At 39.9% G+C, this 51,213-nt stretch overlaps 1 protein-coding gene across 1 annotated transcript; it reads right to left on the bottom strand.

The window, feature by feature from the left end:
- Positions 1-1,224: 1,224 nt before the first annotated feature.
- hpcal4 (hippocalcin like 4) lies at positions 1,225-33,636 on the bottom strand. Its single transcript, XM_072676045.1, has 4 exons — positions 33,389-33,636; positions 9,229-9,404; positions 7,168-7,383; positions 1,225-6,969 (listed from the first exon to the last, which is right to left on the bottom strand). Exons 2-4 carry the CDS (start codon positions 9,388-9,390, stop codon positions 6,772-6,774), a joined length of 576 nt encoding a protein of 191 aa, XP_072532146.1. The 5' UTR covers positions 9,391-9,404; positions 33,389-33,636; the 3' UTR covers positions 1,225-6,771.
- Between the last annotated feature and the right edge of the window lie 17,577 nt (positions 33,637-51,213).

The following is a 51,213-nucleotide window of genomic DNA, read 5'->3' as shown; positions in this document are numbered from 1 at the left end:
TATAGCTAAAGAAAGTAAAAAGGAATTTGCTATTCAGGGCATGTTTTTAGAAAAACTGAAAAAGACACAGGATGTATTAGACTTTTGCATTTTTTTGAACAACATAACACCGCCCCCAACATTAAGTTTTTTATTGTGGTAGTGTTTTTAAAGGTAACACTTATTATGTAAATGGAAACAAAGACTGACAGGAGAACACATGTCAGCCGTGAGAAAGGAGTGAGATTTTGATGTCTGGAATTGTGAATAATTTAGTCATGTATTTTCCCTGATTGTGGAGTTGATTTACTTTGCGCCATTACCGTTTATTAAAATTCTACAAAAAAAGAGAATTGTTCACATTATTCATACATACTTCAGAATGATCTTACACCAGCTTTGACAAGGGTTAGGAAACCCATGACCTAAGGGCTTTTATTCCTTAAAAAGAAAATCTGTCATTACCGTAACACATCATTATCAATATATAACTTGTTGTGATGGTGATGTCAGATTTTTAGTTTCACTGTCAGTAAGTTTTAACTGTTTTGAAATTAAAGTGAAATGCTTTACTTCCCAAAACTAGTAGTTCAGTCAATATGGCTGTAAGACATCAGTGCAATACAGCAGTAGAAAAACTCTATAAGTTTACCTATATCAGTTCTATAAAAGCTCAGTCCTGGACATTCTCCCTTAAGTCGTTACTTTAAAGCATGAACACATTGTCTTGCCATAATTAGAAGAAAATGATTGCTATTATTTTGTATATTTTATATTAAGTTAGGATGGTAAAAAAAGGTGTCCCTGAGAGCGGGTCAGTGTGATCACCTGTGTGTGTGTGTTTGTGTGTATGTATATGACCCTGAGGGAAGGCGCACACGTCTCCCACACTGTCATCAGACTACAGCATGTGTCCGACCACCGCACCGCTGCCATGACAACAGAATCCGTCATGACATCAGCACCTCTGTCTGACTCATACTGTGCAGGTCTGTGCAAAAATATGCAGTGCTTTGTGTGTATGTGTGTGCGATGGGGAGAGAAAGATGGGGGGGAGGGTTGGTGAAAAAGAGAGAAGGAGAGAGAGAGAGAGAGAATTTCATAGATTCTCTATTATCTATGTAGTGACAGCTAACAGTTACTGACTGTCATGCATTTTATAGATTAATAATAAATAATAATACTAATAATAATACTAATAATAAAAAGACGAATCCACCCCAAAAAACAACACCACAGCACACCTTTCTGCGGTGATTCAGTAGACATTCACAAGTTTAATTCTCTATGTACCAAAAATAACACATCTTTGTTCAAGGAGCTTTACGATTACAATATTGAAAAATAAAACGTGACAGAAAAATGAAAGCCGACATACAGAATGTACAGCACATGTACATATTATTAAAAGTGTATTGCACAACTGGTCCCATTTATTCCCTTTTAAGTATTATATGTTGGGATATACACTCACTGAGCACTTTATTAGGAACACCTGTGCACCCACGCATTCATGCAATTATCAAATCAGCCAAATTAGCGTTTATATAAACCATCAGAATGGAGATTTTGAGCGTGGCATAATCGTTGGTGTCAGACGGGCTGGTTTGAGTGTCTCTGGAACTGCTGATCTGATATTTTCAGCACAAACAAAACACATTCAGTGAGTGGCAGTTCAGCAAATCAATGAAGAATGGGCAGAAGCTGGCAGAAAGGCAATGGTACAAAATTGTGTACAGTTGTGGCAACGTGTCGAGCCCTGCAGTGGAAGGCCTACAACAGCAGAAGACCGCGTTTGGGTGTTTTGGGTCTGTTAGCCAAAAACAGATAGCTGAGACCGCAGTGGGCACAGGCTCATCACAACAGTATGGACAGTGTAGCCTGCTCTTATATGTATTGATGGTAGAGTCAGAATTTGGGCTAACAGTTTGAATCCATGAACCCGTCCTGCCATGTGTAAACACTCTAGGCTGGTGGAGGTGGTGTAATAGTGTGGGGAATATTTTCTTGCCATGCTTTGTGTCTGTTAATACCAATTACTCATCAATTAAATATCACAGCCTATTAGAGTTTTATTGCTGACAATGTGGATCCCTTAATGGCCACAATTTACCCATCTTCTAGTGGCTACTTTAGCATGATGCTGCACCAGGTCATGAGGCAAAAGCACCTCAAACTGGTTTTATGAGCATGACGATAAGTTCTGCAGTGACCTTTCCAGTAATTTATCAAAGGAATGTGGCAGAACAGAAAATTCACAGCATTAAAGTGCTCCTGGAAGATCTGTGCAATCATATGCACAAGGAAAGGTTTTAACATTTTGTGGGATCCAAGCCACATATAATTCAAGCTGTTTTGAAAGAATAGGAGGCACTGCCCAGTATAAGTACAGTGTACCTGAAGTAGTGCTCGGTGAGTGTAGATTACATTAACAGACTTTGCTATTGCAGTGTCATTACTGCAATGGTTATGAGGTTTGAGTTGCTTTTCTGACAACTTATATAAATATATTTTGATCCAAAAGCCAATATTACAACTTATGAACAAAAATAGCCCAATATTGTTTGCATTTTTATTTGGAAACCTAATGGAAGTTGGATCAGGCCTCAAACAGTAGTAATTTCAGCTGACATGTAATCATTGGCTGACATGCAGTAAACCTAGTTAAACCTGGAATTGGAAAGCAGTCATTTTTATATTGACTGTTTTTGGCACATCAAATCTCTGAATAGGATTAGTTACTCTGAACAGGGATAACCCAGTAGCCCAGAACTCTGTAGCTATGTCTAGGAGTTCAAGAACATCGTAGTAGTCACACTGCAGTTCTGCTAATAGTTACATTTACTCTGGGAAATGTTTTACCTTTCTTTAACAAAAACAAAAACAAGAACTTGAACTTGAACTGTTTTTATCCAACAGTTCTTAAGGTGTTGTGTCATTTAGTTTTAAGCAGAATAAGGTGAAATCCTCAACTAAGCCACAGAAAAAGCAGTGAGCAATCTAGTAGCTATTGTCACCCTGCTAATAAAGAGAGGCCTTAAAAAGTGCCAGCACATCACTGCTGCAAAAGATTGGTCATCCCAGGGATACATAAAGTGAACTGAAAGACAGGTGGCATCAATAGCTGATATTATGAGCTTCACAGACTAATCCCCTGCAACTGCTTTACTTTAACAAGTATAACATCACGTGATGAGCTCACACAGCAATAAGACAGTGGTCATTGTAAAATGGGATTATCACAAGTTTTTTAAAATTTCAGGATAATTAAATCATTGAGACGTAAACAAAGTCATTCAGAGGTGTCACGCGTGTTTAATGCCTGTAAAAGCTACACTACAAAAAACCTAAATGGTTATGGATATAAAAGCATATGCTTAAGATGTATTACTATCACCATTATCAACATTACACATCACCACTGTACCAAAAAATATTTTCTCTTCTCCAAAATGACAACTTTACAGGAGACATTCCAATCCAAGTTAGAGCATTTCTGTTGGTCCATTCTTCATAAAATTAATAATGAAGATTCACAGATTCCAGATTTACACTGTCAGACACTAACACATGTTTTTGCAGCCCAGTGATGATATAAAAAGATGGTTATTTTGGATAGTAAATAAAATAAAATGGCAGTATTGGCGCTGCAAACCAATCACAACCAATGTAGAAAGAAATCTGACTCAGTACATTTCTCTACAATGCATCATTTCTCATCAAACTACACTGAAAGACTTTGATTACATTTCAGCAACTGAATTATTCAGAAATGTTGAGAAATTGATGGTATTCCCCAAATCAAGTTTCATGAAATTCATGAATCCGCATTTTCCACATTGTACAAAAAGGCCATTAAGTACATAAATACACAAGGAATAGTTTATAGCCCAGGCCATATCCCCATACTTGTCTTCATCAGCAAAGGTTCGGGTAAGACTACGCTATTTCACCACTGGGTAGCAGTAGAAAAGCAGACGTACTTGCTCCTACCTAGTGCAACAATATTCTCAAAGAGGTATTGCAGCAATATCTAATATTCCACGTCCTGGATTACATCTGTGTTAGTGTTCATTATAACAGAGAGAATTAAGAAAAGGCTTTGAGACGATATTAATACAGTTACTCTGGGATGATGCCTGCTAAGCTTGTACACTGTGGCAGAGGTTATGTCATGAGGACAGTGGAGAACTACAGCGTTCATTAGAAAACTAGTGAGAATAGTGCACAGCACACCAGCTGACAACGAACAGCACTTTAATACTCCCAGCACTGGTGTGGACAGCAGAGAATAAAAGTTAAGGACTTGTGTTTGCCACACACACACACTCACACACACACACACACACATTCACATTTGCACACTCATACAGAATTACACACACACACACACAGACACAACAGACTCATACACACAGTTCTGCACAATTACACACAAAAGGATTCTCTCATATAAATACACAGGTTTACACTCTTTCACACTTGCAGGGACAAATCAACATCATACACATAGTGTAGTTTTGTGTGTGTACACAGATGCGGCTGTGGTGTAATATGAAAGCATTTCTAGTGAAACATTTACAGTTCCATCCTATAAGTTTAAGTGTGTATGTACGTATATCCTCATGTACATGTTCTTAGTGTTCAGTCCAGTTCTTTTACCTCTAGCCTTTCTTCAAATATTTTCCGTCCTGTTCTCTGACCAGCTGATGAAGGCCGGGCTTTGGGATAGTATCAGACATGTTAACAGGTTACTGCAGTGTAACTAAAATCATGGGAACACTGCTTATGCCTCCTCCTCACATCAAGTACAGGGTACAGTTAGTGGTCAGATTGCATGGTCAGGAATACTGCATGTTTGACATTTAGAGTTTTCTAAAAGCTTGAGAACCTGGAGATATCTAAATTTTCCCAGCAATATTCAGGTGCATTTTCACTCTTCCTCTGCGTTTATATATTAAAATCCCAAGAAAGAAAAGAGTTAAAATCTGTAAATATTTTATGCTTCTTAATGGGTTTTTTCTCTTTAGGCTTAGGCCTAGAAGCCACAAGAGCATGGTACAACTCTCTGACAAACAGCACAGTTCACCAGCTGGCCAAAGACAGGGGGGAAAATGGCTCACTCCCTTCTCTTATTTTCAGCACCTTCAAAGTTCTTCTTTCTATCCTTCGGTCTCAGTTCGAAGCCCCTTTAACTCTCACTTTTCTCACACATTCTAAATTAGGCTATGTACATGTGTGTCTTTTTATTCCACTCTTGTAAAGGCCATGTTCACAAAGAGATTTTGGGGTCCATCAAAAGACAATGCACCGTTTTTATTTTTGTTCTATAGTTCTATAGTATATCTTGGCTAGCTTGCTTTTTTTACATCTTTGAATTTCAATGGAAGCAATTTACAGGTTTAAATTTATACTTTCAATCAAATGCACATTTGTAGATTGTGAATTGACACTAGTCCCACACAACAGGGTTTTACCGTTTTTTAAAGTGTTTTGCAGTATCTTGTGGTTATTAATGTAAATTAATTCCACAGAGTTTTACCGTGCATTTTACTTCTTATAGATAGGGTTTATCTGAAATGACCAGGGCCTCCTTCTGGGTCTGGCAGAGAACAGTCAGAAGGCCCACTGTTACAACAAACTGTTTGAGTCAGTCTGTTTCATGTCTACAGCTCCGAAAAAAATTAAGAGACCACTCCACATCATTAATTTCTCTAGTTTTACTATTTTTGGGCAGGTGTTTGAGTAAAATGAGCATTATGTTTTATTCTATAAACCAATGACAACATTTAGCCCAAATTGCAAATAGAAATATTGCTATTTAGAGCATTTATTTGCAGTAACATTCTCAAAATAACAACAAAAATATCTGACCTCAGATAATGCAAATAAACCTAATTTCTTTTCAAATTGAAACAAAACACAATACTAATGTTTGAACTCATAAGAACTCAGAGAATTCAGAAATCACTATTTGGGAAATAACCTTGATTATTAATCACAGCTTTCAAAACTTGGCATGCTCTCCACCAGTTGCTGCTGCATGACTCTGTGCCATTCCTGGCACAGAAATTCAAGGATCTTGGGTTTTTTAGGTGGAATGACTGGACTGACATGGACTGCCATGTGGGCTCTTAATTTCTTTCAGAGCTAAAATTCTTCTGCTACTTAAAAACCTTCTGAGCTGCTGACTGGGTGCAAGTTATTCATCTGAAAGTACCCAGTGCCAACATGTATGTTTACAAATATTCAGATATTCTGATTCCTGAAAGCATCTTAGAACAAAGACAATTCTTATATGCTCAAGCGAGCATCATACTGAACCCTCTCTATACTGGTTAAGATGATTTTAGCACTAAGATGCTTTAGAAAACTGGACTCTGGCCTATAGCTAAGGATAGACTTATAGTATACAGTCGTAGCCTTTCACTGAACAAGCTATAGCACTGTTACCAAGCTAGCTGTGAGCAGTCCTTACGGCTCTTCAGAGCTGGGTTTTATGGTTCTTAATGTGAGCTGACAGTGGTGATTAGTATCTCCAATATCCTGTTTAACATTGGCTGACGCATGGTCAAAGGTTAAACCTTGGTAAACGAACTTTTTTATTCAAACATTTTATTCATTTTATTCTATGCTTTGCTGTCCGTTAAGGCAACTTTCATAAAGGTCACTGCAAGAGGTGCGTTTTTTGACAGCTACCAAAAGTTCTCTGTGAACACGGCCTAACCTGCTCCGTTTTAAAAGTCTGTACATTTAGTTTCAGCCCCACCCTTCCCTCTCTCCTCTTCTCTCTTACTTCTGCATGTCACACTGCAGTAAGAGGACAATGGAGGGGTCACTCTTGGCTGCCTCTTTGAACTCCTCCAGCGTGATCTCGTCATTGTGATCTTTGTCCATCTTGCTGAAGATCTTGTCCACACGCTGCTGTGGCGTCAGGCCATCCTCGTTCATGCGCATCATAATCACTGTGCCGACCATTTTATAAATCGCCTGGGAGCAAAGGCAAAGGAAGAGGTGGCAAGAGCATGAGGGTGAAATGTGTGAAAGGGGTAAAAAAAAAAGAAGAAGAAGAGGGGTACGTTAAACCAGACCAAAAAAAAAAAAAAAGAAGAAGTGACTATAGTACTGAAAAAAACACACTCCAAACATGACACATATACACACATACTGTATTACCAGAGTTCTCACCTCTATAATCTCGAGCATCTCCATGCGTGTAATCTTGCCGTCTCCATCCAGGTCATACATGTTAAAAGCCCAGTTGAGTTTCTGCTCAAAACTTCCTCTGGAGGTGATCGACAGAGCACAGATGAACTCCCTGAAGTCAATTGTGCCGTCTCCGTTCTTGTCAAAGGTCCGGAAGGCGTGCTGAGCAAACTTGGAGGCATCACCGTAGGGAAAGAACTGTAATATGCAACATCATTTACAAGGTGAGTCATACTTCTTTCATTTTCTTCCCTCAACTGATGAAGTCTTAGCTGGTGTAAAACAGATCCAACAAAAATGTCTCATACACAGCTTTTCCCTCAGCTCTCAATCTGCCAAGACTGCTACTTTCTTCTTTAGTTATGCCTTTAAATATTAGACTCTAAGGTAGTTCAAAAGTAATAGAGGCTTAGGCTCATTTATGCTCAACATTAAATACAGATATAGACAGAAACCCTTTAGTTCTTTAGTTGGCATTCATTTTGTCTCGTCACTTCATGGCCTGACTACTGCAACTCTTTTCTGGCTGGTCTCCCTCTGGGCACCATCAGGCCCCTGCAACTTATCCAGAATACAGCGGCACGGGTCGTCTTCAACGTTCCTAAATTCAGCCATGTCACTCCACTGGAAAGGAAAGGACCACCCCCTCTGTACTTGAAGGCAATAGTCAAAAAAGCCGATCCACACCAAGAGCCCTTCGAGCTTCAAGTACACCTCGACTCGACCCGACATCCCTTAAAATTCACAGAAGACAAGTGTCCAGGCTTTTTTCTGTCCTGGCACCAAAGTGGTGGAACGAACTTCCCCTGGGTGTCCAAACGGCAGAGCCGCTTGCTATCTTCAAATGCAGACTAAAGACCCACCTCTTCTGAGAGTACTTGGCCGAATAGCAGAGTGGTCACCTTACTGACTTGTGTTTAGTAATGTCTAAACTTAGAGGTATCTTGAAATTATTAGGCTATTCAAACTAGCTGAGGTTTTTCTTGGGTAAATAGTGAAGCACTTTTGTAAGTCGCTCTGGATAAGAGTGTCTGCTAAATGCCTTACATGTAAATGTAAATGTCTGTATTTGTGCTTGTTCTGTAAAAGCTTATGGATATGGACAGAACGAAGCAGTACCACTGGAAATCGTGGGGGCGGTGTAGCAAATCGTTCAAGTGGGACACGACCACTGGCATTTAGAAACAACGAAGAAGAAACTCTAGCAGAAAATAAACTTATGGCAGAATTTTTTTTCAACTTTTTGAATCATCTTTTTTTGTGGCAAGTACATTATGTAGTAAGTTCTATCCTATCCCATCACAACCTCCTCCACCGTCACCATGTTTGTTGTTATCAGAAACCTTTGACGCTGACCTGCCCTCTAGTGGATATATTGCTTAACATCCATGCCCACGTAAAGGATGCAAGGACGTGCGTGGGATGTGACAGCTACAACATTTGAAATGGACACCTTCATTTACATACATAAAGGTATGTAAATGATTCTTTTTACTTCACCAACTCCACTCTAAGCAAATAGGGTTTCTGGTATACTGTCATCCATAAAAAAAAAACAGGCAAAAGTGTGGTGCAGAGCTAAGCCTGAAATTTGTCTGTACTTTCCACCATTGTTTTATGTAAAGAAACACATTTTGGCATCACTGACTACATTTAGGGTAAGCGCATAATTTAGACTAGGGGTTAAACTCTTTTCTCAGCCGTACTCCTCATTTTCGGCTGCACCCAGCCATACGTGAAACATCATACTCCACCCATCTCACATGCAAAAACATTTTAATTGGTACACACTGCTGCTATGGACCCATTGTACACAGTTTCGTTTCCACTGTACTGTGCTTCATGGTTGTATAATTATTGCATTGTTGGCTGTGTCTGTATATGCTGATATTATCGACACCTGTTGTTATCTGGTGCTGTTCTAATAAGAATGCAGCACCTTGTTCTGAATTCACTACATTTGGTTTCTTACTCAGTACATCTCTGTTGATAAGGAATACCAATACAGTTAGGGTTATACTTGGTAATATTTCCTATTCTCACCTTGACATAGAGTTGCTGAAACTCCTCCAGGTTGAGGATGCCAGTGGGACAGTCCTTCAGGAAGCCCTTATACCACTGCTTCAGCTCTGCCTCATTGAACTCTGTGTTCTTGGTCAGGTCATCCAGAACCTCTGGAGCAAGCTTGCTGTTATGTTTTCCCATTTTTAGTGACCTCCCTATGGACAAAGCAGAGAGACAGAGACTTAGTGAGACAAGCTTTTAATTTAGTAACAGGGCAATGTGTGGTTCCAGTAATCAGGCAGTTTAGTTTAGTCTGCTGAATATTATCTGAACAATCTAAACCAGGGGTGTTTAGAGCCCAGCCAACATGCTCATGTGGATTTATACGTGTCTTTACTGGGACCCAGTTGGGCTTCCCAAATGGGCCCCGTTGTTACAGCTCACCTTCATATTACATGGGCCCACAACCCAGATGGGACTTATGTTTAACCACTTCCAAGCCCATTACTGACCATGGTGGGCATCCATACACAAGCCTAATATGGACAAAACTTGCTTACAAGCTGGGCTACCCATACATGCCCCACATGTTACCTGGGGGGGGGGGGGGTTCTGGAGGGCAACTATCTGTCAGACTGATTTCCTTACTTAGATAAAGACATCACTAAACTGTGCTGTACATTTTAGTGTTAAAAGTAGCGCTTTTTGAGTGGCGTTTCTCCCCCTCAGTTTGGTTTATTGTTTATTCCTGTCTGTAGGTTAGAACTCTACCACATGGAAGCTTCCTATTCTCAAGCCTTCTGATCATGAAGAGCTGTGAAATGTAATCTTATAATCTCCAGTATCTTACAATTCAGGCAGTTAGACAGTTGCACCACTCTAAAACCATGTACATACAAGAAAGAATGAAAAGATACATTTACTCAGAACTGTGTTTTTATGCAGTCTAATTTCATAGCTCTAGAGTGGCTCTTCTAACTGCCTGCTTATTAAGTGTGAGAAGATCATATATATTTCAATCCCTGTGTTTAGTGGTCAACTGTCAAAAGCCTCCTCAGTCTGGGGATACTGACTGACAGGATTAAATAGTAAAGAAATTGAGTGGTAGAAACAAACCAAAAACCTTATTTCATCTTATTTCATATTTCATCAAATAAAAGGCAAAAGAAAAGGCATTCATAGCTGGTGTTGTTTTCAAACAGCCTAAAAACTAAAAAGCTAAATTTTGGACCAGTGTTTCCCTTCCTTCTGAGTCTGTAGAAAATACACGAAAAGTCTAACTTCTCTAAGAGGATTTGCAGTGACTTCATTCCTTATATGATTGCATATAACATGTCTGTCCGCATATGAGCCAGAGATATATTTGGTAACCTTAAATTGCACTGAGCTTTAAAAATGGATATTTGGGTGCACATGATAAATGAGGTGCTGTTCTAATGAGTCATTACCTGGACTCAGCTTATTAAAGTTGATTAAATATTTAACAGGTCTAAATACTTGACGAGGTGCTCTAATGGCTGAATGCTCCAGCAGTTATACAGCAGAGCTCATCACAGGCCTGCTCCGGAGCCCAGACGCCCACAGCGCTTTTCTCTCCTCCTGACAGGAGGCCATTTAGGTGTGATCACGATGACTAATCAGAGGTCAGCATTCATCTCCCCTCCTCCCCCACCCTTTCTCTTGTCTTATCTCATTCTGTTCTGCTCCCTCTCTCTTTGACCTTTTTTGGAATTCTCTGGCAGCTTCTTCCCCTCTAGGCTTTGCCCTGATTGGCCCACTTCAGAAAGGGAGGTCTAACTGACAATCCAAGCAGTTAATGAACTTTGAGGCTAATGAAATTGGCTTCATGATAACTCTACAGGCAATGAAGTAATTCACTTTCGACTGTAAAATTCACTTTTTGACAGCACTTGGTTGCTAGTTAACCTGTGAGGCAACAGCTGACTGTTTCAATTATCATCTTTGGGGAACCACAGAATCACTTCTCAAACAAAGAAGTATGTTGCAAAAACCTGCAAAAAAATTTTAAAATGTCGACCTCACAGAAACAAAAATCAAAGATTTTATTCCATGATATTTTGGAGAATTTCTATTGATCTATTCATTCTGAAATTTTGACACAAAGTAAAGAACAAATGTCTAAATCAAATTTTGTCAAAAAGTAAAAAATGGCAAAATGGAGATACAAGGTTTTTATGTGACAGCGGCAATATATAAAATGCATAAACAAGCAATGTACTTTTTACTTGGTTACATCTGTCATTAACATTTAATTGCTAGTTAGTCTTTTTTATTTAGTCTTTGTTGGTAATATCATCTTTATTTTATACCAAGTGTGAATCAAAATGGCGAGCATAATTACATTACAAATGTTTTTAAATTAAATTTTTAAAATTAAAATACTGATAGTAAGCATCGTAAGTCATACACATAAAACATGCAAAAAGGGTTGAACGAGGAGATGCCAGTTTTTGACAAATTTTGTATCCCCTCACATTGCTCATTAAATTAAGGGGTGTGAAAATATATATCCTTAATTAAAAGTTTACTGTTCAGCTCTTTTATTCTTAACAAAACTTTCTTAAGTATATGTGAACAACAAAAAAAATAAACTTCTAATGCATCATTGTTTAATACAAGATGTACCACATTGGATACTTTGCACATAACTATTTGTGTGTAGTGTTACTGGTTTTACATTGTTCCCCCAAAATAACTGAAACCCCAAACTACGATGCTTCCACCAAACTGTTTGCCTTTTGGTACGATGTTTTGGCTATTAAGATCAGTATTTGGTATCTCTTTAAGCATGATGAAAGACAAGTCAAATGTTCACAACTAAAGAAGTGATGCATGGAGATACATGAAGATAGTAGTCGGTGTCCACTGTTCCAAAAACTCTTTGAAAGTCAAAATCTTCTCAGGAAAGAGAAAAAAAGTATTATTCAGTCTACAGACTGTTTCAGCAGGTTGTCAAGACCGTAGTCCTGCAAGCCAACCGCCTAGTGACAGAAAAATGGGTTTTGGGGTAATGCCATAGAAGAGGAACCACATTTGGTTCCCTAAATGACTTTTCAATTAGTGGCTCTTTACTAGGACTGTGTATTGACAAGAACATGGTGATATGATGTATGTATCATGTATCATGATACACAGGTTATAATTCAATATATTGCAAAACTTAAAAAAAGGTAATATATTGTGATTTTTTTAAATCAGATTTTTGGAAAATTGTAACATAAAAACACACCAGTATTTGCAAATATGAGTAAAAGAAAAGTTTACTTTGTATGCAGTCAGACCAGTGGGATCTGGGATCCGAAGAGTACAACACTGTTATCTAGCAGTCAGGGTTTTAAAGATAGCACAAAATGAAACACTGTTTGCCACCATGTTTAAATCTAAATATTAATAACAATATTGCGCTACTTTAATATGCTTATATTTTCTTGCACTTGCTCTTTACACCAAATTAAAATAGTTTTAAGAAACATTGAACGTTTAGTAAGTTTTGGTCCCGGCTTTGGTACTGTCAGCTCTGTGAAACCAGCAGTTTCAGTAGTTACTTAAATAAATAAATAAATATTTGTAAACCACAGGGCTGATTCTTAGGTCTAATTATTTATTATTGTGCTTTTTTTTCAAATGGATGGGATTAGCCCACAGATCAGGCCGTCATTGGTTTACAATCACAGCAAAGCAATGTCTGTACAACAAAAGTACAGAGCATAACAATTACTGTAGTGGAGAATTTAATATCATTGACTAGGAATACTAAGAATTCTCGATTCTCGATAACACAAGTGAGTCATTTTAAAGCTCAACATAATGTATCACTCTCTTTAACACGTTTCCTCTCTTAAACACACATTCCCTTCCTTAGTGCAGATGTATAACACAGTCAGCACACAGCCTCACACATACAGTGTATAATATACACACACATCCAGTGCACTGCAATAACATTAAAACAGGTGAAAAAGAAGAACATCTCATTACTGTGGCACCTGTCAAGGGGTGGGATATATTAGGCAGCAAGCAGTTGATGTGTGGGCGGCATGGCGGCACAGTGGCACAGCAGGTAGTGTTTGGGCTCCACAGCTCTAGGTGCCTGGGGTTGTGGGTTTGATCCTTGCTCTGGTCTCTGTATGTGAGGAGCTTGGTGTGCTCTTTCTGTATTTCCTCCAACCTCTAAAAAACACACATGGTAGGTGAACTGGCTATGCTTAATTGTCCCCTAGATGTGAGAGGATTGGTTTGTGTAGTTCTCTTTGATGTAAAGGTGTACAGGTGGCCTCTCTGGGGGTATTGTTGCCTTGTGTCCAATAATACTGTGTGTGTGTGTATATATATATATATATATATATATATATATATATATATATATAGAGAGAGAGAGAGAGAAATATCCTAATATCCTTAGCTAGTTCCAAAAGACTACACTTTACCCAAGTGCTCTTGAAAAAGAGGTCTTCAGGTATTATATGAGTCGTGGGTCATTCATAGCACTGCAGTGACACTGACATGGTGGTGTTAGAGAGTGGCTCAGACACAGCAGTGCTGCTGGAGCTTTTAAACATTTCAGCATCACAGCTGGAATTACAATAGTCCACCAACCAGAAATATTCAACCCGTCCTCTGAGCAGCATCCTATGACCTCTGACAAAGGACTAGAGGATGACCAAAACAAACTGCAACTGCTCCGGTCTCTGACTTTACATCTACAAGGTGACAACTAAGTAGGACTGCCTAATAGAGTGGAGACCATGTTTAAAAACTTTTAAAAAATATGAGTTCTATTCAAAATCTGCCGAACTTCATCCAATTCAACAGGGCTAATTACACAGTTTGTAATTAAGGACTGACAATATCCTCAGGGTGCTTAGAAAAAATAAATAAATAAATAGTGTAAAGGAGAGAGAGAGAGAGAGAGAGAGAGAGAGAGAGCAGACTGGGAAAACTCCATAAACATCATGGAAGAAAAGGAGGTGTTTGTATGCAAGCTTTTCAGGTTTTGGACACAAAGCTGAAGGCGGACTTAGTTGTTAAACAGGTAGGATGGGGTAGACGATATTGCATAAATATATACTACAAATCACTTTGCTTCAAGGCATTTTCACAGTTCTGACATCTGATATGTTGGACGGGACCAAAAGGAACCAGTGAAGGAAAATAAAAGTTAAGCAGGACTAATTATGCTCTCTTAGCATTGAAACTTCTAGCTGTTCAGAAGTTCTTTCAGAAGTGCTGACTTCATTGTTCTCTTTAAACAGGGGGTGAAATGTGGCTGGCCTTGTAGCTCCCAGATATCCAGATGTAATTAAACACTGATAGATTTTTATCTTTCTATTATCGGATATCTTTTTATTAGCTTTTTTTATGATGTTATTCTGGATGAATTGCTGGATCAAAAAGGTTATCGTATTAAGATGGGATTGTGTCTCTGATTCATGCACAAAGCAACAGTCAAGACAATAGCAGTGAGAATAGTAGCTTCTTCTTCTCCAGTCTCGCTCTTTCATTCTCTCACAGGTCTAGCATTCAATTATGAACACCTATCCAGACTGCTAGCAGGCAGAATGCCTGAGAGTCTAAAACTGAATTTCACGCTCTGCCTGCTCATGAATTTCCCAAGCGCTAGGTGAGATACTGCTGTACCATTTCTGACTTCATTCTGTGAGGCCACCCAAGACAGACTGAGGCCAAAGAGAATGAAGTAGACAAGACTAACGATGACCTATTCAACTCTCAAGCCTCGTATATGAACTGAATGGGGCAGTTTTGTCTGATTCCACAGCAGTTCGTCCACAGAGGTAATGAGAAGACATGGCTGATAATAATGCTTCTAGCTCTAACTTGAAACTAACCATGAGTAACTTTTCAAGTCGACTCATGTAAGCCTTTATAAATTTTCCAGGGATTAAAACCTCAAAAAACTGAACAAGAACTGGCTGTGCTAAACTGCCCCTAGGTGTGAGTAAATGGGTTTGTGCTGTACCCTGTGGTGGATTGGCCAGGGGGTAACCCTGCCCAATTATTCTGGGTAGGCTCTGGAACCCTGACAAGGATGAAGCATATAAGAATATGTATGGATGGATAGATTGCTGGATGGACAGTCGAAAATAGAGTGCAGAGTGCTACCCAGCATCAAGGGTGGTAGTCCATTGTACGGTACTAGTCAATTAAGGTTATAATTTTGTTCTGGTAAAAATTCACAGAATCAGGGAACAAAATCTATTTTGTTGTTGTTGTTTCTCATTCCTCTCCAGTTGATCAGAGCCAAATTAAAAAATTGTAATCCTGATACATCAAACTGTGCAGATATGTATTTATTATAGACTTAAATAACAACACCAAATAAGTCAGTCAGTCACTTTTTATTAATCTGATTTTATTCACTGTTTTATTAACTTCAATTTGTATTAACCTGTTCAGTGGAATTAAATAAACTATGGAAGCAGAGACCAGGAAATTGACAGAGCACAGAAACCAATGTTGCAGTTCACAGTTAAGGCAGAAGACCCTGCAATGAAAAGTATAGGGTATAGGCTTGGCTTTAGGTTCAGCTTCGGCTTCAAAATGGGTCCAATATACTGTCATTATCACTGTCATGGGTAAACTAAGCCTCCAGCAGCACCACAGCACAGAGGAGAGCAGAGCAGGGAGCCTCATAAATGAATGAATAAATGAATAGATAAATAAGAAGCACCTCACACAAGGCAGCACATGAAAATGTGATTAAGCTGGAGAATGTTCCCATGTGATTCGGAGGGGAAAGTATTTGTTTGTGTTTTTCAACTGAGCAAAAAAAGCAAAAGCAATCTTCTGGGTCCTGAGTGTTTGCAGTGGGGTTTTTTTGAGCCAGGGAGTCAGACAGCTTCGTGCTCATTTGCAGCAAGAGACAATATTGCCACTTATCAATAAGGGCAGGACGTTTTCTGGGTGAGATTAGGGCAGGCACACAGGGATTAGGCTGGCACCTGGGAGGGAAAGAATTTAATGGCAAATAATGCGAAGGAGAAAGAGGAGATGCCTTCATTTTGTAATTTCCGTCACCTGGCACACAGGTGATGATTATCAGCTACTGGGGCTGGATTAGAGATTCTGTTCAGTATGGCACAAATCCAAGAGTCCTGGAGGATGCTGGGTAAGAAGTGAGTCACACAAGGTTAGGGAGCAGGGAAACGAACAAGTTAAATGCTTAAGTGCAGGTACGTCATTATGGTTATTAAAGGTGAACTTGAAAACTCGAAGTACAGCCTTCACTGTTTACGGATCAGTCAGCTCACATACTGATAAATGTAGTGTGTTGAAAAAAACAATATGGAGATACACTATATGGACAGAAGTATTGGGACACTTGCTCATTTCTGTTGTTTTACAAAAGGGTTTGTCCTACTTTTGTTGGATTTTTTTTTTTAGATGCTGAGGTAGGGTGGTCAATATTCAACATCCAAAAAGTACTGAATGTGGCACCACCGTTCTAGAGAACACAGTGCTCACACACTGCTCCACAACTCAATGTACCCCTCCAGCCTATGCCTGGCATTAGGCATGGTGCCAGAAGGTTCATGTTTATCAGCTACAGAGAGTCGTATTCTATTGGCAGTACTTCTCCACAGGGACTAGATAGGCTGTGTGTGTATGCATTCATTAGAAGAGATGTCCACAAACATTTGGACATATGGTGTCAACATTAGCGTTATGTGCAAACATTGGTGCGGTGGTTTGTCTGAGGGTGAGTATGTAATATGCATTAAAGACAAAATTATCTAAGCTGATACTCAAAAACTCACAATACACACTCAGAACTGGTCCATTTTTGCAACTGGTTTCAGTAGACACTATTGTCCCACAATGCAATGTAAAAAGGAAAGGGAGGAGCTACTCATGTCTGGGGAAATAATGTGAAAGAAATGGCAGACAATGATGCAAGTGCAGTGGCAGCGGTTATAGCAGAGGTCTTCAAATCTGGAGCTTGAATCAAGTTTCCAGTCCTTGCCTTTGTAACCCTTGGTAGGTGTAAAACTATATGGCCAATCAATTACATTAACTGTTCCCTTAACTTCTAACGACTGGAAACAGGATTTAGGGTCTAGATTTGAAGACCTGGTCCTTATAATATATATATTATAATATAGTGCGTAGTAGGCAATTGGGACCCACCCTAACTCTCTAATCTCTTGCTCTCCCTCCACAGATGTACCTGCTTAGCCATGTGAATCATATAAATAGAGGCAGGAGCCAAAAAATGAGGGTTGCTATTGTCAATGCTAAAGTCCATGGTTTAGGTTAGTTAAAGTGTATATCAGGACTACTTTACTTTGGTTGTTTCACCAGCTCATTCCTTAACTTTATTTAGTTTTAACTTTATTTAGTTTGGAACTATTAGAAATATGCTTTATTTTTAGATTGACTTTGATTACTTCTATTGTGTCATTACTTCTATTGTGTTGTGCTTGGTAATTTGCAAGACTCCTGACTTTTTTGCAGGATATGGTATGTCTTGTATGCTTATTATTATATCTGTGTTTCAAACAGGTAAGAGATAAACCTATATACCTCACTAAATAGGCCTGTGTCCTATGCAGCTCTGTATGTTCTATTAGATGCACCCATGCATTTTTGATTATTTCCCAGACTTTGTAGTTTTATTTATATTGTTTGTACATTCTAAATGTGTAATTAATCCAGCTGTCTTATTGCACGGTTTAATAAAATTGCTCTTTTGATTTTCTGGTCCTACTTTTTTGATCGCTGGCTTCATTGGCTAAAGTGAAATGCCATTCTTGATGCACAGTACCCTAGATTAAAAGAGGGATTGTAACAACTGGCCTACAAAGATTCAAGTCAATACAATTCATTGCAATACATTTGTTAGGAATTGGTGGTCTAAAATTGTTGTGTAAAGGTTATTGGATGCATTCTGCTTGTGTGGACTACAAGTATAGGAAATAGCAAAATGCATGTATATGCCTTTCAGGGAGGGTCACAACTTGGGAGGTTTGCACAAATACTGGACTGCATATGCTATTAAATTTGGTCCAGTTTGAGCAACCAGTAGCAGCCAGTTTAGTATTGTAAAACCAGGCTTAACTGGAAATAGTGTCTTAAATGCCTGCTGCTCTGAGACTCAGTTCTTTTCATGGCCAAATGTTATATTGCTAACTTGGCTAATGCTAACCAGCTTCTCTCAGTTTAACATTTGCAAGTGTCAGACTGATTTAACAGTCACTGAAAGACAAATATTAAATTGTGCTTGTCCACTTAGCTTTTCGCTGGGCAATTTTCCAGCACAGAAACCATGTAAATGTAGAACCATTTGCACTACTTGTGCAACTTGCAGCCCCTGTTCCCCGGTGATGCCGTCTACTGCGGTACCATGGAGACCACCCCACCCTACAGCAGAGACAACTTCATCTTTGTGGATTTAGCTCCAATATGATGCTAAGCTGTTAATTTTTGTGTTTTAGTAGAATGCGCTGGTAGTAAAGTGACTTAAGAAATGGTGCATTAGGGAGATACCACTGCATCATCCATTACTGAAGGTGATGCATAAGAGATCCATTAAGCATTCGAATAGTGCTGCAATCAGTGCTATTGGAGATCTGTAGGGCTTTTAAGAGCCTTCCCAGTGAACAATTGCCATTGAAATCACACACATTTGATACAATGACCAAATGTTTGCTGGGTTTTTTCACAAAGGGCATTTCAGGACTTTCCTGGTTCAATTAAACTGAACTCTGAATTCAAGGTTAGATTTAGAAAATACACTATGGAAACATGTCTTGATTCTACAGAGCTCTAGTATTTGAAAATTGAAATGCTGAGGGAGAATATTCTTCTGAGAATATTTGGGCGGAGAGTAGAGGTCTATGGTCTCTTTATCGACTTGTGTTTAGTAGTATATGAGCTTAGAGGTATCTTTGAATTTTTAGCCTATTCAAACTACCTCTTCTTGGGTAAATAGCGAAGCACTTTTGTAAGTCGCTCTGGATAAGAGCGTCTGCTAAATGCCCTAAATGTAAATGTCCAACCATAAGGCCACAATGGCCCTCTAAATATACTGTCTGACCCTAAGAGTGAAATGTTTATGAATGTCAACATTCACAATGCTTTAAGTGAGCATTTTATGAGGTGGTAAAAAGTTTACTTCCTCCCTTTACTCCTATGCCAGCATTATACCAAGCAACGTTTTGAGTTCACTGTTCAAACAAATTTCCAGTGTTGCAAAAATCACATGAGTCTTGGTATCTTTCATGATTTTTAATGAACGGAAAATGTCATGGAAGCTAGTTGCAGTCTTACATATGACCCTGCAAGATTCTCTCTGCAAAATCATAGTCTGAGTAATGACAAGTGAAATTATGAAATGACTACAATCTAGGAGGAGGAACATACATACAGCCCCTCCTTCCTAATCCATTGTCCTATAAACTGTGCCTCTACCTTGTTCACATGGCACTTACGAATCTTTACAACCCTCTAACACCCAGTCTCCTTTTTTAACCTTGTTATCTATCATCCCTGGCTCAACGTATCGGAGTGGGGACCGGCTCCTACCACAAAACAGGAGCCACCTTAACTCCAGCCCTAACTCTCCCTCTCTTAGCTGAAGGCATGGTCCGATCTAGCAACACAATCTCCAGATATAGATATAGATATTAGATATAGAGAACATCTACTTTTATAAAAGCCCCTTCATTCACTAAAAGCAACAGGTCTGCTCAAGCTAAAAGAACTAATATATATGAAAATGTCACTTTTATCTGGTAAAGGAAACAAATACACATTTCTGAACAAGTGCTATGAGTATGAACACATTAGAGATGCTGTTGCTTGGTTAACAACTGTGTGAACAATGATCACTAGTTAGCTAATTAATTAGCCAGATTTAGTATGGGGTAGTGCAATAACATTAAGCTAGCTATGTAGCTTTGGTTCACAGACAGACTGAATGACCTTGCTAAGCAATCATCTTAAGAGTATAGACAACAGCACTGCGAAAGAGGGTAAAGCACGTAAGAAAAAAAGATTTCTTAGACTTATTAGAAACCGAAGAAGTCCATCTTGTGTCCGATTCTTGTCCCAAACTAGAGCTGTTGTCCTTGTGCTTTGTTTGTCATGCTGCACCATTTGCATGACTGGCTGAAGGCCATGTATAGAGGATACAGTTCTCTCTTTCTTGCTCTCTCACATTTCGTGGCCCACTAAGAACTGTCCTTGTTCTCCAACCAATATCAAAAAGTATCCGACAAACAGGTTGTCAGATTACTGTAGGAACTAAATTTTGGGTAGAGTTGTAATGTTTTACAAGATTACTGTTTTGCACTGGCTACCTTTTAATCTTTGATCTAATCTTTTTTTATATAAATGTTTTATTTTTCTCAGCCAAGCCAATCAGTTGTGTTGTAATATGTGATAAATATATCTAAAATCAAATCGAAGGAACAGATTGTCCGTTACGTCACTGCCAATACCAGGAATAAAGAATCCCTGTCTGCTGTACAACTTAACCTCGGTGCCGCACAAACAAGAGCGGATAGATCTTTTATAGTACTGCTGTGACTCTCTCTCTCTCTCTCTCTCTCTCACTCTCTCCCACCCCTCCTTTTCTCATCATTGTCACTCAGATGGATCGATAGATCACGGCCGTCCGTGTGGTCACTGTGACGTCTTTGACATTCCAGCCACGTCAGTCCAGTGAGTGCTCCTTTTAAGCGCTGCAGAATGAGATGGAACTGTGGACCATCACAGTGGATTAATTCCAATACACCACACACACACAAACAGAGAGAGAGAGAGAGAGAGAGAGAGAGAGAGAGAGAGAGAGAGAGAGAGAATGAGAGAAGGGAGAATAGACGAGGGACAGAGCGGAAGAGAGAGGGGTTGCAACAAGAGACAGAATGGGAGGGGAAAGAGAGCGAGAATAAGAGAGAGGGAAGAAAAAGAGTGAGACCAAATAAGAGAGGGTAAAACAGTGAGAGATTGAGGTAGGAAATAAAATGAAAGAGTGAGTAAAGAGAAAAGAGTGAGAGAGAATGAGGGGGGTGAAAGAGAGAAAAAGGAAGAAGAGAGAAAAGAAAGAGAAATGAGAGGAAAGAGAGCAATAAAGAAGAGGGGATAGAGAGATAGGATGAGAGAGCAAGAGACAGAAAGGTAAGAGACAGAATGAGAGAGAGAGAGAAAGGAGAGAGAGAGAGAAATAGAAAGGCAAGAGATAGAATAAGAGAGAGAGAAGAGAGAGAGAAGAGAGAGAGAGAGAAATAGAAAGGTAAGAGATAGAATAAGAGTGAGAGAAAGGAGAGAGAGAGAGAGAGAGAGAGAGAGAGAGAGAAATAGAAAGGTAAGAGATAGAATACGAGTGAGAGAAAGGAGAGAGAGAGAAAGAGAAATGAAAGGTAAGAGATAGAATAAGAGAGAGAGAGAGAGAGAGAGAGAGAAATAGAAAGGTAAGAGATAAAATAAGAGAGAGACAGAATGAGAGAGAGAGAAAGGAGAGAGAGAGAGAAATTGAGAGGTGAAGAATAGATGAAATAAAGGAGAGGGGTTATTATTTGTCAGAGATGGAGAACACTGTGCTGCTCACTGTACGTGATTGAAAAATAAAAGTCAAGATGACTCAATTTGGAGAGTGTTATGAACCTTGATCAGAGGAATGACCTCCCACTAGCTCAGAGAAGACCATCTTACACAGAGAAAGATACGAAGGACTCAACACTAACTTCTTCTTTTCTTAGAACTAATGCAACAGCAGCAGCTGCTGTCCTAAGAAAACCTTGGATCTCCAAACAACAGACAGTGCAGAACATGCTAAAAACCATGTACACTGGATACAGTATACACGGTCAAGTAAAAAAAATGGTGAAAAAAGTCTTTTTAAAATGTGTAACATATAATGAATAGAAATGCAGTTTTCTTGAGAGGAAAAAAGTTAGGACACCCTCACATTTATTACTGCATAAAATGTCTAACATTAGAATTAGGTGCAGCACATCAGCTGCAGATGATTACAACATAGTTAGAGAGGACTTTAGAGGAGCCTGTCTTATTTAACCCTTAGACGTTTAGGCCACGTTGAGCAGTGCTTCGGGTGAGATTTTGGTTTCAGCTTTCTGAAGAAGGGCATGTTATTAGGCCACAGTTACTTTTGCATCCTTGATTTCTTTAAATTTTGCTTTTAAGCTTTTTAATGTCCTTTAACACTGTAGCCACATCCTCCTGTGTCCATGTTCAGCCTATTTCTGTACAAAGGCAGAGCGTTCGCAATATTTGCCTTATAATTGTGTTTGAACAGAAACCTCACCCCAAATATTGTCTGTGACCTTACTATCCCACCACTGAAAACCTCCATCACTGCTGTCGTCCATTTCCCTTTCTCCTCAGCACGTGGAATGTGGAGTTGGATTGAAGTAAAAGTCACATGAATTCCAATCTGGCTGTTGCAATGTACCAGATATGCATATGGCCACATTGCAGTGTACCAGATTTGTATATACATATACAGATTTCAATACCATGAAGGTGGCACAAATCAGAACTAAAAATGTCATTTTTGTTGTTCACACTGTTCACATGTGAGGAAAAAGATTTAGGCCACATTCACCTGCTGTGTGAACGCAGACTTAGTCTGGTTTAATCTTGATTGTTGAAGTGAGTGGTAAGGTCCAGAGAGCTCCCTGAGGCCTTAAAAAGAAGGCTATAGATGGTTAAGAGTCTGGGAAGGGATTTAAAAAGATTAGAAAATCAGCCGTTCCACTGTCCACTAAATCATTTGTATAATAAAGTATAAAAACACACATTTAAAACAACTGTCAACATGGCCAGACCAGGCCATCCTAGCAAGTTCAGCCCAAGAGAAGAGCTTAAGATGCATTAAGAAGTCTTATTCTTGTTCTTGAAATGCTTAGATGTCATCATGGGACCTACAGGTAGCTCTTGTAGCCACAGTTGATGTCAAAAGACATCATCTACCATCAGAATGAGACCAAACAGGTTTTAATGAGAGGTATAGAAGGAGGATACCCTCGCTGTCAAAAAAACATCGGGGCAAGACTCAAGATTAATCAGTCCAAAGAACATTCTCTCAGAAGTCCTGGACTTTGTCTAGGTGACCTCTTTGTTTTTTGTACAAAGAGATTTTGTCTTAAATGTCAAAGTTTTATGTGCTTAGTTGTATTACTTCTCTCTGATGTTTAAATATGTTAAATAAAAGGTTTTCATAGGGTGTCCTAATTTTCTGATATGACTGTACACTATGTTGGCAAACACATGTGGGGGGGGTGCTACCATTTGCTCTGACTAAGCGCATGCATGTACACCAAGCAAATTAGCCCTCGTTTCACAAACCACTCCGCCGTGTCCTGATGCGCCAACCGCTGTTCAAAAAACAGCCTAATCATTTTCAACGGCAGTTTTGTCTCTGATGAGGCTCTGTGATAACCAAGGTCACTTTCAATAAAGCTGAGGACACGTACCTCATCTAAATGGAAACGGTACTTTGTTCTAATCACAGAACTGACTACATTACATATAGCACAGTGTCACCGAGATCAGAGTAAATGAATGCATAATGAATGGTCATTCATCAATAGCACCTTTTGCACCAAAACAGCAGCTTCAAACAGAAAGCTTTGAAAGAGGAACGATAGAAAACTTTCACGTAAAGGAAAGCACGTATGCATGCGTCCTTCGTGTACACCCCCTTCACATCACTCTCTCCTACACACACACGCACACACTTGCACCAGGAGTCTGAACAGAGAAAGTGCCAGTGACCTTTTTCCAACTATGTGTGGACAATGCAATGGCAGAGAGAAGTGGCATGTTGCGAGCGCACATTAAATGCGTTAGCAGACACATTTGAGAATAATTAGTTGTCTTGGCAACAGACCATGTCCATCGCTCTGCTTGTGACACAGTCTCTGGACACGCTCTCTGATCAGCTTTTTTAACTATTAGAATGAAGCCTGATATCATCCTAAAGGAGATTAAAGGCTGGACTGTTTGAGGAAATGAAAACGGTTTTTGCATGCATTCAAATACTCTGGTAATAGAATATGACAAACACTCTACAAACATCTTGACTCATAATCAAAAGCATCTTTATTTGGACTGTGCAAAAGCTGGCCACCTTAAGCACTGCAGAGGCTAAAAAATGAGTAAATTAGGCCTGAGGCATGTCATCAGCTGTAATTAGGAACTGTCAGCTCAGTTACATTTACAAACGTTATACATTCTCTGGCTCCTCAAACCTTGTACTAACCATCAACAACCATAGGCTCTTCTAAGCAACTGTCTACAGATCTGAAAAGGACATCCATGTCCACAAGGCAGGACCCACACAGCAAAAACACATTGAAAAGACATTGAAACAATGACTTTGCATGACATCTTAAGGTTGATATTTAGTTGTAAAGATTTCATTAAAAATACACCTAGGAAAAGACAGCCCTCTATGTCTTAATTTGGTTGCAAAGTGAAAGTTGAAAAGACGTTTTCAGGTTGCTTGAGCGACTTTAATCCGCCAAATGACTGCTTTTGTAAGTTCTCTGAGCTGGTCTTGTGTGTTTAAGGTGGTGGTAACTTCAGGCTCTTGCGGATGGCATTGCATGAGGCGTGCTGTGGGATTCATAGATTGAGAATAGGTGGTACAGTGCAGTGAACGTCTCGTTGGATGTGTGGAAAATAGGTCACATAGCAGATGATTGGCAAAAAGTAGTTATTGCATTTGGGCGTGCCAAAGGCCACAGTGTGAAGGAAATAGCTGAAAGTGTATGGAAGCAAACGGTCATACGGGTCTAAAAGCAGTGGCAAAAATCTGCAGGAAACTTTTGTCATTCTTGAGCAGAAGTGAGCATAGGGCTTTGGTGCCACTCTGCCCAATGTGTTGATGGTAAGCAGAGTGTTCTTTCAGAAATTGGGTGTTGGGATTTGCATCGACTTCTAGAAACAATGTTTGCCTGAAAGAAAAGTGATTTTTATTCACAAGCCGTGTTACCAGCCTACATTTACATTTACATTTAAGGCATTTAGCAGACACTCTTATCCAGAAAGACTTCAAAAGTGCTTTGCTATTTACCCAAGAAAAACCTCAGCTAGTTTGAATAGGCTAATATTTTAAAGATACCTCTAAGTTTAGACACTACTAAACACAAGTCAGTAAGGTGACCACTCTGATATTCGCCCAAGTACTCTCAGAAGAGGTGGGCTTTCAGTCTGCGTTTGAAGACTGAGAGCGTTGGACTCTGCCGTTCGGACACCCAGGAGAAGCTTGTTCCACCACTTTGGTGCCAGGACAGAAAAAAGGGGATTTTGAGGGATGGTGGGTCGAGCCGAGCCGTACTTGGTGCAGACCGGCTTTTGACCAATGTCATTAAGTACGGAGCCAGTCTAAGTCTAAGTATTTCAGCCACAATTCTGACGAGAATTTCCTGTAGACTATTTTTTTCAATACACCTGCAAATTCAGCTACTTCCTTCACACTGTGGCCTTTTGCATGCCCAAATGCAATAACTCCTTGTTGCCAATCATTAACATCTGCTTTGCATCCCTGTTTTCCGCAAATCCAATGATAACCGCACTACATCACCTCTTCTCAATCTATGAATCCCATCACACATTCTGCAGGTATTTATAGCCTGATCATCCTCATGCAACGCCATCTGCAGGATGCCTGCAGGAGCCTAAGTTACTATCACTTTAAACATGCAAGGTGACTACTTTTTCATCCGGGGAGCTTATTTGTCAATACTTTGAGGTATCTCTGGATGCTAGAGGTAGGATTCACACTAGCTAAAGATACCTTTTGAGTGGAAAACTATGCACTTCTATAAGTCAATCTGGATAACAGCATCTGCTAAGTGGCATAAATGTAAATTTAATTAAAGCAGGTGGGCTGCTGGCACGTAGTGGTTTTAGGGGGTGCTAGTGTGTTAATAAATGCTTCCTGTGAAAGTTAGTATGGAACTTTCCCTTGAATGCAGCTCAATTACAGGTGAGTCATAAAGTTCTCCACTGTTCTCATGTGGCATAACAACCAATAGTGGGCATAAATAATGCAGCTGTTTGGAGATATGAGAGCTAAAGGTCAACCATGCTTATCTGGAAGCATAGGGGCACATCCCAGACTGTCAGACATCATCATCATCCACTGGAAAAGCTTTTTGTTTGTGTGTATTGGGGGGGGGGGGGGGGGGTGATGAGTGAGGGCAGAGAAGATACAAAAAGAGTTTCTAAATAATACATAAATGGATCCTGGATAAGAAAGGACTACATTTTTCCAAACACACACACACATAAATGGTATGGAAACTGGATTCCAGGCAAAAGGCAAGTTTGTATCAGTAACCAGAAGGATGTGGATTCCGAGTCTGTTTGGGGTGAGGGCCAGAAACAAACAAATGACTCCACTGCAGCCCACCTGAAGCACACTCGAAGCTGCGCCCTCCATTTAGGCTTTTAACCTGGGACCCTCCATGACTGTTCCAGCATAATAACTTACAAGCTTGTGTCTAAAAGGTGAGAAACAGTGGCCCAAATGAATACATAGCACACACACAGTTAGATACAGCCGTGTTGGCTCGCATGAGGTCCCTCTGGATCATTTTAAATTAGAATCTCTGAAGTGAAACAGGTGCTGTTTCTATAGCAATATTCCTCTCCTCCGGCAGTGCAAATAAAAATTTTCTCAGAGGACGACAAGGCCAAAACACAGGTCACCGTGCATGCACTCTGCATCTCGACAGCCTGCAAGTGCTAAATGCTATCATCAATGTGTTAATGTAGTGCTCGGGCGCCTGGGACAGTCAGATATTTACATTTACCAGGTTATTCTGGGGAATTTTCTACATGTTTAAGCTATGCTTGCCACACCTGTGCATCTAACAGCAAAGTCTTTGTTGTGTCCTTCAGGGGTTTTCCTGTCATTGTTGTCCTGACTTACTCAGCAAGAGATTAGCCTCATATTTCTGTAAAGCTGCTTTATGACATTGTGACATTCACTGAAAAAAGCTTGATATTATTTCATTTTAAGGTGCCAAAAATGCCTTTATTGTTTTAAGCTGTTTTTTGAGGTACAAATAGAAAGTATGCTTTTTGTTGTGGTGGAAAAATGCTCGGACACAATGCTATGTTACAATGTTACGCCTATTTACCACCCTGTTATTTTGTCTCAGAAAGAAAGAAACATGCTGATTATGTTAACCTTGCAGTCATTGTGTCATTTCAGTAGCCTGTACTGTTAGCAAGCTGACAATATTGTAGCCTGTTAGCCTTTAGCCTTGATCTTATGTGCTTCCACCAGTTTGGCTTTCTAGAGTCTTACTGGGTGGGGGGGGGGGGGGGTTAAGCGCTTTCCCCTCTCAGTCCAGTTTGTCTTTTAGCGTGCGGACAATGTAGAGAAGAGATGGCTAGCATGGTTAGCTAAAAAGCTGGCATTAGCTTTCAGCCTCGCACAGATCACGGTTTGCCTCCACAGCTTTTGTCTCGTTGTGTGTCTAGTTTGAGCTTCTCCATTTTCTCCCGAAGTCACCATTGCATTTTACGGTTTCCCCAGCTTTCACTACGGCTATTTTGCTAGTGGGCAGGGTTCATGTAAATGTTTTTAAGTATTAAAGTGTCAACTTTAAAAGTGTTTTGGAATTGGCCCTTTTTTAGCCCTGTTTTGATTATGTTGGATTTTTTTTATTAGGCGATAATGCAACAGTGTTTGAGGTTCACAGTTTGTAATCTCCATAAACCAGACTCTATTCAACTATTATTCAACCATACCAAGGAAAATACAGTTTGACAATTAATTCTTTAATCCCTTTCAATCTCAATCAATTCAAATATCTGATGACTTATATATCAGTATCTTAAATGGTCTGCAGGAACAGTCCCCTTAGAGTAACTAAGACATGAGGGCTTTACACTACACTGCACTGGGGCAACAGCCTTCAGCAGTGACCCACTCACAATCTGAGAAACAGTAAACTTCTCTGGAAGTATCCTAGGGTTTGATATGAATACAGTTAGGTTATTGTTTACACAATTATCAGCCGATACAGATAAGTGTGGTACTTTTATAGGTCATAACTGCTGCTGACCCTTGTTTTTTTTTTTTTCCTTTTTATCTAAATTATAAACTACGTCATTGTCTTATCTTCTTAGTATATCAAAGGTACAGGATAAAACAACAATGCCCACTCCACCTGCTCATGAGGATATCCTGGCAAAAATAAATATAGTGTAGGAAACCTTGCATCACAACAGCTTAGTCCCCATGGGTGACAACTGGCACTGAATCATCTACATGTGCCTCTGAGACTGAGCGTAATGAGCAAACCTGTAATTGGTTATATAGCCCCTACAGATAATGCATATGGCGTATATGGCAGATGACATTATACAGTACATATAACGGACAAGAATTGACAGTGGATGATCAGCATAATAAAGATATATTATAAAATTTCAAATAATGAATAAATATGCAATATTTTTTACATTTAATATTATTATTGAATGTTTAATACATTACATATAGAGCACTAAGTAGAATATTAACATATGTATTTCACAGTTAGTTACACAAAAAACTACTGTCTACAAGAATCCTCTTAGATACAATACAGGTAAACGTGGGTTAGGACAACAGTGATTTTATTACTGCCCGGTCAACAGGTGCACTGCACCTGATGCTTAAGAAGACTTTAGGCCAGGAGTTCAGACTCAGGGGGCTTCAGAAATGCAATTAGGACTAAGTCAACAACTAATACGCAGGGCAGCATATTACATTACCATTGTGCAGTATTAGAATAATGTTCCTTTCTACAGTTGGACAAAGAGCTGAAAATGAATCCCAGAAAATCCTATCTTCAAGAATATCTACCATGCGACTACATTGACTAACCACTAAGACTAACATTATGTTATTCAGCTATTAGTTATTAGTATTGTACAACCCGCCCCCATGGAGCATCAAGGCCTCAAGCACTTTAGGCAGGGGCAGTGTGGTAGGAGCCATCAGCTCTGACTGAGCCCAGGCTTGTGACGGCAGCTCTGTTCAAGATGTGTTCCTCTCAATAAGCCATCCCTGGGATTTTTGTTAAACTCACAGTGGAGTGAGCATAAAAAAATCTGCATGATCTGTAGAATGCAGGGAGCATGATCTGATAAAAAAGTTATATTTTAAACTATGTCAATAAGTGTGATGATGGTTAGAACAAATCAGGGCCCACACATATTGTTTCCAGGCAACAATGTAAATTTATTTGCCTGCTCTGCATTAAGGATTTTTACAGACAGGCCCCGATGTACTAATCAGTGTTACACTACGGACACCACACTCAATAACAATAACAACACAGCACCCAGCTGGGTGTATTAGAAGAGTGCCAGGTTCAGCCAGTAACAGAAGGCAATTCCCTCTGGAAGTATTACTGTCAGACAAACCGGAGATTCATACTGGACTCCAGGACTCAAAACATGGATCCAGTCAGTAATCACTTATATTTTAGTACCTCCATAACAAGGCTTATATATACTGAAAATGAACAGCTCCCATATGAAAACAGTAAAATTATCTCTCCGTACCCCTTTCAACGCCAGATCAGATTCTGTCAAGATCAATATGCCGGAAATAGATGGGCAGTCAAAAGCCACCCACTGCCACAGTGGAAATACCACCTGGTTCATTGCTGAGACACAGTAAGAGAACTCGCCAAAAGCACATGAACCAACAATACGTCCTGTTTCTTTGCAATAGTTATGTCATCCTTGTGTTCAGACTTTGTTCCAGACTTTGTCAGAAGCATGTACTGTAACATGTTAGGCAAGCGCATGAACAATTTACCTCTGATGTCCAAACACAGCCCGGGGTGCCATGCGATGACTCCAGCTGCTAAATGTATTTGACAGCATCTTGCCCATTGTGACAGAGCGCTCGCCTCTCATTCACATTCAAAACAGGCAGCAGAGCAAAGCGAGAGGGGAAAAAAGCCTGTGGTTCCTATTAGATGAGAAGAAGAGAATATCAACAGGCTGCTATCAGAAGAGAGTGTGTGTGTGTGGGGGGGGGGGGGGGTGGTAGGCCCTCATTTGTTCTTCAATTCACACATGCCTTTGTTTTGTTTTTTTCATCTATCAAATTCCCCCGAGGCTGTTTGATTAGTGCAGCTGAAGAGCCACTGACTGTCTGCAGCTTTTTGAGTGCAGCCATGTTGAATCTGCCATCCATCTCCATGAGAAACGGAGCATGTGGGTAATCAATCAGCTGGCTCCGCATGAGAGGGCTACAACACCTGGCGCTGCCTGGCTGCTTTTGTCTGGGACAAAATGGAGGACTGACAGCGCCCATGTGCCGCCAGAATTAAGGTTTTTTTTGTTGTTTTGTGCTTGGGTGAGGTATAGAGCTTGTGCTTATCACCCATCTCCCGTTTCTAATCACCAGAAACAGCGCATACTTTGTTACCAGTGTGGGCTTACATTCAGCCATGTACCCAACTTCACATTCCAGCAGAGTAGGCAGGGCCGGCCACTCTGGTAAATAAGAGGTTTATGTGTGACCTGGTCTTCAGGCAAGACCTGAGATGCAACTCTTCATGCATTTAGTTCAAAAACTTCCTTCTGTGGCTCCAGGGTAGTGCAATCATCTCAGCAGTGGCCTTATTATTAGGAGATTGGATCCCTGGTGATTCAACAGCTATCTGTGGCCAGGTGACCAAGACTGCACAACTAGCCTCACTCTCTCTGGGGTGGGTGAGCGTCTGTTAGCTGATGTAACAGAATTGGTGGTTAGTGCTCTCCTCTAAGCGTGTTCAGGTGTCCAGTTTGAAGAGGTAAGGTTTAGCTTCACGTGACTCGGAAAAAGCACATTCTAGCCTCCACCCTCTCAGCTTAGTAGCATGATGGGATATGGGGGAGACCTGACTAGTGGTTGGAAATAGGTTAAACTCTAAGCAAAAAGGGTTCTATGATGTAGTACTGAAAAAGGGTTCTCTGACCTTTAATGATAGTGGTGTTTTAGGTGCTATTCAGAACCATTTACAAAGGCATGTTCTTCAATCCAAAGAACCACTTAAGCATCTGAATGGTTCCTTGAGATGTCATGGTTCTATATATAAACCAGGCCAGTACTAAAGAACCATTGGAGAACCCTATTTTTTAGAGTGTTTAACAACAATTTGTTTTGCAAATAACTTTCTTCACCATCTTCACCACTGTTGAACATAGCGGTGTAAAACACACATACAGCTTGAAGAAAAGATAACCTTTGTGTTAGAGGTGAAGAAGATGGTGTGCTCATTATAATGGTATAATAGAGTTTTATTTGTATTGATAATATGGATTTAGTTATTTTAACATAATGATCTATAAGGTGGTTGGTGTGGCGCAACAGATAACACCACTACCTGCCACTGAGCTACCACACCATGTGGGAGACTGGGGTTCGATTCCCGGTCTGGGTGACTATGCTGCGCTACACCAATAAGAGTCCTTGGGCAAGACTCCTAACACTACACTGACCCACCTCTGTAATACGAGTAACCTTGTAAGTTGCTCTGAATAAGAGCGTCAGCTAATTGTAAATCTATATTTTTATTTTAATAATGTTAATTATGTAGACAATGAAACCTATCTAATCTACATAAATCAGTGCACTGATTATAGCACTGACTCTACTAATATATGAAGATCTTCTGGAATCCTGTATTTTTATCATGAAGAAATGACAAAAATAAGTTATTATGCCCTCATGTCGTCATATCAGATACCTACTGTACATAAGCTTTATATATCCATAAGAACAGTCTTTTGCTTTGGAGTAGACATCTGTGTCCCTTCAAAGCTTACTCTCTCTAAAATTACCCCCAAAAAACAGTATTTCAACTTTTCAACCAATCAAACTAGTACTTTTCTCAAAATGTTGACTGTGTTCATCACTGTAATGTTGTGTATCGTTGTAGTTGTAGGCTTTCTACAGATTATTTGAGGATTGAGGATGAGAAGTTATACAGGATATTAATTGTTAAGCGCATCATAAGGCAACTAAAAACATTACAGAACGTGTGATTTTAAATTTCTGAATCTCAAAATAGTATGTGAAGTCTTTAGGTTTTCCCATTTTCCATTTTCCAACATTTTTTACAGGCTTTTAAGATTTTCTGAGTCGTTGCTGTCCTCCAGCATTTATCATCCTTCCAGCACCAGATTCCATTATGAACACCCCTTGCTATTCCAAGCCCAATGTGTTTTCCAAGCACTGTGTATTTCTGTTAGTTGACTTTTAAGCCGTGTTTTAGGCCGTGAGCATCCGACTTCATATGTTTTAACACAGCACTGGTTTTGTTTTGACATAACACTGTCAATGGGACAAAGGCCTCAAGTATTCTACCAGGAGGTGGAGAGAAAATTGGCGATTTCACTTTTTTTCTTGAGTGTACAGCCACTCGCAGCCTTGACAAATGGCAGGTGCAGTCAGTCACTGCCACATCCACACACCCACACCCACACGTACAGCACACTTTTTCACTTTCATCACTTACACAGGGTGGTCAGAAATAACAGTCTTTTGTAAACGGTGTGCAAAAACATGCGCACACACACACACACACACACACATTTGTTGGTGTAACTGTGGAGCCTTCCACTTTGCCACTTTTTGCATTTGGTCGCATCTGTGGTGAAAAATGTGTTCCCATTATAATAAGGACTGCAGGTCCTCACAAGTGCAAAAAAAAACAAGCACACACACACACACACACGCAGAAGCACTGTAGATGAACATAAACAGAGCAATGCAGACACAACCCTGACGCACATCCACCGCCAACCAGTCAGGCAGCAACATGAGCATCACACAGCAGAGTGGCCTTACAGAGACTTTCAGCTCTCTCTGTTGTTTCTGCCACATCTCTATGATCCAATTCAAATGCCATGTGTAGACTATAAACACACAGCCTTTTACAGTCTGCAGACTCACGTTTGCTGGCAGAACTGTATGTATGTACTTTTACAGCATAGGGAAAGTGACTGATGATAAACTGGAGGAAAGAAAACGGTGTGGTTTTAGTCTCCAGCTGCTGTCATTCTGACCAGATCTGCTGGCTGTGATACCTGTGCAGCCTTTACTAGCTAAACCTCGGCATATTAAAACACGTAATTAAAGACATGATGAAAACTAGGACAGCTGAAAGTAGAAGCATGGATGACTCACCCAAGTATTTCTGGTGAGGTAACCGGTCTTTTGTTGTGTGTGTGTGTGAGTGTGTGAGTGTGAGTGTGTTTGTGTGTGTGATTCACACAAGTGTCTTATCCTCTCAGCGGCTAAAGACCAGCGAGCTGCTTCTCGGAGAAAAAGCCAAGGACCTGCTGCTGCTGCTGCTGCTGCTGCTGCGGCTTCTTCCTCCCTCAGTCACAGCGAAAGTGAACGGAGCGGTTTGCTCTCTGTTACCGTGTTGTTCTTTTTCCCCACCCGTTTCCATACAGACCACGCCTCCTGCGCTGTGATTAGCTGCCAGTCCACTAGGAACCAGCGTGGGGGCGGGGCTAGAAGGAAAAGAGGTGGGAAAAGAAAAGTCATGCTGGAGACAGATTTCATCCTGCGGAAAAGAGGTGACATCATGAGCACAGGAACTGGCAGTGGGTTCAATTATACAAAATACACGATTTTATGTCATTTGTTTTATATTTATGTTGTAATTTATTATATTGTGTTTATATACTGGGGATCCTCTACTTTTCCTGTTAGTGTTACAGAGAAGGACTAAAAAAAGAAAGGTAATAACTAATGGATCGTTTAAAGGCATTTCAATAGTTTACCAGCTGTTACTGGCATTATACCTGACTGGGGTTAAGATAGTTTTTATAACTTTTATTTAGTAGTAGATGTTCAGTTTTATGGCTTAATCCCTTACAACGAAACATATGGTTTCATTTGATGATATATATTTTCATGCTTTTAACATGTGAAACGGTCAAAAACCACACGTGTCTTATTGCTGCTTTGTAAAGGAGGAAAATTTTTATATATATATATATATATATAAACTAGTCCACCTCTTATTACCTTATTATAGTCCTTCTCTGTAACACTAAGAGGAACAATAGAGGATCCCCAGATTTTATGTCATTTGTTTTATATTTATGTTGTAATTTATTATATTGTGTTTATATACTGGGGATCCTCTACTTTTCCTGTTAGTGTTACAGAGAAGGACTAAAAAAAGAAAGGTAATAACTAATGGATCGTTTAAAGGCATTTCAATAGTTTACCAGCTGTTACTGGCATTATAACTGACTGCATATTCATATATATATATATATATATATATATATATATATATATATATATATATATATATATAAACTAGTCCACCTCTTATTACCTTATTATAGTCCTTCTCTGTAACACTAACAGGAACAATAGAGGATCCCCAGATAGAGAATACTTGGACGAATAGCAGAGTACTATGGTCACCTTATTGACTTGTGCTTAGTAATGTCAAAAGCTTAGAGGTATCTTTGAACTATTAGACTATTCTAACTAGTTGCGTTCAAAAATGTGTCGCAAATATTGCAGAACGCAACGCAAGCATGAGCTGCATTCTGAGGGTTTGCCGCAAAGGGCGCTACAGCGAAGGCCAAGGTATCTTATACACACTTCTGTGCTATCTCTCAAACTCTGTGCTGTTGACTTGTTTATGTCCTTTTGACCTTATTCTGTTTACAGACCCTATGGTTTGCCCTCTATCGTCTCTCTGAGTACTGAGTGTTTTATCCGCCACAGTAACGTAAGAATGCACGTCGGTATGTATGAGTTTGAACAGCAGGACTGTGCATTTGCAGAGCGTTGGCTGGGCGCTGGCATTTGCTTTTGAGTCTGGCCTAACATTGGGTTAACGTTCTTATAAGTCTAATAACAAGTTATACCAAGGCACATATCTGGATATTAATACAGATCATTTTAAAAATTATAAAATCCTTTGCGTTGGGGTTAAGTTTTTATAACTTTTATTTAGTAGTAGATGTTCAGTTTTATGGCTTAATCCCTTACAACGAAACATATGGTTTCATTTGATGATATATATTTTCATGCTTTTAACATGTGAAATGGTCAAAAATCACACGTGTCTTATTGCTGCTTTGTAAAGGAGGAAAATGCAGTATTGGTGTTTTCATCAATTATCAAACAGAAACATCCAGATCAGTTGCAATATTTCAGCCTGCATCCTCATTCAGCGTGAAATATCAGTGAAACAGGCCTCCTATTGGTTAACAGCTGCAGGCAGCAGGTAGCATGTCAGAAGTAGAAGCTGTATCTAGTTGTTTTATTAAGGTATTTGCATGGAAACTGGTTTGGCCACACACCCACAACCAGTTACAAAAATAGCAGCTAGTTACTCCATGTGGATGCTACCTGTGAAAGAACGAGAGGAAGTAGAGGCTACTCTCACAGGAGTTCGAAATCCATTAGTGGATTACAGTGAGTTAACAGATACAGAGACTTAGTTCACCAGCCGTGGTACGTTTAGGGTGCAATTTCTGCTTCTGTAGTTTAGCTCTGGAATACTCTCTCTCTCTCTCTCTCTCACACACACACAGACACACACACACACACACACACACACACACACACACACTGCTAAAGAACAGTTTACACCAGCATCTATTCCATGTTGATCTAAGCTGGTCTAAGCTTGTTTATGTTAGTGCATGCTGGTCTTGTGCTGGTGTAGCCAGCATGGCAAAAACCTTGTATCTACAAAACGGCTACCAATCAACTTCCAGATTCAAATTATGTTTAAAAAAATGGAAAAACAGCAAAAGATTGAGATTAAAAAACAAATTGAGATTTTGCTAGTGACCAGCTTCTGACATTTGCTGGTTTTACTGGTTTGTCTGTATTGGAATCTGTTTTTCAGCAGATTTTAAAATGTATAAATTGTACAGCAGGACATTTTAGAAATTTGCTGGTTTTACTGGTGTCAAGCTAAACTGGTCTACACTGGAATATGGTTTTGAACAGATTTTAATATTGTTTATCCATTTTAAATCAGCAACATGTGGATGTGACCTTTTGCTAAATCATTCCTTTAAAAGTAATTCGAAGTCAGTGCAACCTTTGTTTTATCTGTGATCCAGGTAACATAATGTTCTCTGGTTAAATTAAGGCTGTATAGACTCGCCTGTTCCCATTAAAGTTGGTATGGTCAATTTTTTTCAGAACCTGACCATTTGTTATCTATCTTAATGGCAAACCAGCACCATGCCTAGGTGGTCTTTTACATGCCATGATATTCATACAATGGTCACTACTTGGGAAGCTATGCACCAGAAGAAACACATAAATGTGTCTGGGATCTAAAGATGCTCAGTCTTTTTAACAGTAGTTGACACAAGACTGCTCAAGACATCTCACTCCAAATGTTGTGCGTCACGGCTCTGCTGAATCGTCCACTTAGAAACCCTACCAGCCACTTAGCATCAGGAAGTGTGTAATTGGTGCATGGACTCACCTCCAAGCACAGTCTATGTTGCAGTGATGACAGAAGCTGGAAGGGGTTAACGGACGCATCAGCACACATGTCATGTCTCCATGTCTCCATGTTCTTATCCTTCTTCACTGAGCGGAGGTGAGTCAGGCGTTTTAAGCGCACCTAGGAAGTTCTAAAGTGCCGCGTCATGGGTGGTCAGTAATGTCTCAGTCAGGGGTCTGCTGAGCGTCTGCTTTTTCACAAACACCAGCTGACAGTAGTGCCTCACGGTGGGTTATTGTCACAATCAATTGTGTGTAAGGGGGTGTTTTGTCCTCCCCTCCTGCTGGACATGTATAACACCAGGGGTTGATTAAGAATTAGGAAGCCACCACATGCTCAAGTCTCTCTCTCTCTCTCTCCTTTTCTCTCTTTCTCTCTATGTCTCTCTCTCTTTCTCTGTCAGTTAATACAAAATCACATTCTATTATTTCTTGTACCTAATAATGCATTGTAAATTGGCCACCATTAAAAGTGTGTCTAATTAAACATTTATTTTGAAACAACAGAAAAGTGAGAGCACTTTTGAGATATCGTACAAATTGATAACTTCTGTTCACTGTATGGTCAAAAATTTAATTCATGTCAAAATTCAATGGAAGCATTCAGTATTGTAATACACATCATTTTGAGCTGATTACACATTTACACATAGTTTTTTTAGTTCTTCTAACTTAGATTTTTAAACATTTTAAAAACAAATATTGTTCTGTAAGATGTTTAGTCTGCAATCCTCCCCCAAAATATATTTTATATAACAGTTTAAATAACTGTTTATTTCCATCTACAGGTTGGAACGTCTACTATCACATGATGTCCCCAGACCAGGAAGCCTTTGAAAATGAAGCTCTGAGTCCTTGCTGGGACTTGAATTGATGAAATTTAAAAACTGAATTTGTGGAAGTATACTACATAAAAACACAGTTCAGGAAATTTAGCTTTCCGTTGTTTCTTGGGCACAGAAATGTACATGACTTTCTTGCTCTAGAGTGGTGCAGCTGTCTAACAGCATGCTTGTCATGGGACAGGAGATCATAAGTTCATAAGTAGCAGCACAGCTCTCCATGGTCAGAAACCTGGGAATAGGAAGGCCTCCGCCCATGTGCTTGGGGGGATCTTTACCTGCAGATGGGAATACTAATGTTCTTGAATCAGCTCAATTTGTAAAGTTTTGTTGACTGAACTGAGATCAAGAAAATAAGCTCTGTAATCAGATACTTTTTTATATACATTATATTTTTCACAGGGTGGGACACACACTGACATTCACAAACTTGCAAAACAACATAAGCTCATGTCAGGAATTGATTGAGTAATTGTGTCTCAGCACTGACAGTGGTTTCATGTCTGGAAGTATAATGTAAACAGTCTTCTATTAGGCGATTCCCAACAGTCTACTCTTCCCCAAACCCACAGAGAGCTGCATCCTCAGAAAAGCCTCATGTTGCACATGCAGTCATGCACTGTCTCCATCTATAGCATACCATAACAAAGAGGAGCTCGTCTACAGAAATGACCTTTCTGCCTATTTCAAAGGGCACCTCTACACCCCCCACAAACCCCGCCCCCTTCTCTGCAGCTCCCACTGCACAGCCCTCCATTATAGGGAAAACAAGTTAATTAGCGTCTAGAGAGGGGGAATCTGTTCTGCCAGCTAATTATGTGTGGTAATAATTAAGCGGTTGTGGGACTGCGTACACACTAGAGCGGGAAACAGGAAAGTCCAGGCCGGATCAATGGAAGAGGTGTGAGTTTTAGAGACTGCGGCGGATCAGACAAGTCAAAAAAAAAAATAGAAACAAACCGTCTGACTGGCAGCCCGCCACAGATTTGCATCCCTTCATATTCTGACCTTTTGAAGAACTAGACATTTTATTTCCTTCTTATATCAGAGGCCATTTAATCAAATTAGGACAAATGTCTGTCTCTGACCCTTCTGCTGGGGTCATGGTTTGCCATTTCGTGCAAGCCATGATAAAAAGGTTGCCTCAGAAAATGAGCCTGGTTAGGGGTTGTTAGGGAAAGTCGTTCAGAATAACCTAATGAAATTAAGTAATGTTCCTTAAAACAATCTCTTAATCATGTAAGTTATGAAGTAACTTATGCATATGCATAATTAGGACATCTGGACATTGGAAATCTCTCCCTGATTATCCACCTCTAGCCATATTATGAGCTGTGGTTGTTGATTTTTGCTTATCTTTTACTAAACTCCTATTCAGACAGGATTAGTTTTACGTGGGGAGGTGGAGTAATGCAAGCTTACTACAGGATGTCTACTCAACTTACGCACTGCTGTCACCCAAAAAAAAAAAAACCCTCACTTGCAACTCACCTATAGTAAATATCTAAATATTATAACACACTGATAGTGAAAGTGACATTTTAGTTATGTAGACTATAAGCTACGCTACACAATGACTGCCTAAATATAGCATAAATAAAGCATCACGCCTTTGGGGAGTTGTTTGGTTGGTCTTGTGGATTTGAGACTTGAACAACCTGAGGTATTTGACAAAACTAAATGTCTCCTCAAGTGTCTCCGCACTATTTATTTATTAATTAATATTTAATATTTATGTTAATTCCACTTGGAGCCATTCACTTAACTGATTATTTTTATGGCTCATTTTTACAGAAGTTAAAACGTGCCCAAATCTTAGCTGATGCAGGAGTGTGCAGTTTGTAAAAATTACTGACATGATGCTTTCAGATGGAACTACAATAACTGAGAAACTCCCCATGTAAAGCTAATCTAAAGGAATAAGGCTTTAAACTGTACAAGAACATCCTACACTGTTGAGAGTTTTTCATGATTCAAATGTGTCAAATAGCTGCACATGAATAAAGTCTGTTACTTCAGTATAATGTTGCTGTCTTCAGTTTGCTTCTTTTGGCAGGAAGTGTTCAACACATTTTATTCCAGGGAAATAAAGAAGAGATTGTGAGACGGGATCAAAGTACACTGGGCCAGATTCCAGCCTGCACAACCAACAATAAGTAACTTCATATAAGTAATGGGTAGCATGGTGGCCCTGCAGGTAGTGTGCTAAATTGCCCCTGGGTTTAGGTGTGTGGTGCCCATTCATATATTCTTCTGTTCATCTCTTAAGACACATCATATCAGACAGTGAAGCACACTGCTAGCCAAGCTAGTGATGGAGCACACTGCTAGCCAAAGGAGAGCACTTGGAACTATTCTAGCACCAAAACCATTAAGGTAAAGGTAGCTGCAGTGATGTCTCTGATTGGTGGAGCTCATTTTGGAGCTGAAGTCTGAAATGTTATGGCTTAGAATAAGGTAGGATTTTCCCAGTGGATATTATAAATACATTTTATTCATTATTTGGTATTGGAGCACCTGCTCATTTATTGTTTCTTCTGAAACCAAGGTAGGGCTGGGCAATATGGTAAAAATATGATATCATGATATTTAAAGATATTTTCACGACACAAGATATTAATAGTGATATACTTGATCGCAGATAAAATCCAGTAGGGACAAATTCTTAAAAACTACCAATCAATTATTTTCCCATAGTTCAGTGAATTGTATTCCATATCTGCTGCACTTTATCTGATTAAACCAGTCTAATTACACACAGTTACATACGGTTGATCAGTGTTCTTTAAGCACAGACAATATCCCCAATATACTAAGAAAAGCACATTGTGTATCAAGATAATAAGATTTATCACAATATGATAAAATATTGTCATACTGCCCCCCCCCAAATCAAGGGTATTAAATATGGAGTAACTGTCTTTACTGTCCAGGGAAGGTTACCAGATTTAAGAGCATTGCTGTAATTATTTGATTGCATTCAGCAACAAGAGCATTAGTAAGGTCAGGATGTTGGATGATCACCAGCCCACCTTTGTGAAAAATCTTGGATCTCCAAAATAGCAACTTTACAGGGGAAGGACCTTCTTAACGTTCAATAGAAGTCAATGTGAAACAATTTTATTGTAACTCATTTTGGAGCATTCCTATTGGTCCATTCGTCATGAAAAATAAATGGAGATAAATGGAGAGTTTTTGTGTGACAGCAAATACGTGTTTCACAAATTTGTGAATGTGTGAAAGCATTAGCTTTGTGCTAACATACTTTAAGAAATCCTGTGCAGGCACTATCAGGAATTAGCATTATTGTAGAAGTGAGTTTTTAACATTTATGCCCCCAACTGAAGACTTAGCTCTACTAGTCACGATTCACCCCTGAGTCCAAGCACGCTCGCGCAAGAGAGAGATGACTTGAAGACACTGAGGATATTCCTCTTAGCTTGCAGACAAGCAGGTGCAGAAAGTGACACTGATGTCAAATATTCTCCAGACCGAGAGTCTCATACATCCCCCCCATCTGCCTCTGTCTGCCATTCGCATTACACATCCTGACAGACACCATAACTTCAGGACTCAACCTCAGGTCTTAAACAGCTGCTGCCTTCCCACATTATTTAGGATGACTCTCGCTAATGTACACTGTCTCATCGCACTGCATTTGAGAGTGATGTATGATGGGATTAGAAATCCACTAGCGTGACCCTGCTATTAGATATTAGTTATTACTGTCATTTTGCTCTAAATTTACTCTGCATAAGGATTTGGATGTAATTATGCAATCATGTGATTAATTGCACAGTTAGATATGGAATAGAATGGAGTAGAACAAAATGACTTTTTCTTTTCTTTTTTCCTTATAAAAATATTAAAATGTCAAATATATTTTTTACCTTTTGCAAAACAAGACTTAATAACACATATCCTTTTTACAAACGCACACAAGTTTGGCAATATAAATATTATTTAACTCTAACCGATAATGGATCTCCATAATCCTATTCATATTTATAACAGTATTATAGTATTTTAATATTTTACAACTAAATTTTTTGTTTTTGGTTTTACATGATTAACCATTAAAATAAGCACTAAATTACTCAACTGCTAATGCAATTTGAAATCCCTAATTGATATAATTTCAGTTTCGATATAATTTCATTTGGTAATTCCTATTTACCCAACAGTGTCCACTGAAATCTACATGTAGTCACATTTATGCATTTCTTGTTATCAAATTAAATAAAAAGAACTTGCATAATACTTGTCACATGCATAATAGTTTATTTGTCCCATGCATAATCATAAATGGTACAACAAGTAATTAAATGCTTTGATGAAACAGTAAGGCAAAAAAGAGAATAGAATAGAATGGATAAAATATAAAAACAATAAATAAAAAAGAATATTAACAGAAATAAGATAAACAAATATATACAGCGATAAGATACTTCTAATCTACACAGAGATATAATAAAAAAAATCTAAAATATACATAAATATATACAGAGATAAGGTAATAATATTTATACAGAGAATATAAAATAAAATATACAGAAAAAGAAATAACTATATTTAAACAAACATATAGCAAACAGAAGTATGGAGTTGAAGTGAGCAGCTGGTGTACACTGTAATGATAAGCACATGGTTTTGGGCCAGTGTAAAATATTAGAGATGCACATTAGAGAACACTTGTTTGCAGCATATTTGGTGGTATCAGCAGCAACACGTCTGTATGTATGGTGTGTGTGTGTGTGTACATGCTGTGTGTTACGAACAAACAGATTGAACTTGACCCCCACGGTTCATCCCGCCGCAACACAGTCTTTTATCTCTCCCCCCAGTCTCTCTTCCTTCCGCTAACCCCCCCACCCCCCTCCCACCCTCAGCACCTCCTCACACACCTGTCACACACTCACATTCTGTCTCCTTGGATGTGGCAGTCCTGACCTGGTTGCTATGGCAACAACCAAGGGCCTCTAGGGTAAAGGAAGGACCTGTGACAACCCACCTACAGGTCCCAGCTCCCCTCTGCTTGTATCCCTCAGAGTGAGAGAAAGAGAGAGAGAGGGAGAGAGAGAGAGAGAGAGAGAGAGAGAGAGAGAGAGAGAGAGAGAGAGAGAGAAAGACTTTTAGTGTTGGTGTGGTATGTCCAACTGTTCTTTTCCCAAGTTTGCTCCTCGACCCCAGTCCCGTAATCCACCCTGATCAACCTTACAATGAAAGCTGTGGTTCTATTAGGAGCATACTGTTTTTAATAATTAACATTAATACAGATTGTTTTATCAAAGTTTTGATTGTTTCAGATTTGGCACACTAGCTTAGACTGCATACTGCTATTCTGTGAATAACACTGTAAAGCACATTGTATAAAAATGTCCTTGTATAGTCTATGTATACTGTGTATACTATGGTTATCTGTGTATTGTGTTTTGTCTGTAAATTATATGTAGAGTAGCTGTATATTGTTAATACTATAGAGACACTAACAGCCAGAAATAGAAGTGTGTAATAACACTTTCAGCCCTCCGGCGGGCCATAGGCTGTTTAAAGGGTTAACTGTGGTCACTATCTTAGCTTAGCTTGTAATCACTATAGCACATGGCTTCTCATAGCTTTTAGATGCCTGATGATTGATTACTAAAACTACAGTTTAAGGCATTAAATAATGTGCTAATAATGTTTTATTCTATTACAGAAAGTCTGTGAATGGACAGGTTTGTTTGTTTGTTTGTTTTTAACATGTTTAGGAGCTCTCCATCATGAGTCCCAAAACAATTATGAAGAAATTATGTGGAAATTACTTAATTTTGGGAGAAGGATGACACTACAAATTTTTCAGCCATATAAATACACCCTTCTCCCCTTTATTTCCACAATGAACAATTTCACACCCACCACATCCCTGTCTACTCATTTTCATCCATTTACGAAGTCTAAGAGCGACAAGAGGGGCTTCCCAGCTTCCAGCGCAAACTTCAAAGCTGACTAGAACTCCCACCCAAAAACTGCATTCGCTAGTGCAACCTAACACTTTGTACCTTACACTTACCCGGTTAAGAAGATCTTAAGGGACTGTCTTTACTGTCAACAGGCCTTAAAAAAACCTTCCCTGCTTAAAGAGTACACTGTACTGTGCTGCTGTTATGTACAGTAAGTAAATGTAGGCCTACTGCATATTTAATTAGATATAGATCTAATTTTACTGCAACTGCACAGCTTTAAAATTGCTGCATATACTGACAAAAACATATGCTCCATTAATACTGCTTTTGCAGCTAAAGAGTATTTTACTGTACACAAATGCAGGCGATATTTACTTACTGCTGTCAACTTCCATAGTTTACCATCCTTTATCGTACCATACAACAGCATGACATGAAATATTGTGTTGCTGTAAATATTTACTGTAAATGTTACTGTAGTTATTATAGGTTGTTTTCATTAAAATTATGAGCAGTCACACTTTTCTGTGTTTACTTTCATAGATGTCTGTGAATTCCACTGCACTATTGCCTCCACACGAGTCAACAGCTACAAACCAAAGCTGTTTGAATTCGATGAACTGCAAGTGAACCACAAATGGCCCATTGGGCTCACTACAGGTGTTTGTTTTCAGCACTGTGCCAATAACAAGTGGTGTGTACGTGTGTGTGTGTGTGTGTGTGTGTGTATGTAAGTGAAAGCACAAACCAGCTGGCTTAGGGCAAACCTTACCAACACTGTATATGTTTGTGTGTAGGTGTGTGTATGTGTGTGTGTGTGTGTGTGCGTCAAGGGGAGGAAGAGAGGGTGCCTCAGATTAACACTTCAAAGGCACAAGAGCCCAGTGTGGAGATTAAAGCTCAGCATTCAAAGCCCCTCAGGTGGCCAACAACACACACACACAACTGTGTTTGTGTGTGCGAATGTGTGTACATATATATATATGTGTGTATTTGTGTGTTTCAAATGCTGTGTGGCCTAATATTAAATCTCGGGAGATCCTAGGATGAAAAGGGTTGATGTCCGCGTTGGAATGACCAACCAGTGGAATGTATCAGTGTGTAGAATAGAAACCTTCTGTGTTTAATATTCCTATGGTAAAGATGTGCCATGCATGCCTTTATTGTTGGATGCACTAGGAAAGGTTATTAGCAGAAGATAATTAGGATCATAAAGGGTTTATTATTAATGTGTTTATATACAGTAACAATAAAAGACAGTTGACATGTGAAGTATAATCATATTCATGTTTACTTACTAAAAAACATAGTTTATGGCCACAGTATCTGATAGCAGTAACAGATATCCTCACCTACATTATGGCTCGTATACACACCATCTCACACACACACAAACACCCATACCTGTAGGCATTGACATATTAATATGATATGGGTAAAATAAAATGTGTGCTATGTTTTTTTAAAGTACACCCTTAACTATTGTGTTTTTTATGTTTATTTAGAAAAAGCAATGGTTGTATATGAAACCATGACAACCATTTGGATGTTTAAACATCTTTTTTATCTGGTTAAATGGCCACTGGCTGCAAAACAAGTCCAAAGCATAATTGACCCAACCCCTGGTGCTTAACAGTTGGAAAGGTGTTCTTTTCATGACATTCAGCACCATTTTTTTTTTAGAAAGTTCTGTTCTAACCTTATTAGTCCACAAAATTGCATCCTAATGCCTCACACTTACATGAATGCATTCTGGTACTTTAAGTTGCACCTATTGCTGACACAGATGTGCAACTGCTTATTCGGCTTGTCTTGTCCCCAATAGAATAGTCTGTCTGGAGAAGATAAGCATGAACCTATTGGCACCATGCCTAATTCCAGGCATGGGCTAGAGGGGTATAAAGCCCCCCAGTACTGAGCTGTTGACGGTGCTCCATCCAATTCTTTTGGGATTGAGTTTGGGATTTAAGTTGGTGAGTTGAGGATGAGGTGGGGAGGTGATCATCCAACATCCTGACCTCACTAACACTCTTGTTGCTGAATGCAAACAAATTCTCACTGCTATGTTCCAAAATATAGTAGAAAGCCTTCCCTGGGCAGTAGAGACAGTTACTCCTACAAAAACAGGACAGACCATTTTTTAATACCTTAGATTTCAGAAGAAACAATGATTGAGCAGGTGTCCCAATGCTATTTGTCAATACAGAATATTCGTGCAGGTGTCGCTGCACAGAAGAATAGTGCACCACCACTCCAGAGTCTGATCAATCATTTGCAGTCAAATGAGGGTTTTTTTTTTACTCTAAAAACATTGTTTGCAATTCTATGTAATAGTTTTCCAGACCTCAACATGATCTCATTTATTCATGTTAACCCAAGACTGACTCAAGGTTTGCTTGATCATCCTTCCTTAAACAACTTTTGGTACTAACAAAAGCATTAGTACTATATAGAATTATTTTCACACATGGTTGTGCAACAACCCTGGTGCTTAACAGTTGGAAAGGTGTTGTTTTCATGACATTCAGCACCATTTTCATCGAAGTAAACTTTTTTTTAGAAAGTTCTGTTCTAACCTTATTAGTCCACGAAATTGTATCCTAATGCATCATATAATGCATCAAATAATGCATTGTATCCTAATGTGTATATATCATTTTCATAGCATTTTTATTTATTATTACTTTTGTCAGATTCAAGTTATTTCTGTGACCATTGTGGGTTTTTCTTTCATTAACTGAGGGGTACCAACAATTATATATGATATATATATATATATATATATAATCCTGGTAAGAAGAAACAGTACTGACTATAATAAATAAAAATGAAAACAGTGTATGAAACAGTCGAGTACTACACAGTATGCAATGCTTGTTCATAAGTGTAGCTGGTTGTTTTAACCCTCATTAGCCTGAAGTGTCAAAACAGTTGATGGCCAGGTTGCAGTGGGCCACTGATGATTATCTCTGCACATTTCAAGTCATTGGCCTCCACTGAGGTTGGCTGGCATTTGGTTCCTTTTGCCATTTGTATGCAGAAACAGTGGGAACCTGAGGAAGCTGTCATGTGTACGGCAGGCAGAGCAGTGGGTTTAGATTCCCAGCAGAGTAAACATGAGCATGACTGCACATTCAAATGTGTAGCGTATCGGGTTGAACCAATAGCCGATCGACTGTGAATGGTTCAGTATGTAACAGCTGGTGTGAAGTGGAGCTGTATGTGTGTATGGGTGGGAGGGGGATGTGGCAAGCGGATGTGGCGACTCATCCAGACGTATGAGCATTATAAGCAGAGCCATGAGTCAGTGCGTCCTCCAGCACAACACACACACACACAATCACCATCCCAGCCCCCTCACTCTTCTGAATGCTGTATATACACACACATACATTTGTATTTATAGCAAACGTGGGATCGCTGATGCAACTCCAAGATCGTGTTATACTTTATACATACGGTTAATTATGATAATTGCTCGTAATTTAAATCGGGAAGTTGTTCTTTATATCGTCTTAGAATTTCATGATGAATGGACCAATAGAAATGCTCCCTTACCCAGAACAGTTATGAGCTAGGCTGATGATCAATGGGGAAAAAGACAACACTGTGTATTCTGCAAAGTTCAAGTTGGTGGTCGTTCACATTTCCTCTTTTTTAGACTATCCACCCGGCCTTCATCCACCCCTTGTCATCGCTCTCTAACGCTGTGCAGAGTGCAGAGCATTGTGGGCCGTGTTGTCACGGTGACGCCGTGCCCACGACCCCACTTCACAGACCTGCGAGGCGACAGGGAGCGTCCACATGAGAGAATATTTATCCGGCTCGATAATTCCCAGCCATCGATCTGCAAACCAGAGTGAGGAGAGAGAGAGAGATACATGCCAGGCCTAATAGAAAAAGAGAGGGAGAGAGAGAGAAGGGTGGGGGGGTGGTTGGCAAAGAGAGATTGAGAGTGAGGATGCTCCTCTATCAGTGATGCTCACTTTCAAACGCCGCCAGGCCTATTTATAGCTTTAGAGTGGAAGTCAGGAGAGCGAGTGAGAGCAGTGGGAGGAGTGGAGAAGAGAGGAGAGGGCCGAGGCCAAGGCGTGTGTGTGTGTGTGTGAAGAAGGGGAAGAAAAGGAGCAAAATAAAGAGCAGCAAATGGAAAACTCAGAGGGCTGAGGATGACCTCTGTCATGCGCCCTCTGTCACCCGCCCTACTCTGTTTAATGTGTTTACACTGCACTCAAGAGGAGAACTCACAGCCCTGCCCTGATCTACTGATCAGCTCTTCACTTACGCTGGAATGTTCAGAATACTTGTATTTGAAGCTTGATGGCAGTCTAAAGGAGCCCTTTAGGAAAACCTTTAGCTCTGTAAACCACTGCTGAGGAGGTATGAATGGTCCGAACTGTTGTACACTGTTAAAGTGTAGGTTCCCTGAGGTACTTTTGGAGGTTCCTGCAAAACTCTGAAAGGTTCTTGAAACTCTGGAGGTTCTTGAACTTCTGGAGATACCTCTTAAGGTGAGGCGCTTTTGGTTTCCAATTGAAGAAACCCTAAAAGTTCCTCAAGGAACGTATACATTTATCAGTATAGCCAGTTGCTCATCCATTTCGTCTAAAATCATGGGTATTAAGTGGGAGTTTGACTCCACTTTCCTACAGTAACAGACTCCACTCTTCTGAGACGGCTTCAGACTAGATGTTGGAGCATAACTGTGAGGCTTTGATTGCTTGCAGCCACAGGAGCGTTAGTGACATCAGGTACTGTTGGATGTTGGATGATTGACGATGGTTGATTCTGGATCATTCTGAAGAACAGTTACACTGCTTAAGGCTGGAGGTCTTAATACCCCTCAAACCACCATTGGCCATGGTGACCTTAGTGAGCTTGTGTGCAGCTGCTCCACAGTGGTCCATTGCCACTGTTGGCAAGCTGTGTTTGCACGACTGACTCACTGAACATATGTTTCCAGCAGAAATAACAACTCTAGAGCTAAGGTAACTCAGTATGCTGAGTTCTCTCTGTTTGCACTGGTTAGCGAGCTTCAGCTGAACTATACCAAGGTGCAACATCAACTTGAAAATGTGTGAAAACTCTATTTGCTCTCTCTCTCTCTCTCTCTCTCTCTCTCTCTCTCTCTCTCTCTCTCTCTCGCTCTCGCTCTCTCTCTTTCTCGCCCCCCATGGCTCCACATCACTCAGGCATCAGTGGCCAAAGGTTGCTATAGCAACGCTAGCGCAGCTTCATTGAGCATGACACAGAGGCCTGTGGGCAAACTCATTACAACACACACAGAAATAAAACTGGCCAACCGTGTGAGCGCACACGCACGCTTACCCTCGAAGACCCTCAAACACCCTCTCTCCAGCACAAACACACTTACACTCACACAAATACAAAAACACAGGCGCTTTAACTCTGTCATTCTCTCTTTATGTCACATGCTGTGCTTTTACCTTGCCACAGCCATGTTCATTCACTAGTCTCTGATTGGCTAGAACCGGCTTTCAAATGGCTCAACACTGCCCTCTGCTGCTGTAACACTGTAGGTACATCTCTCCCTTTTCTTTCATGTCTCACAAAGAACAAACCAGAGGCAGTGTGTTATTCTACAACATCAGTCACGTGTGAGCCGTAATACATCATACTGTAACTCTGAAACATTTCTCTAATGGTTTGACTATTATCCCATTACAGTGGAAAGGCCTTGCTGCAAGGAATCATCTGGAACCAGCACCAGAGGGCGCTAGAGATCAGTGTTGACCTGCGTTCACTGCCTTTCTCTTTCTCTATTGACAGATCCAGCCTTTGTGCATCATTTCAACAAAGGCGAGAGAGGGTTGTCTAATGTTCTGGTTTGGGGGCTGTTCCTCAAAACGTCCTGAAGCTTCTCCTGAAGCAGCCTGTGTTTCTTTAGCAAGGTGTGAGTGAACTGGGGCTGGATTAGGGAATAATAGACTGGGATAAGCTGATTGATGGTCTACTGTTATTGTCAGCCCTCAGTGGTTCATTAGGAAAGGAGGTACACAGTGAAGCGACAGAGCTGTGGAGCTGTGATCCACTGCTAGTAAGGCAAGCAGCTGCTGCCTTTTTATGTTGTTCTCAGCAATGTGTGTGTGTGTGTGTGGGTGTGTGGGTGTGTGTGGGGGAGCACGTCTGTGGTGTGTATTTGTTGGGTGTTGCGGGATGTGCTGTATGATGCAGCTGTAGGGTATGGAGCAGAACCCAGCCTGATGAAACGCAATAGAGACATCTGCACACACACACAGATATATACAGATATATAGATAGATACTATTTGTGAGAATACACATAAAACTGTCCAAATGTTCGTGGACACCCCTTCTAATAACTGCATTCAGATGTGTTTGTGTGCACCCATTGCTGATGTGCAAGATTTGCAGATGTGCAAATGCCCACAAACACAGCTTGCCCAGCCCCTATAGAGAAGTACTGTCAATAGAATAGGACTAACATAGGAGCACATTAACATGAACCAATAGGCACCATGCCTAATGCCAGGCCTGGACTAGAGGGGTATAAAGCCCCCCAGCATTGAGCTGTGGACCAGTGGAACTGTGTTCTCTGGAATGATGGTCCTCTATTGCAATATTTTTGGGGGTGGTGATCATCTTATATCCTGACCTTACTGAATGCAATCAAATGCAAAAGCAATGGTCCAGAATCTAATAGAAAGCTCTACTCCAACAAAAGCAGGATAAACTCTTCTTTAATAGCCTGGATTTCAGAAGAAACAATGAGCAGATGTCCCAATACAAAGATCTGTCCATATCTGTCAGAAAGTATAGTTCTATACACTTCAGAATTTATGTGCTTCTTCAGTCAGCAGTTACATTATCAATAAAGACCACTGGCTGCCATACATGTGCATACCAAAACACTGCCCCCATCATGTTTGATAGATGATATTAGGGTATTATAATGGTGCGATCATCTACTTACATAATATTCTTAAGCTTGACACTGCAGGCCTTCATTTTATAAAATGAACAATGATGGTCTCCTTCATTTGCATCGGAACCTTTTTGGCCAGCATATTCAGAGTTCCCATAACCAGTCACCAAAGGCAAATTCAGCATTTGGTATTTATTCCAGACCCTTTTATCAAATTTGTCATGATATAATGAGGGAACATGCCTGGCACCCTGGCACACACCTGGCAGCTAGTCAATTGTCCAATTGCTTTTGAGCCTGAGAAGATAAAGAGAAAAATGGCTGTAATTCTGAAATGGTTAATCCAATATTTTAATTAAACCACTAGAATTAAAGCTGTCTGTCTACACTTCAATCACATCTCTATTGTGTCATTTGTAATCCATTATGGGGGTGTACAGATGCAAAATCATAAAATATGTGTTACTGTCCAAATACCTTTGGACCCAACTGAATAAGCCTTGGCTTGTGTCTAATGAATACTCTATGTATAGTGTGTTTGCAGCATTTGTAACATTTACTTCAGGCCTGTTGGTGGAATTTGTTCATTGTGTGTAACTGTTCGTTGTTCGTTGTGCCACCCCTGCACTTAAGTGTCTGCTTTTTATACATACAGCAAATAGTACCCAAATAAAGACAGGGCCAGTGTGATGTCTTTGTAGTAAAGGGATGCAGTGAATGAATATGGATAGAGTGAGTGTGCCACATGGAGGAGGAGAAGAGAGAGGGAGAGAGGTGCCAGGACGGGGGGAGGGGGCGGTTGGCCCCAACA

The sequence above is a fragment of the Salminus brasiliensis genome, chromosome 3 (assembly GCF_030463535.1).
Source record: "Salminus brasiliensis chromosome 3, fSalBra1.hap2, whole genome shotgun sequence".
Classification (NCBI taxonomy): Eukaryota; Metazoa; Chordata; class Actinopteri; order Characiformes; family Bryconidae; genus Salminus; species Salminus brasiliensis.
Note: the sequence above shows the minus strand (reverse complement) of the source record. Positions and strands in the feature narration are given on the sequence as shown.

Excerpts from the sequence above, each read along its gene's own strand:
- hpcal4 (XM_072676045.1), bottom strand. The coding sequence starts at position 9,390 with ATGGGAAAACATAACAGCAAGCTTGCTCCAGAGGTTCTGGATGACCTG. Across the intron at positions 7,384-9,228 it reads TTCAGCAACTCTATGTCAAG|TTCTTTCCCTACGGTGATGC; the intron begins GTGAGAATAGGA and ends TGCATATTACAG. Across the intron at positions 6,970-7,167 it reads AGATGCTCGAGATTATAGAG|GCGATTTATAAAATGGTCGG; the intron begins GTGAGAACTCTG and ends CTTTGCTCCCAG.